The sequence below is a fragment of the Sphaerodactylus townsendi genome, linkage group LG02, assembly GCF_021028975.2.
Source record: "Sphaerodactylus townsendi isolate TG3544 linkage group LG02, MPM_Stown_v2.3, whole genome shotgun sequence".
Classification (NCBI taxonomy): domain Eukaryota; kingdom Metazoa; phylum Chordata; class Lepidosauria; order Squamata; family Sphaerodactylidae; genus Sphaerodactylus; species Sphaerodactylus townsendi.
In genome coordinates this window covers 29772780-29844868 of record NC_059426.1, presented here as the reverse complement: position 1 = coordinate 29844868, position 72089 = coordinate 29772780, and the positions used below count along the sequence as shown (strand labels likewise).

Sequence of the window (72089 nt, the reverse complement as noted above, 5' to 3'; positions counted from 1 at the left end):
CCTTTTCAAGTTGGGTTTGTTTTTGTAGCAGGAACTACATTGCATTCACTAGCTTAATTCCCATAGAGCACCTAGATAATTCTTGATAAAAGAAGAATTTAAAACAAGCTCAAAATACTACTGGAGAGGGTGTGTGTCGTGGTTAATGTGAAATGGAGACTGGCATTATTTATGTACACTTACGAATACACCAGATTCAGATGTAAACATCTATTTTACAGCATTTTAATCTGCAATTTTATGACCACTTTTAATTGTCATAAACCACACTGACAGCCCAATCTCGGCGGGGGGGCTGAATCCACCAATGGAAGCAGTGCGGGGCTGTGCCGACAGATTTACCCTCCCTGGGGCACTTACTTTGACAGAGGGGCAAATCTGACAGAGAACAGCCACTGCAGCCCTCCATGATGGATAGACAAGGTGCAGAGTGCCATGTTGGCTCTCCTGTGCCCTGACCGCCTCCACCGGCATTCCAGGTGTGTTCCAGGGGCATAGTTGGCACTGAGGGGGTTGGACTTATGCCACCCTTTTAAGTCATATAAGGTCATAGAGCCCAATGGAGGGCTTTGGGGCAACAGGGAGGCAGTGCCAACCGGGGGCTCTGACTGGTCTGCCTGAGTCCAATGGCAGCTAGAAAATTGAGTAAAAATTTAAGAAATAAATAATAAATAATACGACTGCTCTTGTACCCTAGAAACAGAGTATTGGATCCAATCAGCGTTTCTGTAGCCAAGGAAGGAAAGAAGGGTCTTTGATCAAGGCCTTGCTGAGGACTATGGAACATGAACGTAAAAAAGCCATGTAGGAGAAATGGGGAAGAATGAGTGAAAAAATGGCTGGACCGTGAAGGTACTCTTGTATTAATAAAGTGAAGTTCAGTCCAGCCAAGCTTCGTTGTTTCTCTTGATGGCTCACCTACAGTGCAGATGGTCAAAATGATTGTGCTGGCTCCATTCACTCTTTCCAGAAACCACAACTTGCATTCTGAAAGCATCTCCAGATACACAGATGCAGAGAGCATTCCCAGATGCATAGTGTACTTTTTAATTAGCTTTAGTTAGTATACCGGGTCTGCCGCTTCTTTAAAATAAGCACTCCGGTATTTTTGGGATGCTGCTCAAACTTCTAGCTTTGACTTCAGTGTTATTTCATATGGGGCTTAACTGGAAACTTCAACCATCCAAGAATGTAGCAGGGTTGGCTTATCTCTGGAGTGTGTCACTTGGATTGTTTTACACTATTAGTAAAGGAAACTGGAAGGTTACCTGTTAGTTGTAGGATCAAATTCAAAGTGCTGGAGTTAACCTTTAAAGCTCTACACTTCTTGGGCCATGATGGTTGAGGGAGCACTTTTTTCTGTATGGCCGTTTCTGCACGGCCATGATCGGGGGGTGCATCGGCATATATGATGCCGACGCACCTCCCCTGGGACCGTTTGCACTAACAGTCCTGGTAGGGGCGGGGAAGACGGCGCAGTCCTGCGCCATTGCCCAAACGCCTTCCCTTCCCTCCGACCTTCCGCCTCATCGCCCAGGCCCGGGGACACACACCCCTGCCCTGCGCGACAGCTCTGGAGTCGCAGGGCAGGAGGGGGCGTGTCCCCAGGCCTGGACAACGCACCGGAAGGTCGGAGGGAAGGGAAGGCGTTTGGGAAAGGGGGGGATGGCGCCTTCCAGCCGCTGCCGTTCGCATAGCAGCAGTTTGAAGCCACTGTTTCCGCAATACCTCGCCCAGGGAGCGAGGTTCGGAAACAGCGGCTTTGCGCTGCTCGGGAGTTGTGAGGCCGTCGCTGCTGTGATGCAGCAGCGGCATCCGTGTGAACCCCTCCCCAGGGACGCTGTTTTTAGCATCCCTGTGTCGCTGTATTCCGCCCATGCGGAAACAGCCTCTGTCCCAGAGAATCACTGTGAGTTGAGACCAGGAAACAAGAGCCTGCTCTGAGTGTGACCATCACCTGAAGACTTACTACCACTAGGATCAGACCCTTTTGTAGTAGTGCCTCCAATTTCTGGATTCTCCTTTTCTCTTTGGGTAAATGGGGAGGGGGGCTGCTTCTTTTCTCTGAGGCCTTTGTCACACTATTTCATGAATTTTACCTTTTAATTTTAATTGATCTTTCAATTGTATTTGTGTCACATTCTTAAGGAGCCTATATGAGGGTACATGGTAGGGTTGCCAAGTACCCACTAGTGGTAAGAGTATGCCCTTCCTGTTGCTATTCAGTGGCAAGAAAAAATGAGAGGAAAGTTAGGAGGAGGGGTGGCCAGTGTCCCAACACACTGGAAGTGATACCAGTATTTTAGTGACAACACTCTACCATTCAGTCAAAATGTTCTGGTTATAGACTATAGAGCAGTGGTTCTCAACCTTCCTAATGCCACAACCCTTTAATACAGTTCCTCATGTTGTGGTGACCCCCAACTCTAACATTTATCCATTTTACAGATGGAGAACACTGATGCAGGGAGTCTTAGGCAACCCCTGTGAAAGGGTCGTTCGACCCCCAAAGGGGTCCCGACCCCCAGGTTGAGAACCACTGCTATAGAGTTTTAGCCAAATGCTAGCATGTCATTGGAAATTCAATGACGTCACTTCTAGCTGGACCAGAAATGACATCAGTATGTGGCTGGAGACACCATTATGTTGCTAGCAAGCACCACCTCCCCAGCAGTGGGTTTCTCACCAGTTGCCAGCCTCATGTTGGGTACCCAAGTACTGGGGTAGGAATGGGCCACATTTTAGTGGAAACTGTTCTAATGTTTGCTGGCCACGGTTTCAGAGCCAGCATATTGTAGTAGTTAGAGTACTGGAAATGGATCTAGGAGACCTTGGGCCAATAACCCTACAGCAATCTAACCTACCTCACATGGTCGTTGTAAAGACAAAATGGACAAGAAGAAAATAATGTTTCAAGCGCCTTTAGCAGAAAAGCAGCGGATAAATAAATACTTGTTGCTCTTGTTTCTTATTTATGTTGTGACCCACTTTGCTTCCCCAGTTGTTGGAAGAAAAGCAGGCTTGTAAACATTTTCAGTTGAGTAAACGAAAACGGTGTTAGGTATTGCAGAAGGCACTGCTGTGAGCTTTGAGAATATGTATAAGAAACAGAATATAAATTTTTAATAAATAATGACAATGCCACTTTAGCATGATTAATACCACTTCACAAAATGCATATATAACTTAAGGAATTCAGTATTATGAGATGGGATGACAGCCACTAGCTTAAATGCTTTTAAAAATAGATTCAACTGATTAATGGAGGATAGAGCTATCTATAGCTATGATAGTTTAATAGATGTTTCGCATACACAGGCAGTCTTTCTCCAAGTAATTGATGCTAGGGGCAAACAACAAGAAAGGGCTTTCCCCAAACCAATTAAACATGCAGGAATAGCACAAGGTACAGTCCTTCCACTGGAATGTACCTTAAAGTTGGCAATTGTCCATTTGAACGTTAAGCTACAATTCTTTCCTCTACCATGTACATAGACATTGCAGAGGACTGTACCACTTGAAATGTCAGTACATTTCTAAAGATACTAAATTCTTCTGATGTTTGAATCACAATTCGAAAGTGCCTGAGAGATCAAAAATGAAAAAAAAATCAAATTTCAGATTTCTGTATCAAGCCAATCTCTACTGTATTGTTGAAGGCTTTCATGGCCAGAATCAACTGGCTGTTGTGGGTTTTCTGGGCTGTGTGGCTGTGGTCTGGTGGTGCTTTGTTCAGAATGTGCTTTGTTCCTGCACGAACTGAATGGGCACTGAAGACTGTAATTCTGATTCTGGAAAGTTCTGCTGACTATTTACCTTTCTGTGGAATTAACAGAGCTTGGCTGTTGTGGGTTTTCCGGGCTGTGTGGCAGCGATCTGCTAGTTTTTGTTCTTCATGTTTCGCCTGCACTGTGCTGTGGAGAGAAACACGTCTTGCCCAGTGGTGGGATTCAAATAATTTAACAACTAGTTCTGGTGGTGGGATTCAAATAATTTAACAACTGGTTGTTTACAAGCACCATTTTAACAACCGGTTCTGCCGGTTGTACGAACCTGCTGAATCCCACCACTGGTCTTGCCGTGACATGCCTCCGAAGATGCCAGCCAGAGATGCGGGCAAAATGTTAGCAGCAAAAATGACCAGACCACAGTCACATAGCCTAGAAAACCCACAACAGCCAAGCTCTATTAATTCCAGAGAAAGGTACATCATTAGCAAAATTCTCCAAAATAAAAAATACAGTCTAAAGTGCCCATTCAGTCCATGTAGGAACAAGGAACATTCTGAGATGATGTCAAAGAACAGACCAGTGCCAGATATACCAGGCCGGGGTGGGAGCAGGGGTGTACTGACCAGGGGGACATATAGGGTCAAATATACTCGAGCTGCAGCCATTTAGTCACGTGGGGGGGCGGAAAAGCTAAAGCGAATGGAGCAGTGGCTGCTCTTCCAAGAGAAGCTGTGCACTGCTCTCACACACAAACCTCTGGAGAGAAGTGTGGGGCACAGGGCAGGCAAGGAGCAGGAGGGAGGACGCTGGGGGGCGGAATTTCACTGGCACGGGGGGGGGCATACTTTCTACTCCTTGCCCCAGGTGCTATTTTTAGATACGTCCCTGGGTGGGGGGAAGCAAGCATTAATAGCTATTGTTGCAAACAGCAGCAATAATTTATAACTGTTAATGTGACGCATAGGGATAAAATGACATTAAGAATTAGAAGTACAAATAGTGCTTCTGTAGGTTTAGTTTCCTTTGGCATTCTACCTTGCAGCTCTGATTTGCAAATTCTCAGTGGCATGATCTCCAGCTCTTTCTCTTCCGCCTGGGCCCAGACTGCATGGTCAAAAAAAAAATAATCAACATTTTGCAGGGTTAAAAAAAATGTGCTTTTTATTTTGAAAAGTCTTCCATAACTCCACCCCACCCCCGCTCCAGTCTCCTGCATCACACATAATCAACTGCATTGTATATTCTAGATTCTCATTTTTGCCCATTATTTTTTTAAGGCAGCTGAGAGCTCCTGCGGATCTTATATTTCATTCTTTTTGAGTTCCAGCCGGCTCTGAGCTGACAGCATTTTGCAATGCCCTCCGCTAATGGTCCATGGTAGCACTTCAGATTTGAATGACTCTGTAGCACGTTGCCTTTTTGTTGCTTTCTCAGTGGGACACGGCACATATTTCTTCTCTGCCCATTCTTTTGCTGGCAACGACAGAAAATGGAAGGCCGCTTCACTTACACAATTTGTCATTTTCACCAAAAAAAGAGAGAGAGAGTAAAAGCAAGCTTGTGGGTTTTTAATCTGTCTGTGCAGTTCAGTTCCTGTGTAATGGTGATTCATTATGTTACTGATACATTTCCAGTTGCGTGCCAAACTACCCTACATGGTCACCACTTTTTTTGCCACAGGTTTCTAGCTATAAAACTGCAGATTTCAGGTATATTGCAGCATATTATCTATATACAGAAACATCCCTCATAGACACAATAAATGTTGCCCCTAGTAACCATTTGTGGTCACATCTGTCGGATAGTAGACTATTAGTCCCAACCGACTATTTCAGGGGGTAGGCTGCAGAGAGCTTTTAATTGCAGAGTACCATGAACAGGTTCAAGAAGGATACAGATTTCATTCTCTCTAGCCAAATAATGGTATTTGAAGTCAGTCAGCCCGGAGTAAACCTTTAAGTGAGTGCCCCGACACAGTGTTATGCAAAACAAATTGGAAAATGCTGAGACATAGAAGTTATTCCAAAGGAATTCACATAGGCTGTCTTAAATAGGAACACCAACTGAGAAGCAGTCCTAATAGGCAAGATCTCATTGCCCGAATAGCCTGATCTCATTAAAGCCTGGAAATATAAGCAGGGTTGGCTTTGGTCAGTACTTGCATCGGAGACTAGGGCCATTTATGCACTTGTGGTCATCTTTGCTTTGAGCATGAATTCCCTTTGAGTTTGATTCTCGCCTATACACACTTTCCCCCCTCTTTAGCACTCACCTGCCTCAGATCAGAGAATCTCCATGATTTCCAAAAGCTCTTCTAAGTGTGGCTTTCTGTCTCCCTTTGTAGGGAAAGTGAAGGAGAGCCATACAGGCTAGCATTTCTTTGGGTTTTCTCGCTCCTCCCCACCTTCCCTTGCCCGTACCACACTACTGGCCACCATTTCAGGACAATCAAGATTGGGATCGCTCTCACCTACCTTCCCTTCCTCATCTCCCATCCAGCTGCTGCCGCCTTCTTTCCACCCTCCCAAATCTCTAGCAAGATGATTCTGTTACTCTTTCTAAGCTGGTTCACTCTTGCCTGCCTTCCCTTTTTTGTCTCCCTCCTCCCCCAGCTGCCTCCACCTTCTTTCCTCCTTCTCTTCCTCCCGAGGTACCAGCAAGACACTTCTGTTGCTCTTTCCAAGCTGGTTTATGGGTGCCTGAAGGTCAACAAAAAGAAGGGGGAGGAAACTGCAGACTGGACTGGATAAAGTAACAACAAGATGTAGGGAAATCCCACTTCAAAGTATGTGCATAAAGAGCCTAGCATGGAAGACCAGGCTTGCTATTCAAAGGAAGGCAATGCAAACTACCTCTGATCATGTCTTGCCATGAAAACCGCATAGAGTCCCCAAAAGTCAGCTGCATCTCTATGGCACCCTTGTTCTTTGCCTGGATGAGCCAGGCAAGCCTGATTTAATCAGATCTTAGAAGCTAAGCAAGGTTGGCTCTGGTTAGTAATTGGCTGTTAGTAACTTGACCACCAATCGAGTCCACGGTTGCTATATAGTCAGACAATGGCAAACTACGGTACCTCTGTTTGTCTCTTGCCTTGCAAACCCTATCGCAGTGATGGCGAACCTATGGCATGGGTGCCAGAGGTGGCACTCGGAGCCCTCTCTATGGGCACACACACACAGAGTTCATCATGTGGAGGGCCCCGGAAAATCATTCCCACACACATACACACACACATCTAAGCTGGCCTGGGCCACTGAGCACGATGTGCGCGCACCGCAGTGAGCAGGGAGAACTCAGCTAGTGGTCCTGGTGCCTGTGCTCCGGGTGGCTGCTGCCCAAGGGGAGGGGGGGGGCGCCGAGGAAGCAGAGGCTAGAGAGGCACAGAGCGGTGTGCGCAGGACTTGTTAGAGGCTAGAAAAGGCTGGCCCCTGCTCAAGCAGGTGGGGTGTAGGAAGAGGGAGCCAACCAGTTTTTTCTAAACTAAAACCTCAGCATTCAGGTTAAATTGCCGGGTTGGCACTTTGCAATAAATAAGTGGGGTTTGGGTTGCAATTTGGGCACTCGGTCTTAAAAAGGTTCGCCATCACTGCCCTATCGGGTCACCATGTTGGCTGTGACTTTACAGCACTTTCTGCCACCGCAACCACACGAACTGGAGGAAGGAACTAAATACTTAGCCACTATTCCACTCTGGGACAGCCCTAACAGCCAGAATGAGATCAGTCTTGTCAGAGTTTGGAAGCTAAGCAAGACTGACCACATCAGTACTTGGATGAGAGGCCACCAAGAAAGGCAGGGGCTGCTATAAATGGCAGACAATGGCAACCTCTGCCTTGAAAATCCCATGAGGTGGAACTTCATGGGGTCACCATGAGTTTGCTGTGACTTAATGGCACAGTTTACCTTTACACTACTCTGGACAAGCTCTGCTGCTACTAATACATCCATCTACAATTTTATCCTAAGCATCTATTTCATGTTCTGCAAATTAGAACCCCACAAGGAAACATGGGGAAAGTTTAAGAAATTTTGGAAATTTCCCTCCCCAAATCCCAAGATCTCAGTTTTTAGAGCCCGAGAACACTGAAAACATTCCTGTGATATATCTTCTCTTTTGGAATGAGTGGAATAATTTAAGGCAAGATATTACACATTCAACATGTGTAGCATGATTTTAATTTTTTAAAGGATAATCTAGAGTTAATAAACAATAAGTCTTGTGTATACTAGAAATATATACAATGTAATTTCAAGGATGCATTCAAATGTGAATAATTTTGGCAACAGTTATTAGGCTATCATTTTAATGACAGCACATTATTAAAGAATTCAGTGCTTTCAATGTCTTAACATTTGACTGCTGATTCCTAATTTGACTATATGCTTCAATCATTCTAATAATACACCTTCTTTATTTTACCACAGAAACAGTGTGATAATTTCAACTTTTAATTTTTCTCCAGCCATCAGACTGAAAACATTAAAATACATCTGCTCAGGTAGCATAAAGTACAGCAGTTTTCAGTTCCCTCTCAAATACTGGATATATTTACAGTCAGCTTACAGAAAACTAAGTCATTTGTACTTTTTATCAATAAATAAAAATAAGTTTAGATTTCATAAGAATGTAAGTATTGCATATATCCCAATTTCTGTCCAATTTTCTATTTTTTCCTCAAACCACCCCCTCTTTATGTTCTGTTGCTTCATAGCTATAGAAATTCCACATATCTGCTTCTAAAACATGTTCAGTCTATGTCAGGTTGGGTTTTCAGGATTCTTTTTCTTTTGACCAATGTAGAAAGCCATATTTTTCTGTGTAGCTGGGAATTCCCTCCGCAGCAGCAAAAGCCCAGTAAATGTATCCAAGCACTTCTGCTTTGGTCAGTAATCTTACACTGCTTAAAAAGCAAAATCTTGGGGCTTTCCCCACTTACCTTCTGCTGCGCGCTACTCCGGGAAAGTAGCGCGGGGTCCAGCAGCGCTCCCCACTTGCAAGGGCGGCAACCACGCAGCCGCCCCGACGCTGCCGCTCTTGCACCACCTCAGCGCGCATCATTCCTGGCGCTGAAGAAACGGCACCTTTTGATGACCCCGCGCGGAGCACAGGGTTGTGGGGAACCCCGAGAGCGCACCAGGAATGACGCGTGCTGAGGGGGCACGAGAGCGGCGCGCAGCAGAAGGTGAGTGGGGAAAGCCCCGTAGTTTTATGGAGAAAATTAGAAAGATGTTTAAAACCAAACAGAATTACAGATTGGCAATAACAGGTACACAGAAATGAACAAAGCTAACTCTCTAAATACTCACTGAAGCCCTGCCCACAGTGGTGGGATTCAGCAGGTTCACACCACTTTGGCAGAACCGGTCATTAAAATGGTACTTGCAAACAACCAGTTATTAAATTATTTGAATCCCACCACCAGAACTGGCTGTTAAATTATTTGAATCCTACCATTGCCTACACAGCATAGTTGTTCTTGAGGTTATAAGCAAAGTTCTCTCTGACAGGAACCAAGGGGAGGGAGTTAAAAGGCATGACTAACTATTACATTGAAGACTGTTATGGAAAACAGTGGCCATAGTCTGGTGACCCCTCTCAACCAATCCTCAGTCTGCTTTCACCGGACCTTCCAGGAATGGAGCAAATTGCCCCCTCCCAACTGGAATGAGCACTTCATCCCTCCAAACTGGAAGTTTCTCAGCTGCATCAAATGTTGTAATTAGGACTGCCCTAGGAACTTGTCCTTGAAGGGTCCAGCTCACTGATAACTAAAGCTGGAAGATTCTTTTAAGATGGATTCTCTGTTGACAACCCCCAAACACAAAGAAGTCCCGCTGTGTTTGTTGTGGGCCCAAAGATGCTTCTTCTGCTATCCACAAAGAGGCACAAGTTTGCTATTAGATGTAATGATTTGTTATAATAAAACCACCTAGCCAGTTATGTTTTGCCACAAAAACCCCATGAGGTGGAACATCATGGGGTCCCCATGTCAGTTTTGACTAGGCAGCACTTAATTATAATTAACCATATGCGGAATTACTGTAGTTCTAGTCCACTGGTTTAATCCTGTACAGGATTGCACTGCTAAACATTTTCATCTTGGTTCCGACAAAACAAAAGCTCATCATATATTTTAACTACTACGGTTAGCTGGCAAAAACAGCTCAGATGCTGCTTTGTCTTGACAAATGCTAGTTTCATCACTTTTGCTCTGAGCCCTCTGGGAGTAGGGCGGTTTATCAAATCAAATCAAATTAATAATAATAATAATAATAATAATAATAATAATAATAATAATAATGGTATAATAGCTAGTAATATTAGGCGGCGGCGACATGTCTGACGGCGACGGCGGCAGCATTAATAATAATAATAATAATAATAATAATAATAATAATAATAATAATAATAATAATAATAATGGCGTATACGCGGCAATGATCTAATTTTACCTAATTTACCTACCTAATTTTACAATAATAATAATAATAATAATAATAATAATAATAATAATAATAATAATAATAATAATAATAATAATAGTTAGGGAATCAGTGTTAGGAAATGAGTTGAGATTGAACCCACATGTTTGCATTGACAGATCACATGAAACCATAGTTGAACTAGAATTAATAAAATAACTTCAAACTATCCACAGGAAATGGAGTGGCCCACGCTCGGTTCAGACAGCACACAAAAATATTTAATTAAATTAAACATTGCCCATAGTCAACTTAATTAAATACAATCTGTGTGATGTCTGAACTAAGTCATAGTTCTTTCGGCAAAGTGCTGGACTCTAAATGTGTTTACTACTAATAATCACCTTTAAGTTACACCTCCCGTGTAAGTGACTAACAATAAGCCGCAAATGTATTCCCGAAATCTTACCAGTGTTGCCAGGCAGAAGGGACGGCTGTGTATACTCTGGATAACAGGAAGGCATATAAATGGGTTGCCAGTTTTTACAGATCAAGTCTCACTGCTATTAGTATCGTCATGAACATCTATAGCCAAATTAAAAATTACACAGGTGGTAAAGTACCAAAACACATCACGTTTTACTAACTACATGATATAATGAGAAACCTGCATGAGATAAAATAAAATCAGTGACCCTTGAGGAATTGTCAGTCTTTTGTTATTTTGCCATTTTGGAGAAATCATATTGTTTCTTAGATCTGAAGGAGATAACCTTTTTAATAAATAGCATGATGACCCAAAGCGCAAGGTGGGGGGGAACACAATTAAATTAAACTGTAGATTTCCTGGAATGTGATTCTTTTAATTACCTCAGAGAGCTCCTGTCTGATAACTGGTAACACTCTGCCTTCTCAACTCAACCCCAACATTAATTAAGTTTTAAAACTGCTGTTTCATAGACACTCTAGAATTCACAAAATCTCTTTGGCCATAGAGGTAAAACTGTAGAGTTTTGAAATTCCAGAGCAACTAGCATTCAGAGGTATACTGCCCCGAAAAGTGAATGGTCCATTTAGCTACCATGGCTAACAGCCTGTGATACACCATTAACAATCATGAATTTTTCTAATCCCCTTTTAAAGCTGTATAAGCTAATGGCCATCACCACATTCTATGGCACTGAGTTCTACAAGATAGATGTGGGGTGGGCAAAAAAGTGCTTTCTTTTGTTCTGTCTTGACCCAACTGATAGGTCCATCTGCATTTGCTGCTTCACAACCCAGGAATGCTGAGGCTGCACAACATGTTCAGTTGCTGTGAATTATGTATTCAAGTATTTTTATCCTGTTTTTCTTCCCATTAAAGACTCAAAAATTGCTAACAAGGACATTCAAGTGTACTTTGCAACAACAAGCAGCAGAAGCATACACAAATACAAGTGCAACTTTGGGCTGGTCCCTGAGCTTAACTCTCAGTGCCACAGGCTGGGTGCCACGGTCTAAAAACCAAGATCCCTTCGGTTCTTGTCCAAAGACTCGCGTCTCTGGCCATCCTAAAGAAAGGACACAGAAGTCTTGTCCAAATCTCGTGCCCCTAACAGACGTGTTTTCAAGATTCTCTTCACCTACTAGCATGGAAACTGATAATCATTTTCTGTCGTCCATTCAGTCTCAGTTCGGGCTACTGAGTCCGCAAATGGGTTGAGGCAAGCCGCAAGCCCACGATTCATGTCTGATTACTAACATGAGTGGGGACCCCAGACCCAAACTGTGCCTCAGCAATGTGTGAGCTGAGCTGAGCATTGGCAGACACAACCCAGTTCACAACCACCACTCTAATATCCTACTTGTGGCTTTCAAGTTTACAAAGGAAGCAGAGAGACAGCAGCTGAAGAAATATTTTTGTCATATGAAGCTAGACAAGACAACAAGCCCTATATAGACAACGGCTCAAATTCATCAAAGCCTCTCTGTCAGTTGCACATGTCAGAAAAATTTGTAACTCTCACATTATAGGCGGAGTCTCCAGCCATTTTACACCAGGTTCCCAGTGCCATTTTCATAACAGGAAAAACCAGTGCATCAATCAATCCCAACTATAGCAGCATTACAATTCAAGGCCATGTTGACAATACCGTTTGGGGCCATTTTGAGAGACACTAAGTTCTATTAATGGCTGCACCTAAAAAGATGCTGAGCTTCCTTCTTAAGAAAAGAATTATGACTGAAGCTTAAGCATTTGAAACATTTTCCCAAGATAATGAACTGGAGATCATTTCTGTAGATGTGTTGAAAAAAAACAGATTAGCTTCCCATTCCCTATTGAAGAAGGGTTCAGTATAATTTGAAGGGTTGATGAACCTGATGCTAACCTAGTTAGTCCAATAGGATTTCATAATTTCTGCTTTGAATATCAAGATGAATTAAATATCCATGTAATCAGATTGTCTGTTCACACAGTTACAAGTCTGGAAGAGACTCCTTGGAAGTCAGATTACTGGAGCATCCTTATTTTGGACTATGTTTGGTCTTGAGAAGATTAGCCTACAGATTATAAGCAACACACGGAAAATTCTCTGAATTACTCCATGCGATAGATTTCATTACTGCTTGGTACATCCTTGGCAAAGGTCCCAGTGCTTTGTTCCACACTCCAGCAAAATGTATGAAAAGAGGTTGCTTCAATAGTGCAGACAGCTGTGGCAGACAATCCAGCTACCATCCCATAAACTGTCAACACTCCAAGCAATTTCCACACACAAACGGGCCTGAACTCTAAGCAGATTTCCTGGAGGGTTTTCAAAAGTACTGTTAAGGCTTAGTATCACTTCACCCTATAAACAAAACTTGACAGCATCATCTTACCAGCCTTCAACAATCAATGCGGGCCCAAAGTCAACGAAAGCATCTTAGAAGATAACCGAGCAGTAAAAGGGATGTTGGGACTGACCCCCACTGCTCCTTTCTAATATTTGGGGAACCCTGACTCCAATCAGTAGGAGTACAGTTTTTCACTTCCTATCCTTCACACTTTCGTGTGTTTTCTGAACAGCTGGTGTAGCATAGTGGTTAGAGTATTGGACTAGGACTAGGGAAACTACTCAGTGGTGGGATCCAAAAATTTTAGTTACAGGTTCCCAGGGTGGTGGGATTCAAACTGTGGCATAGCGCCAATGGGGCTGGTGGGGCACAACGGGGGCGTGGCCGGGCATTCCGGGAGGGGCATTCCTGGGCGGGGCTGTGGCAAGGTCGCAGCTGCGACCTTGGGCGGGAAACGAATGCACGCAGGCGCAGGCTGCCACGCACGCCGGTGCACCTCCTACTAGACTGCTTCAAGTTCTGCGCGCTACTGCTGAGAGGAGGGGCGTAACTAAGGCAAAAATCACGTAGCAAAATCACCAATTACTAACCCCCTCTCGGCACACACAAACAATCAGTAACCTACTCTTGGGAACCTGTGAGAACCTGCTGGATCCCACCTCTGAAACTACTTCAGATCCCGATCTGCCATGGAAGTTTGCTGGTTGATGCAGGGTTTGTCACAGTCTCTCAGCCTGGAGGGAAAATGTGAAAAGCCACTTTCAGGGAGAAAAGCAGAATCTAAACAAAAACTGAATTGTTTTGTGTGGCTTCAACACAATGCCTTCAGCCACCATTTTATTTTTATATGAATGCATGTACACAATATATGTATCTCCAATTACAGAAAACTGAGGAAAAGAAATGCTACCTACGCGGAGTTACATCTTTCTTGCCCTACTAATGGCTTTAGAATGTGTAATTCTGCTTAGGAGAGCACCGCAAACGCTCTGGAATCACTGGATATAGAGTTAAGAAAGTGCAAATTTAGTAAGTTTGCTCAGTGGGAAACCACCGGGAATGCCGTGCAGCAAATATTAAAAACCTCAATGAAATGTTGCTTCATTTGGATCTGTATGATCCTGGTCCCAAATTAATAAAATGCTTTTATTTTTACAAGGCCAGTATTGGTCAAAAGGTTTTACTTTGTGTAGCATAACATGCTTGCCATGTTGCTCACTGCACTGGCTCCTTTCCAAAGCTAGAGAAAAGGGAGGGGGTGTCCTGCTTGGTTTTCCCACAGTTGCTATGGATCCGCCAACCAGAAGCATTGCCTTTGGGTACGGTGACCAGCCGTCCCGATTTTCGCGGGACACTCACACTTTTGCGTAGAGTGTCCCGCGTCCCGCCGGGCTTATGCCATTGTCCAGATTAGGGATTAATGGCCTTAGGGCAGTATCATTCGCTTATACAGTGCTCAAAAGCCAATCAGGAAACAGGGAAGCGCCCCAGAAGGCACTGCGGCTGCCACAGTGCCTTCTGGGTGCTTCCCTGTTTCCTGACTGGGGAGCGCCGCCACAAAAGGCAGTGTGCTGCTGCGGGTGCGCGTGCGCGCCCCGCTTTTTAATTGGAAAAATTTGGTCACTTTACCTTTGGGGGGAAGAGCCAATCAGAATGCAGCACACTGGGGATGTTCGAGTGTGAGGGGCTCGTGCAAAAAAAATCAGAATATTTCCTCCCGGTCTTAACTCTATTCTTTCACAGAAACTGGCACCCATGCAAAGGGAGAAGCCAGGATAAAATAGACCTGGATTTTAAAATACCACACTTAACCTGGTATTATTATGCTGTGTGGAATCATCCTTAGCTGACCTTACAAAGATCATTCTTCAGTGATTACCTTTGTATAGAAATTTGTCACTTGTATGAGCCATTAAAAACTGCTGGGAAGGAAGCAAAATGGACATTACTGTGTGCTAGAGACAACAGTGGGTGACACAGGTTGCACTCTCATGCTAGACTGTTTTGATTTTTTTTTTAATACAGAAAGGCGGGCTTCCGATGAAAAAGGCAACAGGCTTTCCCTTATAAAGATGTTAGGAGCTCTGCCCCCCTTTTTGAAAAAGAAAATAGTAATCACAGAAGAAGCATTCTGTTCTTGTAGCAGGGCATTGTTCTTGTAGTTGACATTTCATACCCTACGCAATCGGTTATGTCTCTTCAAAGCATTTCATTTCCCAGCTCTTTATAATTTTAGCTACCAGAGCAGAGAAATTAAAGGCAGCGTGAGGAAAAAAATGGTATGCTGGCACAAGCAGAGAGGTTTCCAGAATTCTGTTATAGATTTGTGAAAGAAATGTAGGCTTACTATTTGCAAAGTGCAAGCTGGAAACCACTGGGCGGCGTATAATTCACCCCTTGCAAAATTTACACAGTAGGCTCATTCCGCACATGCAGAATAATGCACTTTCAAACTGCTTTCAGTGCTCTTTGAAGCTGTGCGGAATGGCAAAATCCACTTGCAAACAGTTGTGAAAGTGGTTTGAAAACGCATTATTTTGCGTGTGCGGAAGGGGCCAGTAGTTACTTAAGACAATTCTTTCTGGTTTTGTTTTCATAAAACACACACAAACATAGGCCGATTGTGCACGGAGCACTTTGCTTGAAGCTCTTCACTGAGCAGTGGAGTGTTCTCACATTTCTCTGTTTACCTGTGAGAAAGTGTCCCACTGCCTGCTGTGTGGCTTACTGGTCCCCACTTCCAGGTTACTCCTGGTGAACTGCCAGATTGCCTTAAAAAAAACTTTAATTTTTTATATCACTATTTTTCTTATCCGCATTGCAAAGGCTTGTGATTGTTTTGCTTTTTTGAAAAAGCTGGCAGTCAATCTCTCACCCTACCTTTAATTTCTCTGTTCCAGTAGCTAAATGCCTGCAAAGAGTATAGGGGGGCAGGGGAAGACCGGAAGGAGCAAAAACCCTGAGGCCAGGGAAAACATCTGGGTGTGCCTGCTCTCAGGAACTGTGGGGCTTCTGAAATCTGTCATGCCATAAATTTGAGCATGTTTGCAATCAAAACTCTGCCCTGAAGAAGATGTATCCTCACTGCGGGGCAGAGCACCAGTATATAATCAGCCATAGTCTGTTAATTCATAGGTGGTCTTAAGTTAATAAGGAGCTTTTAAGTCAGCTGCCCTGGGATCCAACACCGTGGGGGGCTTTTCATAAGCTTCCCAGGGTGCAAATCACCACAGTCCTCTGCAACTGGTGATGCTACAGGTGAAGGGCACTGTTCACGCAGCAGTCAGAATCAGCTACACGGCTGTCCCATCCCACTGGCCTACAGCTGACTGCATTTGCCAGTTGCTGCCTCAGTCTCAGGAAGCTTCAGAGTATCAGATATAAGGGGACCCTGAGTCTTTGGCAGCACAGGGGCAATCAGCTGCAGTGGGGTCCAGAGGCGTAGCTAGGAAAAATGGAGCCTGGGACAAAATCGGAGTTTTGCGCCCCCCACCCGGCCACCCTCCCCCACCACGACCAAACAATATTTTTTGCACCAGGTCATCTCAAAGTCACCATCACTTTATAGAACATGCCCCAACACACAAATGTGAACACACCCAGGGCTACCTAGTTTAAACAACATTGAAAGTGATGCTATTTTTGAACGGGAGGGGGGGATCCACCCTGAAACAGCATCACTATTAATGTTGTTTAAACTAGAGAGCCCAGATTCTCCTTTTAAATCCACCTTAAAGGGAGACTCTGGGCTCCCTAGTTTAAACAACATTGAAAGTGATTCTGTTTCAGATTAGATTCCCCCACCCCACCCCCAAATAGCATCATTTTCAATGTTGGTTGTTGTGGGTTTTCTGGGCTGCATGGCCATGGTCTGGTAGATCTTGTTCCTAATGTTTCACCTGCATCTGTGGCTGGTATCTTCAGAGGTGTATCACAGAGAGAATTCTGTTATACACTGTGTCCAGACTTCTGTCTGTGATACACCTCTGAAGATGCCAGCCACAGATGCAGGCAAAAAGTTAGGAACAAGATCTACCAGACCACGGCTACACAATCTGTAAAACCCACAACAACCAGTTGAATCTGGTTGTGAAAGTCTTCAACAATACTTTCAATGTTTTTTTTAATCTAGGGAGCCCAGATTCTCCCTTTAAATCCAAAGTGGATTTAAAGAGAGAACCTGGGAAAAATTTGAGGGTGTATGTCAGGAGAGCAGTGTTTAAGCTAACAGTACAAAAATTTTAGGCTATCTTCAGGAGACTCTCCTGATGAAACCACCCAGGTTTAGTGAAGTTTGGTTCAGGGGGTCCAAAGTTATAGACCCTCAAAAGGGTAGCCACATCTACTACTAGCTCCTATTAGAAACAGTGGGGGATGAGGACACCCCTTTTGGGGGTCCATAACATTGGACCCCCTGAACCAACCTTCACAAAACAAGGGTGCTATCAGCAGGAGACTCTCTGGATAAAACCACCCAGGTTTAGTAAAGTTTGGATCATGGAGTCCAAAGTTATGGACCCTCAAAAGGGTAGCCCCATCTACCATTAGCTCCCATTGGAAACAAAGGGGGATGGGGAACCCCATTTGGGGGTCCATAACTTTGGACCCCCTTAACCAAACATCACCACACCTGGCTACTGTCATCAGGAGTGTCACCAGATGATAGCCTGTAATTTTGGTGCCGCTAGCCTAAAAACTGTGCCCCTGCTGGCCAACAAAGTCAAAACACTAAAAATACCAAAACAATTAGAAATGAGCCCAAATTTTTTCTGCACCCCCAATTGTGGGCACCTGTGACATTTGTCCCCGGATGTCCCCATTGTAGCTACGCCTCTGGTTAATGCAAGGGCAGGGGCTCAGGCTTGCCTTACTGTTACGTTGAGTTCTAGGGCACACTCCGAGAGTAGGGCTATGCTCAGTTTCAGGTTTCGGAGTTTTGCCTTAACCTTTGCCCTTGCATGAACCCCAACCCTAACTTTTTATATTTATTTAATTTATTCAGTCATAAATTGTTCCCAACTTGTAACAAAAACCCAAAATCTAAAAGTGACCATAGCCCTATTCTTGGACTGCGGCCTAGAACTCAACATACCACTAAGGCAAGTCTGAGCCCCTGCCCTTGCCTTAACCCTAACCCTAACCTATTATTTTTATTTAATGTTTTCAGTCATAAATTGTTCCCAAATTTTTAACAAAAAATGAATGAAATAAAAATAACAGGTTAAGGCAAGGGCAGGGGCTCAGGCTTGCCTTAGTGTTATGTTGAGTTCTAGGGCGCAGTCCGAGAATAGGGCTATACTCAGTTTTAGGTTTCAGGCTTTTGTTACAATTTTGGGAACAATTTTTGACTGAAAACATTAAATAAAAATAATAAATTAGGGTTAGGGTTAGGGCGAGGGCTCAGGATTGCCTTAGTGTTACATTGAGTTCTAGGGCGCAGTCCAAGAATAGGGCTATGGTCAGTTTTAGGTTTTGGGTTTTTGTTACAGTTTTGGGAACAATTTATCACTGAATAAATTAAATAAAAATAATAAGTTTGGGTTAAGGCAAGGGCAGGGGTTCAGGCTTGCCTTAGTGTTGCGTTGAGTTCTAGGACACAGTCCAATATTAGCGTGATAGTCAGTTTTAGGTTTAGGGTTTTTGTTACAAATTTGGAAACAATTTATGACTGAATAAATTAAATACAAATAAAAAGTTAGAGTTCGGGTTCAAGCAAAGGCAAGGGTTAACTAAAACCCTGAAACTGACCATAACCCTATACTCAGATTGCGCCCTAGAACTCAATATGACACAAAGGCAAGCCAGAGCCCCTGCTCTTGCCTTACCCCTAAACCTAACTTATTATTTTTATTTAATGTATTCAGTCCTAAATTGTTTCCAAAATTGTAACAAAAACCCGTAACCTAAAACTGACCATCGTGTTAATATTGGACTAGAACTCAACGTGCCCTAGAACTCAACGTAACACTAAGGCAAACCTGAAACCCTGCACTTCCCTTAACCCTAACCCTAACTAATCATCTTTATTTAATTTATTCAGTCATAAATTGTTCCCAAAATTGTAACAAAAATAAACTAAATAAAAATAATAGGTTAGGGTTAGGGTTACGTCAAGGGCAGGGGCTCAGGCTTGCCTTAGTGTTACAGTGAGTTCTAGGGCACAGGCCGTCCAAGAATAGGGCTATGGTCAGTTTTAGGGTTTGGGTTTTTTTATAATTTTGGGAACAATTTTTGACTCAATAAATTAAATAAAAATAATAAATTAGGGTTAGGGTTAAGGCTAGGGCAGGGACTCAGGCTTGCCTTAGCGTTACGTGGAATTCTGTGGCGCAGTCCAAAAATAGGGCTATGGTCAGTTTTAGGTTTTGGGTTTTTTTTACAATTTTGGGAACAATTTTTAACTGAAAACATTAAATAAAAATAATAAATTAGGGTTAGGGTTAAGGCAAGGGCAGGGGCTCAGGCTTGCCTTAGTGTTATGTTGAGTTCTAGGGTGGAGTTTGAGAATAGGGCTATGGTCAGTTTTAGGTTTCGGGTGTTTGTTACAATTTTGGGAACAATTTAAGATTGAATAAATTAAATAAAAATAATAAGTTAGGGTTAGGGTTAACCGGGGTCCCGTCACCAACAATCCTTCAGCTAATTGCTGGTAGCTGCCTTGAAGATGCCCCACCCTGTAAGTCTGGGGTTCCATTCTTGACTTTTGCAGGGCTTTACAATTACCAAGACCACCCCTGTAGAACCTATGGGAGATGCTGCTTGTCACCTAACCTAAGAAAAGACCCTAAGCACTGGGGCTCTTTGCTGGAGTAGCTGAATAACCAGGAGAGCTCCCCCAGCGGCCATTCATGATGTGACATGGGGACTTTCCTTCCTCACCACCACCTAATTCCTTGCTGGATGAGTCACATTTATAAGAACTAGCCAAAAGAATCACAAGGAAATATCAGCACACTATTTTATTTCTTTACTTCATTTATACCTTGCTTTTCTCCCCATTAGCAACCCAAAACAACTTACATTAATCTTCCCTTATTTTATTCTCTCAGCAACCCTGTAAGAGTGTGAAACAATGACTGACACAAGGACACCGAGTCATCTTCCATGACAGAGTGCGGATTTGAAGTTAGAGGCTGTGTGAAAAGGTTACCCAAAGCCTTACCACAGGTACCTTACCACAGAAACACACAGAAACCAGGGCTGTTTATCCAGATACTCTCAAATAGCTGAGATTTTAAAATTGTATCAAAAGGAAAAGAAACAATAAAATCAGTACTCTCTCAGCTCTAGACAGTTCCAATTATGTAAAACAATATAATACAAGGCTATTCAGCCGAAGGCAGAAGAACAACCACCAGAAAAATCCCTAGCAGTTAAGAGCTCGTGTATCTGGAGGAACCGGGTTTGATTCCCAGCTCTGCCACTTGAGCTGTGGAGGCTTATCTGGGGAATTCAGATTAGCCTGTGCACTCCCACATATGCCAGCTGGGTGACCTTGGGCTAGTCCAGGGGTAGGGAACCTGCGGCTCTCCAGATGTTCAGGAACTACAATTCCCATCAGCCTCTGTCAGCATGGCCAATTGTCAAAGACAGTCAAATATTTCTAGCAAGAACAACTGCTTACAAATCAAGACTTTCTGCTTATTAATCCTGATTACTGAGAGATCATCTAATTGCCAAACTTTGAAATGTTTCCAAAGATTATACAAAATTGGGAAAAAGATTCATTAGGACGTGGAAGATAGGACCACAGGTATCTTACAAACAATAAAGCTAGACAGAAAGGTTTACAACACTGTAATTTGTGTTGCTTTGCACCTTGTTGACTCTAGAGCGAATCTTGAATTTAAATTGTCTCATTAATGGACGCAGAGATTGTGGATAGAGGGCAAAATAATTAAGTATAACCCCCCCGAGCATGAGTGCCACAGGTCAACTTGCCATCAAATTTTGAAACACTGTTGCTACAAGTCAGGTTGGTAGCAAACAGAAAATCCATGTTCCATCTTGATCTGTATTCTCAAAACCTGGGTGCGTGTAATGGGTTGAGGTAATTTGTGCCATCCATGTCATCCCAGGTTCTTCACACGGTATCAATACAAAATTGATGGTTTCATGAGGGACAAAAATGCAGCTGTGATACATAACCCTCTCCCTTTCCAATTCTTGTCCAAAAGCCATAAATGAGATGCTGGGTATGCAAACTGTAGGTTAAATCTTGAAATTAGTTTGTTCCTGGAAGTAGTAGGTTACATCTAGACAGACAAGTTTCATTTATTTTGATTCTTCTCTGTTTGTAATAGTAGTATAAATTAGACTAGGATCTGGGAGACCCAGTCTCAGATTCCCACTTAGCCACAGAAGCTCATAGGGTGAACTTGGGGCAGTCACTCTCTCTCTCGGCCTAAGCTTCCTCAGACTTGTTGTGAGGATAAAATGGAGAAGTGGGCCATGTCCAGATGCCAGGCCCCCTTCCTCCCCTCCCTTGCATGCAACCCCTCCCTCCCTTGATGGAGGCCTCTGCCAGATGTTGTCCTCTTTGGCAATGCCTTATACTGGCTCCATCTTCTGGCATTGCTGCCCCGCCCAGCCTTGGGACCGGGGTGCCATCTATATGGAATTTAAGCTGACTCTGTTTTTAGGATTCTGTATGCTGCTATTGATTTTAAGAGTTGTAATTGTGTTTTAAATTATTGTTGGATATTATGTGTTGTAAACCACCTAGAGCCCTCCAGGGATGAGGCGGTCTACGAAATCCAAATTGGTGGTGGTGGTGGTGATGGTGGTGGTGATGATGATGGTGATAAAAAAGGGGGAATGGTGTTGTATGTTCTTTTGGGTCCCCATTGGGTAGAGGTATAAACATCTAAATTAATAAATATAAGTAAGCTCGCTGAGTGTTCTCTGAAGGTGCGAATCTCTGATGCCGCACATAAGCATCTGATATCCAGTGGATTTTACACTGACGACAACTTTTGAGTCTGAAACCTTGTTCTCACTAGTTTTTCTTTTCTTTGAAAAACCTAGGATTTTATCAGCTATTTTCAGACGTCAGTAAAGGGGGGTTCAAAATGTGTAACTCAAAGTTCAGCATATTCCCTTTTTTGTCAGTTACTTGCTGGGAATAGAAAATAAGAATTTAAGAGTGTCATTCATTCAGTGACTTGCTTCAATCTGAAGAGGAAGCCATCAATGAAAAAGGTTAGCTTTAAAAATGGAAATTATACTGTACACTTTCTGAAAGCATCTTGTGTGCCGATAGCCTAAAAAGATATGGCTGCCTCAACCACTTTTTAAAAACCGGTCCAAACAACACAACCTAACTTCAAAACGAAAGTGGGTCAGAAGAACCACATTAACACCAGCGCTCCAAGGTCTGCACTGGTTTCCAAGTGTCTTTGCTGATAATCTACACAGCCCTGATGTTCAGTGGCCTGTATACTATTCCATTGTGGGCTTTAAAAATGACCAAAGACAACTTCTGAAGTTTATAATCTAGATATCAATTCAAGACACGGAGAAAAATTCTCAGTGATCGCTTCTTATCTCAAGCACTCACTCTGAAGACTGGCCAAAGGCCAAATGTAAATGACTTCCAGAAGAAATGCAAGATTTTTTCCCCCTCAAATTGGATTTTTTGAGGACTAGGGAAAAGGAAGGAAAGGACAAATAATTTTCACTCGGGTTGTCGTTAACATATTGGCTTGGATCCGGCTGTTATTTCTGCTGATGCAAGAGATTTCCAGCACAGAATGAGACTTTCTTGTCTCCTCTATCTCGCAGCAGCACGAAATGCTCCCTAAAATGCTGAGGGACAGAGATCCTAAAGAACAGCAGAGGTGCATGTGAAGGGGGGGGGGCATATAGTGGAAAGTGGGAATCAGCAGAAATTGCCTGTTCTCATTTGGCAGGAATCTACCATTGGATCCAACACATTGTTATCCACTCAACAGCAGGCTACAGTAAATGTGTTTAAAAGAATGCATGAATAAGTGCTTTTTGTAGTCACAAAGTACGTACTCAACAAAGATTTGCAAACTAAGCAGCTCATTTAATATTAAATAAATCATAACACTGAGCACAGTCACATTTCGGCAGGATAAAAGAATAATGAAATTTGATTTTGACTGCGTATTACCAGCCACTGTCTCCTCCAGCATTCCCCCCTCCCCTGACTCCTCATGAATACTCTGTTCTGAATTATAAATCTGTAGGCAGGGTTTTATTTTTGTTGCCACACCTAGTCAGTTTTTAGTGCTTAATAAATAACATTTGTATTAAATGCGCTCAAGGGGTCACCAGTTAGACAGCCTTGCAATTGCTTATAAATGCTGCTAAGATTATATTCTGCTTGACAAGAAGAGACAATATTTTGAGAGACAGATATTGCGAGGGGTCATATTTGCAGTGCAATTTTACGTTGCGTTACTCCATTTTAAGTCCACTGAAGAGACTGCCCTGCTGGCTGCTGCTTTGATTTAAAAAAGGAGAGTGTGGAATGAGACTATATTTGGCAAATGCACAGATTCAGTCAAGGAATCCCATCTTCCAGCCTTTAATAGCCACCCAGTTTCGATGTGTGTTTACTCAATCCCACATACATTCCACAGGGATTGAATCTATGAGGAACTTAGTGGCAGCGAGTTCTATGTAAACACGCACAGAACTGGGGTGGATGCTTCTGAAGACAGAAGCAGCAGCCTTAAGGATGGAACAAAACGATGCCTATAATCCAGCCTTTTCATCACAGGACCCACATTCAAGACACGTTTACGGAGTAAATGTGAGCATCATCCATATACTCTGATATTCGCATAATACATACAAACACTGAAGAAAAGGAACTCTCTCGTAGCTGGTTTATACATGCATATGTATATAATTTGATTTCTCTTCCTTCAAAACGACTGTGTTTGCACCAAGTTATATGGAAGTTGCATGTATTGTAATTACACTGAGATAGCTGATTCATCCATGCAAGTCATCCTCCCTGGAGGCCTGCAGTTCGCCAGTGATGAACACACATACATACACTCGTCCTTTGTTTCTGTGCAAAGATACCTTTGAAAACAGGCAGTGATTCCGAGAAAGGAAACAGTTCTCAGCAAGGTGTTTTTGTGTCTTGCTGGACTAAAAGTAGCCAAAAGGAATCCACATGGGAAGAGGAACCAAAGATACAGAGTTGGATTTGCACAGGCTATTAATACAGATTTACATATGACTTCTTAGAGCTATTCCAGTTTTATTGTTTAAAACCGCCATATCACACCTGACTTATGCAAACCTAAAAGGTTTTCAAGTGACATTCAGAGGTGGCTTGCCATTGCCGGCCTCTGTGTTGCATTTATGCGTTAAGTGCCGTCAAGTTGCTTCCAACTTATAGCAACCCTACGAACTGATGTCCTTCAAAATGTCCTATCCTTAAAAGCCTTGCTCAGATCTTAAAGATTGAAGTTTGTGGCTTTCTTAATCGAGCCAATCCATCTCATAATGGGCCTTCCATTTGTCCTGCTGCCTTCAACTTAACCTAGCATTATTGTCCTTTCCAGTGACTCATCTTCTCGTTATGTGATAGCCTCAGTTTAGATACTAGCTTATAGGGATGAATTGATCTAGAACCCACTGATCTGTCTTTCTGGCAGTCCACAGTAACCATAAAACTCCTCCCAATACCACATTTCAAAAGGATCCACTTCATTCCTGTCAGCATTCTTCACTGTCCAACTTTGTTTGTACATACCGTTTCCCTGAAAATAAGACATCCCCTGAGAATAAGACGTAGTAGAGGTTTTACTGAAGTGCTAAAAATAAAGCATCCCCCAAAAGTAAGACATAGCAAAGTTTTTGTTTGGAAGAATGCCCGTCGAACAGAACTCCAGAGCATGCAGTTGTAGAGTGGAAAAATAAGACATCCCCTAAAAATAAGACATAGTTCATATTTGGGAGCAAAAATTAACATAAGACACTGTCTTATTTTTGGGAAAACACGGTAGTAGAATACTATGGAATACGATGGCATGAATTAACTGGATTTTGATCACCAATGACATATCTTTACACTTAAGAATCTTATCTAGCTCCATCATGGATATCCTTCCCAGTTTCAATCTCTTTCTGATTTCTTGGCTGCAATCTCCATTTCTGTCGATGATGGAGCCAAGAACTGAAAATCTTGAACAATTTCAATTTCTTCACTGTCAGCCTTAAAATTGCATAATTCCCCCAAAGTTGTTACTTTCACCTTGATATTCAGCTGTAATCTTGCTTTGGCACTTCCTGTTCTAACCTTCACCTGTAGTCATGTCAAGTCTTCTTTATTTTCTGCCAGTAATGTGGTATCATCAGCATTTCTCAAATAGTTAATGTTCCTTCCACCAATTTTAACTTTTCCTTCATCTAAATTGGTAGTTCTCAAAGTGGACTGTATGTGGGGACACTAGAAAGATCCAGGGGGGTAGTGAGGGGAAAGGGAGGGGGCATCAAAACCAAATGGGAATTTTCTTTAGAAAATCTAGGTGACAAAATCTATGCACAAAAATCTAATTTACAAGACTTAAATAACAAATAATAATAACAGAGTTATACACAAAAACATGGGGTTTTTTATTTTGCAGTGCAAAGTTAGAGTTAAAGGCCAAATATGCACAATGCATTTGCTGCATAACGGAAGCAAACGTGCATTGCCACAGGATTTCTTGTATGAACATATTTCCTCAAGCCCCACTTTCATTTTTCATTCTCCCTGCGGCAAGCAAGACAACTTCAAACACAAATTTAATTTTGCTTCGCAGCCAGATTTGCCCATGAGCACGGCTTTGCTCTGGACCTCTTCCCTCTGCCCACAGCAGCCCACCTAGTTTCACCCCCAACACTCTCTCATGCTGCTTTGCACACTTCCCCCTCATTGGCCCAAGCCTGAAAGGGAAATACTGTTATGTTAATAAGCATTAGGATTCAATTGCACCACTAATTGTAAGTTATTGAGTTTATGATAAAAAAAATTGTTACCTTGAACGTTTTTTTTTCCTCTCCGAAGCAACTTTACATTTGCTTGCCAGGGCACAAAAGGTACCTACTGTTGTGTATTGTATATTTGCATAATATTATAAATGATATGATTGAGTAGTAAGAGCCAGTGTGGCACAGTGGTTAAGAACAGCAGATTCTAATCTGGAGAACCAGGTTCAATTCCCCACTCCTCCACATGAAGCCAGCTGAGTGTCATTTGGACAGTCACAGTTCTCTTAGATTGGTTGAAAGAAGCAGATAAGCTTTTATTGCAATAATAGTAGGACAATGTGCTGTAGTCAGCCAAAAAACAATGTCCAAAGAACAAGTTTCAAAGCCACCTTTTTATACAGACTTTCAAGCAGGCAATTTAACTTTGCAAATACCTGATTGGTTACATTTTGCAATCACACAACTGTCTAAAGGTGACTGATCTGGTGTCAGAATTGACCACTGCCTGGGCCAGCTGCAGGGTGGGACCCTCAATCTCCTATTCAGCAAAGGGTCTGTCTGCAGCTAAAGTATCAGTGGACCCAGGGAGAGCCGTAGCGAGGGGGAACTGCGCCCAGGGCACACCTGCAACCCTGCCACGCCATGCCCCTCTACCGGTGCACGCCCGGTGCATCACACACACACACCCCACGCACCCTTGGCACTATGCCACTGGACCCAGGTACGACTCAGCAGAGCATGTAGCAGGATAGAACAGCAGTTAAGGTAAACAGCATGTCACATGCTCCCTGTTTTCCTCGATAGTACACTTGTTTGTTCAAAACATGATCATATAAACAATATGTATGTCACAGCTCTCACTTCAGACTTGTGTTTGTTCCTTCTAGACACTGACACCTAGACCCTGGCCATTTTGCCTTACAATCTAATATTTCCTGAATCATGACTGAGTGGGTATTGATAGACAGATGTCAAGGGGTGAGAAAATGTTGCTGTGCTAATGCTATGATTTGTATTATTTTCATGTTAGTTATAACACCTTCAAGTGTATTGTACACCTATGGGTGTGCACATATAGATGAGTTACACAGAGTCATGTCTGACAGATTTCAGGATTTGGGGGGTGGGGGTATTCAATTCTTTCCTTGATTGAGAAAACAGGAATAGTAAAGAGAGAACTGATTTTGCTCCAAATAGACATTAATGCAGTGGTGGCGAACCTTTGGCACTCCAGATGTTATGGACTACAATTCCTATCAAACCCTGCCAGCATGGCCAATTGGCCATGCTGGCAGGGGCTGATGGGAATTGTAGTCCATAACATCTGGAGTGCCAAAGGTTCGCCACCACTGCATTAAGCTGAGGCTAAAAAATTGTATCAAGATTTTTGGTTACAGAAAAACATTTTGGAATGCTATCCTGAATTATTAAACAAGCACGCGTGTACTTTATTGTCTTCCCAGCATCCTATTTTGTACAGTAAGGCTTCAATGTAGTCCCCCAGCTCCTTTCCAAACAAAAAGACAGACTGAAAATTAGTACTTTTGGGGGAATTTTTCTGCCTATTGTTGAGAAACTGAAATCCATGCACCAAATACATCCATCCCATTGAACAATGAGAAATCAAATGCAATAGGCAAAATATAAATATACTCTTTCATGTTGCTAAATAAATTGGTTTACTAGATTAAGTTTTACTTGTGAAATATGCTCTCTTACTCTATGGCTCCTGTGGTTACAAGTCTAAAATATACAATTGGAAGGAAAGTTTAAAATCTTTAAAAACCAGCTTGACAAGAACATGACTCACAAAATCAACATAAACCAAAACAAAATTCCATAATTTTAAAAATTACATAATTAAAAATATATATCTGGGTCCTTCTTCAACTTACTGGCAGAATCTGCATCCAGTGCTAACAAAATATAATTTGTAAATTCTATGAACCTTGACAACTCAGGGAAATCTGGATTAACTGCAAGTGCTGTTAATCAGGGTTGCCATCCTCCAGATGAGTCCTGGAGATTTCCCAGAATTACAACTGATCTCCAGGAAACTGAGATCAGATCACCTGGAGAAAATGGCTGCTTTGGAGGGTGAACTCTATGGCATTGTACTATGTTGAAATCCTTTCCTTCCTCAAACCCCGCCTTCTGCAGGCTTCATCCCCAAATTTTCAGGAAAATCTCAATCTGTAGTAGGCAACTCTACTATTAAGACACAAGCAGATGCAACAGCAAGTTCTACATTCTGCCGTTTTCCTAAAAACCAAGGCCGCTTCCGCACGGGCAATGAATGGCGGCCTGGAGACGGTAAAAACGCCGTCTCCAGGCCACCATTCGCACAGGGGGCGCAGGTGCATCGCAGCCGCGCCGCCCTCGCGCCGCCTGCCCGTCACGGAGCCGGCGTTTCCCCAGAGCGCTTGGAAGCGCTCTTTTTGAGGAAACGCAGCCTCGGAGCAGGCACGCAGGGCCAGGGGGCGTGTCCCCAGGCCTCGGCGATGCGCCGGAGGCCCGGGGACATGCCGGGTCGGCCGGGCGCCGGCGCTCCGCGGCGCCGGCTGCCCGGCTGTTTCCAGGACCGTCTGTGCGGACGGTCCCAGCATCGTCGGGTCGGCGTCGTAAACGCGGAAACGCCCCAAGGGTATTTGCTTGTTAAAGCAGCCTAGGCAGGTGAGGAGAGCTGAAACCCTCACCTATACTTTCTGACCTGAAAACATTTTTAAACTATTTTTTCTCCCAACAGGCATTTCTGGTCATAGTCAGAGCAGAAGGAAAGTACAGCTTTACAAAGTGGTTTACAAGGAGGAGGAAGGGGAGATAAAAGCTTGAAAGTACCCCCATCCATTTTATGGAGATTCTGCATCGGATTCAATTTTGCACGTCAGATTGAAGCAGCCTCCATTTGCATGAACTGTCTCAGACAGGAGGGAATGCTTAATTAGGTCAGGGATTGAAGCAACCTGTGTGCCAGATTACACCCCAAATAAAGAAGAGTTTGAAGACATCAACAGAGAACAATGATTTGCTTTCTTATATTGCAAGGGTACAGGACATCAGACAATATATTTTAAGGAAGTCATTTTAGCACACCCAGCCACTGTAGGATGTGGTTATTAAAAAAAAAAGCAAAGGTGGTTTCAAGAAGGGTTAGACACATTTGTAGGCCAAAAACTGATTAGTCAGCAAAGGCTCACAGACTAGAAACCTTTCCCCAGCAATTTATCTGTTTAACTTGATATGTATTGAATTTTGTTACCTGTTAGCTGCCTTTATAGGTCCTAATTTGGCAGGAAACAAACCAGTTTATAAATATTTTAAATAACTAAATGGACGTTTATAGAATGTATTAAAATTCCAGTTTACACCCAAATGGTACATTTACCTAATGCTTTACAACACCCAAGCAGCCTGAGTAACTTACTAGGCATAGATCAACTTCAGAACAATAGTTCATCCAGAGCAAAAAGTAAACAGGAGTCTGGCAGCACTTTAATGTCTAACAGAAATTAATTCCTGCATAAGGCTTTGTACTAGTAGAGTCCACTTCTCCCAATGAAACTAACGTTGCACTGAAAGAATTAATGCGTCTCCTTTAGTCTTATTGCAGCAAGTCTAGCCGGATATATCATTTTAGCGCACCTTTTAAACTCAAGACTAGCCAAATGGTTTTCCATGAAGGAGAGAGGCAAAAATACCTTCAGAAGCCTTACTCCGATGTTCTAGAAATTTTGTAAAACTATGCAATTTTGTAAAACTAACGCTGCGATCTACAGATTTTGTAAAACTATACAATTCTGTAAACTTATGATCTAGAAATTTTGCAAAAACTGTCATTTTGCAAAACTATGATCTACAAATTTTGTAACACATGATCTACAGATTTTGTAGCACTATTATCTACAAATTTTATATAACTATGCAATTTTGCAAACTTATGATCTAGAAATTTTGTAAAACTACGCCATTTTGCAAAACTATGCCATTTTGTAAAATTGTGATCTAGAAATTTTATAAAACTACACAAATCCTGCGCAGCAGCCGCAACTCTTTCTCAAGGTTTCACGTTTTACGCACAGCGAACTTCCACGAGGCGTTTTAGGAAAAGAAACAGACACGTGGCCTCATTGCACACCTGCACCAAAGTTGCGGGAAGAGCACAGCACTATGGGAGTTGTAGTCATACGCTTACAAAACGCTTCCGGGAGAATCTGGCGGTGAAAAACTACCCTTCCCACCGAGCATCGCGAGGCCGTGGAGGATGGACGCGGGAGGACGCTTGTTTTGTCGCTGACTTTTAATCTGCTGCTGCCCTCTGAGGTTTTGTGCACCTGGTGCCACAGTCGGAGGCCAGAGGATGAGCAACAAGAGGTGCGGCTGCCCTTGTCTCCCTCTTGCAAGAACGGAGAGAAGTTTGTTGTCTGATGCTGTCTAGACAGGGAAATGGTTTTTGCAACCTCCCCCCACCCCCCGATTCTGCATGGCGGGCGTGCGCCGCATCTCTGAGCCGCAGCCCGATCCTGTGCATGTTTATTTGGAAGTAGGTCCCGCTGTGGTCACGAAAATAAACATGCAGCTTGAGAGCTGCTAAGGCTCATTCCGCACAGCAGCTTTATAACGAGTTGCAGTCGTTCTAAACGAACTCGTTTTCCCTTTTGATAAATAGAAAACGAATTCATTTGTAAAGATCGCAACTCGTTATAAAGCTGCTGTGCGGAATCTACCTAAACCAGAGCAAAGAGATTTAAAATATCGTGCATTTACCATAGGCTCAGGTCAGGGTGAGAACTGTATGAGGTTTGGGAAGGGACAGTTACAACGGGATCGCTGATGGCATACGAGATTTGTCCGCTGTAATAAAGTGGTCGTGGTTCGGTGGTGGAGCATCTGCTTGGAATGCAAATGGTTCCTGGTTCAAAACCTGGCATCTCCAGCTAAAAGGCTCAGGTAGGAGGTAATGTGAAAAAGATTCTGGAGAGCAGCTGCCAGTCAGAGCAAAAGAGCTTGACCCAAGATTCTGGAGAGCAGCTGCCAGTCAGAGCAGACAAAAATTATACCTTCCTAATGCCACGACCCTTTAATACAGTTCCTCATGTTGTGGTGACCCCCAACCCTAACATTTATCCATTTTAGAGATGGAGAACACTGAAGCAGAGTCTTAGGCAACCCCTGTGAAAGGGTCGTTCGACCCCCAAAGGGGTCACGACCCACAAGTTGAGAACCACTGTGATAGATGGTGTAATCTTCATGTGTTGGTGAGGTGATTTCAAGCCATCCCTCTGACTTCATATGTTCTTGAGCCATCTCTCTGCCTTCACCGCTCTTAACTAGAATACACCAATTGTACTTATTATGACTACAGCTGGGATTGATTTCCAAATTGAGAACTGCGAAACTGAAACACAGCATTCTTTTCTTTTATCTTTAGCCTTCTGCTGCTTCCTCAATGAGCCACCATACACAAGGTGGAAGCCCAACATTGCACACACAAAAATGTTGTCCAACGCATCTACCTCCTCTTCTGCCACACCAAGACTCTCATCTACTGATGCATTTAAGCATTACAATATCTGCCAGCTGCTCACCAGAAGATCACTGGGATTTTACACAAAAGATGCCAGTGTTGTCTATAGGAAAAACATGGAGATCCTGAGGAAGTTAATTTGCCAGGTATCACACCAGCTCCTGGAGGTTCCCAGGTTGGCAATATTTTTGAGTGGAAATTTAGAATGAAACCAATGTGTAGATCATGAGAGCCAGCGTGGTATAATGGTTAAGAGCAGGTGCACTCTAATCTGGAGAACCGGGTTTGAGTCCCCATTGTACCACTTGAGCTATCGAAGCTTATCTGGTGAATCAGATTAGCTTGTGCACTCCTACACATGCCAGATGTGTGACCTTGGGCTAGTCACAGTTCTTTGGAGCTCTCTCAGCCCCACACTCCTCACAGGGTGTTTGTTGGGAGGGGGAAGGGAAAGGAGATTGTAAGCCCCTTTGCGTCTCCTTACAGGAGAGAAAGGGGGATATAAATCCTCCTTCTTATTCAAAGGCCTGCATATGGACTTGATTCTATATTATACATAGTAATGTTTTCCATCCAGAACTTCTTGTGTTTTAAGGGTATCTCTTCTGGGACTAATAAACTGGAGCTGAGTGACATTTTAAAGACCTAGCTAGTTTTTAAGTCTAACATAAATATTTGTGGATGAGGATCCACTTCCTCAGATTCCTGTGAAATCCACGAAACCTGTGTTCAAAAAAATAATTTAAGGTGCCTCAAGATTCCTGTTTATTTTTCCTGCAATGAACTAACGTCCCTCTGGAATTATTTTCTGGGACTATTATTCTAATGCAAACAACAGCAAGAAGTTTAAAATATTTTTCTTAATGGATATGTTGGATCTTATATGGGTCACTAAGTTTATATATGATCTGTAAATTCCTTCCATCAGACAAATCCATCTTACATTGTTTCCAATGTCCTCAGACAAAATTTAAAAATTGCTTTATCAAGATCCCTTGATCTTGCCAGAAGCCTTAATTCAGTTCAACTTGTTAAATACTTAAACAAATCAAAAATGGAAGGCAGTTGAGCATTAACTGATGGTGTAAACAAACACTGAGAAATTTTAAAAACGAGGAAAACTGTTGAGCTAACCTTTCCATCTAGAGGAAGGCAAGGCACACAACTTTTTAATTATGCTACTCCAATGTAATATCAGTAGGAAAACACTATTCATAATTGCTGAACCTGTTTTCCTTCTTTTGATTGTTATAATTAAAATGTTTGTATTTAAATCTCAAGTTCCCGATGTGCTGTATTTGCATGTAGTAGCAGCCAATCTGAAGAAACTAATATAGTTGATATAAAAATATGAAGGATGTATGAACCATTTAACTAAACAGAATTGCTTTTTCCCATTCAACAAAAGGGATTAAAAAAATGTCTCCAGGTTTTTATAATAATGATAAAAATGCATGTTGCTAGCACAAAATTTGTTTAAGACGTATTTTCTTATAAAGTTTACTATAATGTTATTTACCTTCATTGTAATATAATTAACTTATCCAGTAATTTTCATTGCTTCCTAAACCACATATATATTTGTAGAACACTGATTTATTTCAGGAAAGTACAACATTCAAGAATGTTTGGACAACACATTCCACATCTCCAATTGCTTATCAAAGTGGAAAGATTTATTTTGACAATTATCGGTGCTGTGTGAGCTGGTAATTTTTTTATTACTCATCCTTTATTTTATTTTCTGAATTGCTTGTCCTGCCAGATCGTGTGAACAGGAGTAACATTTCCAGTGCAATTTTATATAAATGCAACTGTCTCATGTATGCATCTTTGTAGAATGGAGGGTTATAGAAAATGACCAAGGGTCTCTGGACCATTTTCAAAAGGCTTTAATGTTTGGGTGTTTTAGTTTAGAAACAGTGGAGGAGGGTTATAATTTTAAAATTATGAATAGCATGTACTAAGATATGAGATCAGTTAAACAAGGAAATTCATTAGCAGTAGATTCAAGACAGTCAAAAGAAAGGAAATCTTCACAAAATATATAATTCAGTGCTGTGTAATGCAGTGGTGGCTGCTAGTTTAGAAGGCGTTGAAAAACATTTAAAGAAATTTAATGGAGAATGTGTCTCTAATTGGATACCAGCCGCAAAAGGTAAATGAAACCTCCACATTCAGGGATTACTAAATGTTTTTGAACTACCAGAGCTGAAGACCAACATTTATGACAGTCAGTTACATCAGGCCCTGCTTGTGAGCTGTTGAGACAGCATCTTGACGAGACATACCCTTGGTGTGCTCTCTCGTGATCTTAATTTGTGGGACCCCTGTGAACATTCCATCCCTTTTAGATCGTCTTACAAAAACTCAACTCTCTGTGTACATTCCAGAATGATTACAAAATTTAGAAAGCAACAGAAAATAGCAGGCCATTTCTCAGGAGATTTACCTTAGGTTCGACATTCCTTATATTTCAGCCTTGAGAAGGCCTGGAGACTTTTTTTTTTAAAGCTGGGAATTCGTCGAACCCAACTGACACTTTATTATAATACTGTTCAGTTGCTGATTTGAAAACAAAATAGCCCTCCAGTGGCTGAAGAGGAACTAACCACTTCAAGGATCCTGGGTGGGGAAGATGCAGGGAAACATGTCATGTCGAAGCTCCTTTACTACTGCACTGTATCTCAGCCATGGGGAACCCACAGACCCCCCTTGGTCTGCATAGCAAACACAGACCGCGCTCTAAGTCTAAAGGACTTGGGAATGTTCAGTCTGGAAAAGAGGAGATTGAGGAGGGACAGAATTGCTCTCTTTAAGTATTTGAAAGGTTGGGATTTAAAGGAGGGCAGGGAACTGTTTCTGTTGGCAGCAAGGATAGAACTTGTAATAATGGGTATAAATTATAGGTTACCAGGTTAATTTTTTACAGTAAAAGTAATTCAGCAGTAGAATCAGCTGCCATGGGAGGTGGTGAGCTCTTCTTCACTAAAAGTCTTCAAACAGCAGCTGGATTGTCAGGGATTCTTTAGGCCAGCGGTTCTCAACCTGTGGGTCGCAACCCCTTTGGGGGTCGAACGACCCTTTCACAGGGGTCGCCTAAGACTCTCTGCATCAGTGTTCTCCATCTATAAAATGGATAAATGTTAGGTTCGGTGGTCACCTCAACATGAGGAACTGTATTAAAGGGTCACAGCATTAGGAAGGTTGAGAACCGCTGCTTTAGGCTGATCCTGCATTGAGCAGGGGATTGGACTAGATGGGCTATAACAGGGGTGTCCAACTCTGGCTTTTCAGATGCCCATGGACTACAATTCCCATCAGCCCAGTTGGCCATGCCAGCAGGGGCTGATGGGAATTGTAGTCCATGAACATCTGAAGCACCAGAGTTGGACACCTCTGGTTTATAATGTCCCTTCCAGCTCTATCATACTATGATTCTGTGAAACACCATACATGATTGGAAGCAAAATGCAGGAAGACTAGCCAAAACGACTGTGCCACAGCTGGAGAGGCTTTGCCAGGGGCAGCCCCTTATAACTAAGCCTGAATGATGGCAGAAGAGACAGAAGGAAGAGATGAAGGTTGAAGTGTTCTGGGAAAGGATGAGAAACTGTGCCACAGACCTGAGAGACAGCCCTGAATGCCAGTTCCGGGATGAATTGTTCATGATTGATAATAGTACATAGAAAAACCTTTCGAATAATGGAAAGTGATACACTCTAATTCCTTTTTTCCTCAGTGTCACACCTGAGCCAAGGATAATTTATCAAATGCCACCGTGCTCTAAATCAGAAAAAATAGAAGATGCTTTATTACTGGAATGCCCTGTGGTAAGGTTCTTTTTTTTAGTGAAGCCACTCTGCTTAGTTAGGACAGAACTCTCTTCTGTTATATTCTATCTGTTTATATGTGTTATGTAAAAAATATATACGCCCTCCTAACTACAAGTTATGCAACTGAAGTAATCCCTGGATAGCACCTTTTGAGACTAAAATGGATGACGTCTCCGAAGTGCTGGCTCCAGAGACAGCATCTGCCTGTTTTTATATGTACATATATAACAGGAACAAGCCCGTGGTCTGTCACCCTGGTGACCCACCTTCCTCATAGGTCTGTGGAGTCTAAATAGATATATAGTTCTTTTTAGCCAGTGAGAGTTCGTTTGCAAAGCAAAATCCGATACATGCTCTGGGAGTCCAAAACAGCAGCCATGCTAGCTAGCTGCTGCTTATCATACTACGTTACCACTGTCTTTTATGTTTAATGCAACAATAGGGGAACACCTTTGCTACAGTGGCTACTGTGTTGTGTTGGAGGCCTTGTACTTGCGTGGGGGGAATATGAAGGTTTCTCCATGTTGCCTTTGTATACAGGACTTGCTGGATTGCCTTGTCAAGAAAGATCAGGCTGTTTGAGGCTTTCAGTCATGTCCCAAGCGTAGTGCTTGTATGGGAAGAAGGCATATTCTTAGGCTCACAATTGAGTACTTGAGTGAGCCTTGTTCCCTGACCTAGTGACTCCAGCCATTCCAAGTCTAGCCTGTTCCCATCTGTGAATCCTTGCCCTTCATTTGCATAGCACCATCCTGGGATCTATTTCTTGGTTACACTAAAGTGTGACAGATAGTTGGGGTGGTTTTTTCCCCATATGTTGTATGGGAGCATCCCTATTTTAGTATCTTTCCAAGTGTACAAGGTACAGTGTGACATTCTCTTGATTTGTTTAGATTTGTGTCCTACCCTTTATGGAAGTCCTGGGATGGATAAAGAGCTTTTGTTCATTAGAGATTGTTGTCTGTAACTAAAATTGCACTTCTGAGATCCAAAACATTTCACATGTCCTTGGTCACAATTACGATTGTTGTCATCTTTTGATTAGGTGCCTCTAACCCTTAGATCCCACCAACCCTTTCACTCCATCTCAGTCAATTTCCCTCTGTACTACAGTCCCCATCCCACATGATCTTTAGCATATGCTTTTTGTGATCTGAGGGGAATTCCCACTCCTCTCAGCAGTGGAGAGTAGTTGGTTAAGCAGTGGCGTAGTAGGTTAAGAGCAGGTGCATTCTAATCTGGAGGAACCCGGTTTGATTCCTTGCTCTGCCGCCTGAGCTGTGGAGGCTTATCTGGGGAATTCAGATTAGCCTGTACACTCCCACACACGCCTGCTGGGTGACCTTGGGCTACTCACAGCTTTTTGGAGCTCTCTCAGCCCCACCTACCTCACAGGGTGTTTGTTGTGAGTGGGGAAGGGCAAGGAGATTGTAAGCCCCTCTGAGTCTCCTACAGGAGAGAAAGGGGGGGGGGGAGATATAAATCCAAACTCTTCTTCTTCTCTTTTTCACCTGAAGCTGATTGGATCCAACCCTTCATCACCATTTTTAATGTGAGGTTTGCAGTCAATCTGTATTTGCTTTACTGGTACCCTGAAACACGGTGTACATTTTAACCTTTTCTGTTTATTTGTGTGATAAAGCTGAACTTTTTTTCATACAGGGTGAAGTGCTGCCCTGCCCATCAGACTACAAACCTTCCTTAGCAGTTCTTACAGCTCATAACTGGCTTTTTCGTCTCTCTGCAAGTTCTGGAGAAATACTTGAGAAGGTGTATCTTACTTCTGCCTGCAAATTCAGGTAATAAAGGTAGGCTTACTACGAGACTACTTGGGTTAGTGTGCAGTGGACAGTGACATACTTACAACCCAGTCCTATGGCATGTTGACCAGAAAAAGAAGTCTTGTTGTTATACAGGACTTCTGAATAGATATGTATGTGACTCAGGTTGCATACTAGTGAGGTCAAGTCTGAGGAGTAATTTCCATCTGACTTACTAGGCTGTTCTTCCAAATATTGCAAGAGGTTAATTTGTGACAGATGTAAAATCTGAGACAGATGGTATTTGGTACTTACAGGTAGTACTTCTATAGAAACAGGAAGCATCTTTGGTCTTCAAGGAAGATTAGCAAGGTCTTCCTAGGCTTTTTATAACAGCAGCATTCTAACGCCAGGATGAATATGTTACAGTGAATATCCTTTAGCCTGAAAAACAGCTCTGTGATGTTACTAACTTTTTGCTACAATACAGAATGGGTAATTTAACAGTGCAATCCTGAACAGATCGCTACCCTTCAAAATCCATTGATCTCTATTGACTTAAGAAGGACATCGCTCTGCTTGGGATGGCACTGCTAGTCTGAAAAAGTTATTTACCTGGTGAGTCCTGATTTTAATTATAGTGGGGGCTGGGAGACCAGGGCTCAAATGTCTGTGCTGCTTGTTGGGGGACCTTGGGCTGGTTACTGTCTCAGTATAACCTAACCTACCTCAAAGAGTGTTATGAAGACAAATTAGGAAAGGAGAACCATATTGTGCTGCTTTGAGTTCCGTGGAGAAAAGTTGGGATAAAAATGTGCCCGTAACACAAGCTCTGTTTGGTTAATGTTCGTGTTAGGTGTTTTTTTTTAAATGCTGTGTGTTTTGTTTGTCATTTATTTGGTCAATTTACCTTTTATCTCCAATAGATACCTCAGCTGGGACACCCCTCAAGAGATCATGGTTGTGAAATCGGCTCAGTGTAAGGTCCTGGCAGCTGCAAGGCAGGTATGTTTATTTGAAAATGTTTATGACTGAATGTTTGAAGAGGCCTTTTTGTAATCTTCCCTCTGAACTTTGCATAAGATGGGTTTGGGGAAACGTTTGTCCCTGGTTTTTGCAATGAGGACACATATGATATAAAATAATGTTTTATGAAGATTTCTTTGGATTAATTTCTGGTACAGACTCACTCCAGAGTGGCTGCTGTTATGTAGCATTTTTATTTATTTAATGCATGTTTGTCCTGCTAAAAAACAGCCCCCAGGCTGGGGTACAAATTTAGTAAAAGAGGCTAAAGCCCAAATAAGAAGAAAATAAAAAAGCAGCAACACCTCTTAAGGTAGTGTAGAATGAAAAGCAGGTGAGTCAGACAGGCTTACCTTGGAGAAAATTCTATCCTTGGGGTACTACTGCTAAAAAGTCTTCCTCTTGAGGGATCACCCGTCTAACTTCTGATCGCTATCTCTGGACTCCTTAGAGAAGGGAATAAGAAGCAGAGTCTATTTTTGTACCCCACTTTTCTCTACCTTTAAGGAATCTCAAAATGGCTTGCAATCACTTTCCCCTCCTTACAACAGACACCTTGTAAAGTAGGTGCGGCTGAGAGAGTCCTGAGAGAACTGTGACTGACCCAGCAGACTTCATGTGGAGGAGTGGGGAATAAAACCTGGTTCTCCAGATTAGAGTCCACCATTCTTAACTGCTGTGCTACGCTAAAGGTCTTAATTGACTGAGAAACTCAAATGGGAATAGACAATCATTTTAAATACCCTGGTCCCTGTCTGTAGAACTGTATGGGTCCAAAACAGCCTGTTTAGTTGTGTGTGGAAATAAAATGGAAATGAGTGAAGATCTATAATACTGGGGTTAAGGTTCTGAAAGTCACATCTCAGTTAGCAGATTGTCTGCTGTCTTCTAGACTAGTGGTTTCAACACAGTTTCCAAAGATGGCTTTGTGTATTTCATCCCAGATGGTTCAGAAGTGTGAGTGACTGTTGCAAGGTCATATTTTTCTGGAAATGAATGTGGCATCACTTCCGTGTCACAGCTGAGAATCATAGGCTCGTAGTCCACTCTGATGAAACAAAAGTCCAGTGGCTCCTTAAAAGCTAAAAAAGAAGAAAAATAGGGTTACATCAAGCAATATGTCAATAAAATAAAAAGGGGGAAAGATGCAAGGCATCTTTATTGGGGACAGCTTTATTGTCATGCACAGTCTCTATTAAAGCATCATTAAAGAACCAGAGTTCTTTTTTGCTTAAATTTTCCACATCTATTTAGCTTTAATGAGACTTTAAGGCAGAGGCATATAAGCCTGGGGACATAGGGATACCCATGTCCCCGGGCGCACACATTTCAGTCACGTGGGGTTCTCCCTCAGCACCCCCCATGTGACTGACCGGCGGGTGTCAGCGCCCAGCCTCCAGGGATGAGAGGAAGCTCTGCTCCATGCCCCCTGGCCCGCCCCCACTCCCCTTCCCCAGGCTCCCTGGAGCCCGGCTGCTACTCTCCCCAGTGCCTGGGGAGAGAGCACTTGTTGGCCTCCAGGAACTTTGACATGGCCACATATGGATCATTGCCCTCTCTGCTGGCATGGGTGCCCCATATGTTGGCGGGGGGGCAAAGCGTCTGTGCAGCCCTCCACCGCTGCTAATGCCCATTTGGCTCCTCCCAGTTGGATTGGACTGTTAGCTTCTCTCACAAAAATTGGATACTTTTATTAGTAGAAGGGGAGAGCATGTATCTTTGTGTGAATATTAGGAATTCGAATATCTGTCTATCAATCAGTCAATCATGTGGGTGGGTGTATGGCTTTTTAAACGTTTGCAAAAAGGCAAGACAGAATTCCCACTTGCCAAACGTCATACAAGCTGACATATGAGGATTATTTTCAGTGTGTTTCTTCCTAGGCAGGCATCCAACAGTCTGTGCTCTTCTTTCTTGCTGTATTCAGAGTTCTGCCACTTTCATTTATCGGAATGCTGGAAATTGACAAAAAAGTAAGTTTACTATAGCTAAGTGGATGGTTATATCTACAAGGGAAAAAACGTATAATGTGTTCTATTCCAATAATGCATGTTCTTGGTCGGGTTTTATGTGGAATCTCCTGCTAGGCATTTGCTTGGGGGAAGATAATCAGTAGAAGTGTGACTGTATATCATTGTCCTTTCTACCAGATTCAGAGAATAAGAGCAGTCTGTTCTTTTTGTTGTGCTGCGGGGGGGGGGGTGTGTGTGTGTGTGTTATCAAGTGCTGGAGACCTCTGGTGTTATTTTTTCCCCCTCATAAGATATTTCCCCCCCCTCAAACTAGATCTTTGGAAACAGCATAACAGATGCCACACTGTCTCATAGTATGCTGATTGTGATGCACAGCGTGGGCCTTGTCAGGCTGTATAGCTTCCAGTCCATCTCTGAGAAGGTAATGGAACCTTGCAGTTGTTTATTAATAGTAGGACAGCAGTATTACAGCATCATCAACATAACATAGTATTTTATACAGTAAGAGGAGAGTCATGGCCTGTATTTTGATGGGAGATCACGAAGGAATGCTAGGGTCACTATTTACCATGTGCATCATTTTTTCTGGTGTTTTTTAGGTTCGGTTTTTAAAATCCTAGAATTTATAAAAAAACCCAAAAAGCTGAATCCACAATCCAAAGTCTTTTGAGAATTTGAAATGTTTTGGGCCTTTGAAATCCAAATACAAAAATTCCAGCTGTCGCCAAATTCATGTGGATTTCGAAAGCAGGGTTGGTTTGGCTTTGCCAAAGGCACTCCCGTCATCACTATGCAGAGGAAAGTAATGACAACCACCTCTGTTAATCTGTTGCTGTGAAAAAATCTACAGGGTCACCATAAGTCAGCTGAGCAGTCCTTTACACACTCACGAAAAAAATATATAGGTCCCTGTTCTACGAACCTTGCAGTGCCTTTCTGAACAGAATTATGCCCTTCTAAACTCATTGACTCCAACTGACATAGGCTGATTCTGCATGGGCCAAAAACAGTGGTGTGAAAATGGTGTGAAAACAGTATAAACCCTTTTACACCATTTTAAACCCTTTTACACCCTTTTCACATTGTTTTCACACCACTGTTTTTGGCCCATGCGGAATGAGCCATAGCTCTGTTTAAAACTGGTTTGTTCTTTACTTTAAAAATACATATCCTATCTTTCCAGACTTGTTCGAAACATCTGATAGTAAAGAAGCCGGTTAAAATTACAATAGCATGATAAAGATCAGCAATAAAACCGGGATTCACAGACTGGAAACTAGCCATTATATTACAAGCTGCGCAGTCTCTGCAAAACCTGCTCACAGTACACTCTCTGCCAAGTACTCCTTGGGAATAAAACCAGCTTTGTGAGTTCCTCAGGATGACAGAACAGAGAGGAGAACCCCAGAAGTCCCTTAGCAAGCTGTCCCCAACAGTAAAGGAGTGAGAGCTCACTAAGGCCTTCTTAACTTGGCAATGGAACCATTAAAGAAAGCTTAGGTGCCAGCCTAAGGGAGCAGGTAGCGCCTCGTATTGAGCTCTGGAAAATACAGGTAGCCCAGGCAGGTGCTTTAGTAATGTTATAACGTGCACATGACGCAAAGCTCCTGCCAGCAACCAAATTTTGCATCATTGCTGTGTCTTGCTGCCTTTTGAGGGCAACCCAGTATTTGAGGGGGATCCAGTAATCTACATGAGAGATTAATGTCCATTATAAGATGGACAGTCGAGGGAAATGATTGAAGTCTATAAAATTATGCATGGGGTAGAAAATGTTGACACAGAGAAATTTTTCTCTCTTTCTCACAATGCTAGAACCAGGGGGCATACATTGAAAATGCTGGGGGGAAGAATTAGGACTAATAAAAGGAAACACTTCTTCACACAACCTGTGATTGGTGTTTGGAATATGCTGCCACAGGGGGTGGTGATGGCCACTAACCTGGATAGCTTTAAAAGGGGCTTGGACGGATTTATGGAGGAGAAGTCGATTTATGGCTACCAATCTTGATCCTCTTTGATCTGAGATTGCAAATGCCTTGGCAGACCAGGTGATCGGGAGCAACAGCCGCAGAAGGCCATTGCTTTCACATCCTGCATGTGAGCTCCCAAAGGCACCTGGTGGGCCACTGCGAGTAGCAGAGAGCTGGACTAGATGGACTCTGGTCTGATCCAGCTGGCTTGTTCTTATGTTCTTATGAAAACAGCAGACAGGTCAGAGTGACAGGGGTAAAAAAAAAGAAGAACATGAGCTGATGATATATCGAGTCTTAGTATGCCTTCGCACTGATTGGTTTGGATTCAGAGTAAGGTTTCTGCAGCCACAAGGACTTCCACCGACAATGTGATTTCATGCCTCCCCCTTCCCTCGGCAGCTAGGCATTTCAGATAGAGGAGGGGAGAAATGGGGTTTCTCAGGTAGAAGTATTTACTTGTACCCCCAGAATCCAACCTGTGGATTGCCAAACTATATAAAGGAAAATTGGGGTGATGCAGCTCCATGGGGTTCCATCAGAGCCACACACAAAAGTTTGTACGCCCACAAAATGCATTCAGGCATGACCAGAGGATTTAAACGTTGGAGGAGTGGTTTCACCTTCTATGGGAATATTCCACGTTTAGCAGCAGAGATGCATCAGATCCAAAACACACACAGCACTTGACTCCCTGGATGTCAACTGGCACATTTCCCTTGGAAAAGATCACTGCTTGGACTGATAGATCAGCTCATGGCTTGAGAAGCTTGTATCCTTCCTCATCTTTGATTTTCAGTGTATAATCTTCTATTGCTGGTTAAATAGTACATCAGCGTGTGCAAAGTAGTGATTAGGAAGAGCTGATTGCATTTGTCTGCACTACTGAAAATGAATTTCACTTCCAATTAAGGGGCCAGGCAATAATTATAAAACGATCTTATGCCTGCATGGACTTCATCTCCTTAAATGACAGTGTACTGTCAGAACTTTCTGCAGAACAGAATATGGTACATATGCAAAAAAAGCATTAATCAGATTTAGCTTCTTTCTTTTCTTTTAGTTTATGACAAAACAAGTGGATTTGGGACATGAATGTAACTGGAATGGCAAAGTTGGGGTCGTGGGAAAATACCCTTTTGGCATTCCTTGCAACATTAAAATAACAGGTATTTATAAACCATTTTCGTTTCATCACTTTAGCTGATGAGCTGCTGTGTTGCCAAGAGGCAAAGAAGTTCTTTTCCACGAAGGGATTTGAGGGCAATAAGCACTCCAGCAGTGGTAAAGAAAAACAGTTTTATTGAAATTTCTACAACAGGTCATGAGAATTAACAGAGGATATACCCAGAGCCTTTCAACTACAGGAACCCCAAAGAATGACAGTGGGCAGACTCCAGGTGTTAACCAATGTGCTTAGTGCTGTTCCATGGTCTAGCCCAGGGGTAGGGAACCTGCGGCTCTCCAGATGTTCAGGAACTACAATTCCCATCAGCCTCTGTCAGCATGGCCAATTGGCCATGCTGGTAGGGGCTGATGGGAATTGTAGTTCCTGAACATCTGGAGAGCCGCAGGTTCCCTATCCCTGGTCTAGCCTGAGCTGAGGCTCTTCACCTGAAGAGGTGTGGATATATTCTCTGTCGATTCTTGCAACCTGTTGATATTTCACTGTTAAAGAAATTTCAGTAAAACTGTTTCCTTCACCAATGCTGGCGTGCTTATTTCTCTCGTATCCCTTAATGAAAAAGAACCTCTTTGCCTCTTGGCAGTGGTTGTGCATCATACATAGTGGCGTAGCTCCAAGGGGGGGGGGGGCGCAATGCAAGGGCATGGCACGGGCGCAAGACGCACGTGTGCCCCAAGCACAGTTCCCCCTCGCTCCAGCCCTGATCATACAATATTCTGGTATTGCCAGCAACGCTGGTTTTTGTATTCCCTTATAGAAGAACTGCTGCTTTATGGTTTTCATATTGAGAATGTAAATCAGATTTATTTCTTGGAACTGCTATCCTGCCTCATTCCTGTGGTTTGAGTCAGGCCAAAATATTAAAAGCGCATTCAGTGACATGTCGGTGAAAAATAAAACTGAATAAGATGCATGCTGATGACTTTCTCAGGAGTTTTGTTCAAAATTTGATCCTTGTTATGGCTAGGCAGTGTAATGTTTTTAACCTCAAAATGGGTGTTTTCCCCACTTTGGGTGGGGGAAATGAATACTGCTTTGTCAAACAGGTTAATTTGTAAAGATCCCTGACTGAGAGTTAATTTGAAATTACTATCAGGTAGTAATGCTAGAACAGAGGGTACAGCTATATGACAAACATGTATCAGTTCTATACCAATTTACTTGTCATGTACAAAGAATTTTGGAAGTTGTGCGCCCTGTTGAGAATTCCATTAGAATTCCTTAGTCGCAGGGTTCTCTGGGAAAAGCTAATTACTTTTGAGCTACATTCAGTCTATAGCACAGATATGCCCCAACGTCCTCCTAGATTGATGCTTGTTTATATTAAAGTCTCTAGTTCTTTGTCATTTGTAATATCACCCATAATAGCTGGAAAGAAAACTTGATTCCCCACCCCCCACCCCATTAATTAGATCAAGGTGCTTGTTTTGTGTAAAGCGAATTGATGACATGACTTTGTGATCCTTGGTGTTGTATTATAAACTGTCCAGCAGGAATTTAAAAGATGGAATCTATCTGCATTTAGATAGAAAGCATGATCCATAATTTGGCATGATCCATTTCTAAAAAAAATTTGAATCTACTAAGATAAATAGTGTTCTTAATGTTCAATTCTATTCAGATACTCCAGATCTGCTTTTTGAGGTGTCTTCCCTGGAGAACACATTTCAGGTTGGAGGATACCCTTGGCATTACATCATCACTCCTAACAAGAAAAGCCAAAGAGGAATCTTCCATGTTTGTTCCTTGAAAGACCACATTTTGGTAATATGCTCAAACAACAATTCTTCTCACATTGTTCTATTTTTGTACGCATTCGCCTTCTCAATAATCATAAAAGAACCGTACATTTACCTTTTTTTGCACCCATTTCCCCCTGATTGTTATATTAAAGATAAAGTTTCCCCTTCAGTCGTATCCGACCCTGGGGTACCACTGCAAGCAGTGATTTTATAGGCAAACCGCTTTTGTGGGGTAGTTTGCCATTGCTTTCCCTGGCTATGCTTTACCACATTAATCAGTATTTTATTCTAGCTGCTTTGAGCTCCCAAATCTAGGTGCTCATACTAATTCCAGTTCACTCCTTTTTTTTAAAAAAAAAGTGTTATTTAAGGCATAGCCAAACAAACAACCCAATTGCATTATAGTTGTTTGTTTAAATAGTCAGGTGGGGAAAGGGACGTGTGTTTCGGAGTCTGTGTTCTAATGATAATAATTACTTTGTGGTTAAAATGGTATACCCTGTGACTTTATTGTAAGTTATTTCTTGGGTCTTACTTAATTATTATAATATTAGCAATAAAGCCTGTTGTTCAACAAAACACAGTGGGCTCTAGATGAGTTGTTGCCAATATACCTTGCATGTGCTCACGTCAGTGCAGCCTACCTCTTCTACTTGTGCACCTGTGCAGCTCTTTAAAAAGTGAGTCGAAGTAAATACATCTTGCCTTTTACAAAGATAGACTAAGCAAAGCATTAAGTAGTATTCTGTAAACCCCATGCAGTATAGTGGAGTTAAGCCTGAAAGATTTGCATTAAAATTTCTGTTTAGTCATGAAGTTCACTGGATAGACTTGCAAATTCAGTATCATCGGCCTAAATTACTCTGGGTAAGAGGATAAAACACATCACTCCCTCTATGTACCACCCAAAGCTCTTTGGAGAAAGATCAGGATAGAGATGAAATAAAGAACCACACAAATGTTCACAATTGGGATTTTCTCAGTGTTTAAACTTGCTATTCCTTTTTTGTCAGGCAAAGAACGGCATACTGGACATGAAGTGTTGCTCGTTGGAACCTGATTGGATCTCTTTCCACCCAGATAGTTCTGGAAGAATACTCCATGTGGGACCAAATTTGATTAAGTAAGCATTTATTGAAATTTGCCAAAGTGATGGAGCAGTTTTTTCCAGAGTCAGAGAGGAAGAGTTGCCTGGGATTGAAAGTGCATTATTCTGCTTGTGCAGAAGAGGCCTTAGAGTCAATGATAATCTTTAAATACAAATTAAAAGAAAGGGTCCAATGCAATTCTGCTATCACCTATTGACAAGTGTAATAAGCATAACATGCTTATTGAAAGCATGGTGTTACTTGATTCCATCACTCAATAAATCTCTTCAAACAACCCATATCTACAGTGATGGGACTATATGTAGTAAATGCAGTATTATTACTTGACAGGAGAAAATGTTGGTCTGGATTCTTGTAAATGTGACTGTTTGTTTACTTTTTCCTCCCCTTCAACAGAATTTTGAAACTGATGAAAACCAATAGTGTCACAGAACAGCAGGAAATCAAAGAAGACTTTATCATTGAGGCCCACAGGGAAAATGATGTGAGAATATAACAAGAACACTGGATATGAACAGTTTGGGTTTTTTAAAAAAATATTTGTACTTTTAGTATATTATAGAGGCATTGATCCAGAGTTGAACTGAGAACTTTATCTATCCACAGGCAGATTGCTGTCATTTGAGGGCTGGTTCAGACATATAATTTTGTCACTCAGCGATTGCATTTATTAGTAATTTATTGCAGACTAAACAACCTGAGCACCTGTTCAAACACTGACCTCAATCCAACAAACATGAGCCGGAGGAATAAAATGCTATAAGCAGGAATGCAGGAGAGTTTTCCCACAGATTGAGCACCATTTCTGTGAATCTCCAGTCCCTCAGAAGTGATTTCTCAATACAGTAGAAAGGGATGGTGGCAAGGATCCCTTCTCTGTATTGTCGAGATCCCTTCTCTGCTGACAAAATAGAACTTTATCAGATCTGTTTTTCAAGGGAGACTGCTGAGATTCATCAGATGAGGTACATGCATGTATGACTCAGCTGTTGTGAGAATCGAAGGTGGACTGAACGCTTGAGCCTTTGCTTAGACTATGAGCTATTCGGCTTTCAGGTGTTTTTCAACCACCTCAGATAACGGGTTTCGAAGTAGGCCTCAAACACAAAGGTTGGTGTTGAAAAGACCCAGAAGATCATGATAAAATAACAATGATTGTTACTCTAGAAGAGCCAATGTTTTGCAGTCATAGTTCAGATGAGGCTCACAAAAATGTACACACGTTTTACAAATACGTGGGTAATATGTAAAAGGCAATGCTGCTGCTTGAGAAATTCCTCCTTGAAGAGAATATATGTGCCACCACAGTAGCAACACCAGCCTGTGAGTTGGGACCAGAATCCTCCCTCTCCATCCCACTATGCTTGCTATTTCCCCCTTCTCCCCCCTCCTTTCCATTACTTCTCTGCAATGTCCCCCCCCCCCCCATGGCCTGGAACCCCCTTTATCTCTCCCTACCAAGGTGTGTTGTAACAGCTCAGCAGGGAAAGGCTTAAAAACCCTTTAAAGGGCAAAAGTATTCCGGTTCTTTTCGTGTACTAAGTAGTACTAAACATGGAGTTCTTTTCATGTACTAAATGTGGAGTTTGGAGCAAAATCTCTTCTTTTGCAAGAATGTCAGGGTTCTACAGGAAAAATTTAAAGGCTTAGGCAAAGTATTTGGATACAGTTTGAAAAAACAATATTGGATAAGTCTTCTCCAGCAATAAATATGGCTTCATAACCTTGGTTATCTCTGCCTCTTTTCCATGACTCCCGAATCCTGCTCCGCTTGGTTTTCTCCCCCCACCCCCCCATCCCTTGGAAGGCATGAAATAAATTTGTAATAATTTGAAGGGAAAAAAGCTGGTTATCAAATCACAGTCCCAAGTTATGAGATGCCTTATTTTATGTAACCCTGAGCATACAGTATACTGTTTGACTATGTTCTTGGTTTGAATGAACTGTCTGTTTGTTTTTAATAAATTTGGTACGTTCTATTGTTACAGGAGAAAAATATAGTTAATAAAGAGAGGATGACAAATGGCTGAATGCTGCTCCTAAGTTAATATTAAATAAACAAGGGAATCTCAAACTCCATGTTATAAAGAATTTTCAGCTCAAGAGAACCTGTAGTAATTTCTTAGGCTATAAATACCCAGCACAGCTGAAAAGCTTCATCTCTAGTGACTGGTAGTCTGTACTGTTGCTGGAACAGCACAGGGCAGACTTCATTATTCCGCTAGATGCTTTAAGCATTGGCAGAGGGTACTTGAAATATTATTTATTTTATTTACCTCATTTATACCCCACCTTTCTCCTTACTGGGGATCCAGAGTCACCTAGATAATCTTTTGTCTTCATTTTATCCTCACAGCAATAGTGTGAGACTGGTTAGCCTGTGAATATGTGACTGGCCCAAGGTCACCCAAGGGCTTTCATGGCAGAGTGTGGATTCCAGCCTGGGTTTCCCAGGTCCTAGTCTGACACTAACCACTATATCCGTGGTGGCGAACCTTTGGCACTCCAGATGTTATGGACTACAATTCCCATAAGCCCCTGCCAATTGGCCATGCTGGCAGGGGCTGATGGGAACTGTAGTCCATAACATCTGGAGTGCCAAAGGTTCGCCACCACTGCACTATATCATGCTGACTCTGTCACAGGATCCTTGTCTATGTTTTCTCACTGCCTTTTCCAAAGTGTTTTGATCTTGTAAAACCATGATCTGATTTGGCCTTTAGCTACAGCGATGCTTATAAACCCATCTGGAATCCATGTTTAGCTAAAAACAAAACAAATCCTTTTATTAGCATTACCCTTCATTCGCTGTCTATCTGACTTTTTCTCCTGTGTTCTTGTGTGTTTTTTTATATCAAGGTTAACAATTCGGTAACGGTGACAGCTTCTGGTCGAGTAGTGAAGAAGCGTATTAACTTACTGGATGATGATCCAGAGCAAGAGGTAATGTTCTAAAACTACTGGCCTCCAGCAGAAGAAGCCCACCTGGGGGGTGAGGGAGGAGTTAAATGTGCTGGGTCTTCATTAGAGAGAAATTCTGCTCATGTACATACCTATTAATCTGCTCATGTAAACAGCCTAGATTGAGCATAGTAGCTGGGACCCTGTGTTGTGTGGAGCGCAAGCATCATGGATCGTCCCTACTTTCCCCTCCCCCTGGAGCCCTTTTTGATCCAGGAAAAGTGTATTGCCGGGGTCAAGGGAACTGTGTGCACTAAGAGTCAGGCAGCTGCAGTGGGAAGAAGGATGAGAGCACAACCATCAGCTCTTGCTGTTGGCAGTTTTGTAGGATCCAAGCCCTTCTCCAATACCTGTACAAATCAGGCCACCGCAGTGCGGAGGAAGGAGAGAACGCAATTGCTCTTCTCTTCCTCTTCCAGCACAGAGTGTCTCTCATGCAAGAGGCAGAAAGTGCACGCTTGTTCCCTTTCCCCCTACACACTACAACTGTCCAACCAGTGTCTCTGCTAGTACATGCAAGTCCCTTGACCTGAAAGGGGGAAAGATCCCAGACCAGTAGCTCTTTCTGTTGGTGGGTTTTCAGGCTCGGAGCCCTTCTCCGAGCTCAACATTGACTACAAAAAGCTTTTTAAAAAATAGAGCTGATCTCTTCGTTTGCCAATCAGTTCCTAATTCCAGAAATGCACAACTTTTTCCTAATCGCACAAGTGTCACATTCACAACAGGAAAAAAAAGCGGCACAAGCTATATTTCCAGGAGTGTTTGGCTAACGAAGTTTCAGCTGTTGAGGATGAAATACTATGAAAGGAGCCAGAGGAAATCGTTGCTGGCTGATGAAAATATTGGCTATGCGAATACCCAATTTAACTGCCCACTGCATTGCCTGCTACTTATTATTTGAGAGCATGCTGTTCATGACAAGATGGTAAACAGCACCAGGAAAACACTACCAGATCTGAACATTGTAAACCACCCCCTCTTGCATCATTAGAAACTATTTTTGGATGCCAGTGTGGGTTTTTTTTTTCACCCTCCATCAGGAACCGTAGTTGAAATGATACAGCCACAGGAATTCTAATTCCTCAGCTTCTGGAAACCATTTTCAGCCTTGTTTCCATGGAAATGAATATTGTCTGGGTGAGAACATGGCACTGGTTCCTCTGTGGCCGTTAAAACCTACCATTTATTTATATTCATTCACCAATAGATAGATAGATGGGTAGATTTTTAAAAAGAGATGTAGAGGAAACCCAGAAGCAGGCAAAGTTTTATCTATAGTATGCCTGCTGTTTGATTGTATATGACTGTAAAAATTCTTTTGGATAATCTGCTTGCTAAAAATATTTCGTTGGATTTCTTATGGGGAAGATAAGGGAAGAAAAGGACTCATTCAAATTCTTTGATAAATTATGCTGGATCTAAAGAGGTGATGTTTGTTAAGTTATGGACCATATTTTCCTAATTATTCATACACACACACACACGCATGCATGCACACATTTTATACACACAAACACCCCTCATTATGGACCAGATATTCTTCTTTCCTTAACTGTATATCATGTTTTCTGCAACACCTTTTATCTTACCCAAAATCAGCTTTCTCATTCTCTCAAATATGTGTGTGTGTGTGAAAGAGGGAGAAAATGAGCAAGAAAGGCAAAGTGACTCTAGTCTAAATCCACTAGAATCAGTGGCCCTAGATTGGAGTAGCACTTCATAATATTTAAATGTAAAATCTTGCAGAATTCAGAAGGACTTCTGTCAAGTTAGCTAAAATACGTTGCAGGCTGTCACCTAAGCAAGATTTGAGTCCAGGAGTGCCTTAAAGACTTACAAGACTATCTAAAAAAGAGAGCTTTGACTTTTATTTATTTATTTTATTTATTTATATTTTAGATTTATAGGCCGCCTCTTCCCCGAAGGGCTCAGTATAAACTTTCAGAAGTTTATACCCAAAAATCTTGCTGGTTTTTAAGCTGCTACTAGACTCAGTCCTTACACGTCTATTTCAGACCGTCATGGCTACTCACCTGAAAGCATTCACCTGTAGCTAACAAACTACTTCTCTAAATAAAGGGAGTCCATGTATGCCAACGTTCCTGTCTTCACATGACCCTAAGGCCGTGGTGGCGAACCTTTGGCACTCCAGATGTTATGGACTACAATTCTCATCAGCCCCTGCCAGCATGGCCAATTGACCATGCTGGAAGGGGCTGATGGGAATTGTAGTCCATAACATCTGGAGTGCCAAAGGTTTGCCACCACTGCCCTAAGGGTTGAGGCAGCTTTCAAGAACTGCCAGTTGAATGTCCCACAATGCCTGTTAAACTCACTATGCACTATCAAAGTAGCTGGGACCCAAAGACCACCTCAGAGTTCTGAGAAATACATTCTGAAAAAAACATTCTGCCTTTTTTCTGCTGTTAACATATAGAATATGTTTGCGTTCTTTTATTGGACTGCAGTGCTAAATACTACTATTTATCACTGTGTTTATATTATCAATTATTTTAATGTATGAGCATCTTACAGTCTAATAATCATGTGGGCCCAACCTTTATCTTCCTTGCCTCATGAATTCTTTTGCACCATAGCAAGGAAATATTTAAAACAGGTAGCCTAAAATGTTCATTTACTCGTTAATGGGACTTCATTTTTCTTTTGACTAAGACTTTCAAAATTGTGGACTATGAAGATGAACTGGATTTACTGTCTGTCGTGGCAGTCACTCAGATAGGCAGTGATGGGGCAGCTCATCTGGACTTCCACTGTAATGAGTACGGGACTCGACTCAAGCGCGTTCTTTTTGCAGAGCCTTGGGACGTGGTGAGTGTTTCGTTTTTTGCTTATGCATCTGGAGCAGTGATTCCCAACCAGGGTTCCGTGGTACCCTAGGGTGCCGTGAGCATGTCCCAGGGGTACCGCAGCAACGCTATTGGCCCCCCTCACTTTTGCGGTGTCTCCCGCCAGCACCTTCAAGGATATGGAGCTGGCCCAGGGGGCAGGGCCTGCCACAAGGTCAGCCGCCACTTCCCACCCACCCACCCCCACGTTCCCTTCACCCTGGGAGGGGAAGGTTGGGGGGGGGGAAGCAGGGGAACTGGGAGGGGAAGGTGGGGGGAGGATGGCATGGGTACCATGAGATATGAAGAGTGAGGTCAAGGGTACCATGATGTTGAAAAGGTTGAAAAACACTGATCTGGAGGTTTCATCTTAGTGTGCCATTGGATGTGTCATCCAGATGCTAAACCGAGAGGTCCAAAAGAAATTCCATGTGGAAATATCAATAAGGGTGCCTATGAGGGTCATGATGCTCAGAAGCAAGTATGTCTGGCAACTGGCCACAAAGACAGCGTGGATTTTTTAAAAAAAATTTTTTAATTAGATTTAATATGTTGCCACTCCCCTTTCGGGATTGGATGGCTTACAACGTATCTTATAACAATTTAAAACATTAAAAAACCTTACAATAGACTACATTTATGATTATCTCCAACATGGAGACAGGCAATAGACAAATCCATTAAGGATTAACAGTGGACTCAATGGAAAAAGCGAGGGAGGGGGCTAGATGGTACTTTAGCTGCCTCAACCACATGCCTGGTGGAACCCCTTTGTCTTACCTACCCTGCAGAATTGCATAAGATCCCGCAGGGCCCCAACCTCATTGGGCAGGGTGTTCCACCAGACTGGTGACAGGGCCGAGAAAACTCCAGCTCTGGCTGACGCTATCCCTGTAAGGATCCTTGCTGCTGTTTTCAGGACCAGCTGGAGCTTCTGGAGCAGGTCCAAGGGTAGCCCTGCATAGAGTGAATTGCAGAAGTTTAATCTAGATCACAGGTGTCAAACTCGCGGCCCTCCAGATGTTATGGACTACAGTTCCCATCATCCCCTGCCAGCATCATGCTGGCAGGGGATGATGGAAACTGTAGTCCATAACATCTGGAGGGCCGCGAGTTTGACACCTGTGATCTAGAGTGACTGTTGCATGCATCCCTGTGGCACGATTGGGTTGGGAAAGATAGGGTGCCAGCTGTTTCACGTGGTGTAGATGGAAAAATTTCATTTCATTTCACATTTAATTTATATCCCGCCCTCCCCCGGAGGGCTCAGGGCGGCGAACAACAGTAGTGAACAAACAATAAAGCATAGCATAAACAGCAACAATAATAAATCATAATACAACAATATCAACAGCATAATAATGCATCACAGTGATATATTATAAGCAATAAACAATTTAGACATCAATAAAATAGATATAATAATAAATGCTGTATGAGTCGTGTGTACCACCTGGGCCTCCGCAGTTAAGGAGGTAACCAGGAATATACTCAACTCTTGAAAGTTGGTAGTCTTCATCTGGACACGTGTCTAGGATCACCAATTGACTTTCCCCCTCCAACCTGAGCTGATCCAGCCACATGACCTCCATCTTCATTGGATTCATCTTCAGTCAGCTCTCTTTCATCCATCCCATCACAGCCTCCAAACGACTGGCCAGAACTTCTGGGGTAGCTCCCGAATGACACTCTATCAACAGATATAACTGGGTGTCATCAGCATACTGATAACAACCGAGTCCAAACCTCTGGACTAATCTAGTGAGGGGTCACATATAGATATTAAACAATATTGCAAGAGAATCACTCCATGTGGGACTCCAGACACCAATGAATGGCGGATGTATATTGTCTAGCCAATTGCTGCCCTCTGTCCCCAGCTCTGGAGAAATAAGCACAGTCATTGCAGAGCTGTCTCTTGAATTCTCATGCCAGCAAGGTGGTTGGCCCAGATGTCATAATCAACCAAGTCGAACACTTCTGACAGATCTAGTAATATCAGCAGTGCCAACCTGCCTTGGTCCAGGTGACTCCAGAGGTCTTCTGTGAAGGAGGTCAGAGTCGTTTTCCAGCTTGCAGATATCTTCCTGAAGAACATCTGAGAATGAGAGTTGAATCCTGCAGTCTACAGACATGAGGATTACAAATCTTTCCCACATTCCCACTGCCTTCAAAGTCCTTTCTTATCCTGGGGAAGTGTATTCCCAGAGGTGTGGAACCTTCGAGGACTTAAAGTCATGTGGGTCAGGAGGTGTAGTCGGGAAGGGGGTAAGAGGCAGAGTTGTGCTCTGAGGCAAAATGTACATATTTGTCTACATAGGTCTTGTGACTTTGAGAATAAACTATCCTGAGGTTGGAAAAGACTTCTTGGGAAGGGAGATGCATTGCATACTGCAGGAGAACTAGTTTCAGTAGCATGATGGTAAGAACCCATTTTATCTGCCAGAGATTCCTTGAAAAACAAAACAAAAACAGAAATATAATGTAGCAAGGAACCGATATATCAAGGGAGAAAAAGCCAAATCACTATACAGTGGTTATAAGTAATAACTTAACGTGAGTATAGTAACACATGTGTATTTAATATTAACAAAGAGCATCCATATAAACATCAACAATGTAATCATAGGGGTCCAAGTATTGTACATCCAAATTGTACATCCATAAAATGGATAATAAACGGGACCTCAAGAAACAGAATCAAAGTGCAAATTCAAAGTCAGGTTCACAGAAGCATCGTAACAGGTTCATACATTCATGAAGTTACAAGTTCACAAATATAGACAGGGATCTCAGTGAGCTCCTGTTTGGTGGATCATAAATTCCACTTCATCCGTGATTAATCCATACTGTCTTGCCCATAGCAGTATAGGAACACTATCTTCATAATAGCTTATTCCATTAAAATAACTTACTTACTTACTTATTTATTTATTGTTCCACTTTTATACCGCCCTCCTCCGGAGGGCTCAGGGCGGTTTACAACAATAACAGAACAAGTGGATACATAAAACATATATAAAATTAAAAGCAGCGTTCAATTACTATAAACCAATTAAAATACAGATGGCATCCAACTATTAAAAACTCCTCCAGGAGGGAACAGCGGGCCTTAGTTGTTTCTGGGCACCTTATCAGCAGCTGGACTCTCCGAAGGCCCGGCAGAATAACTCAGTCTTGCAGGCCCTGCGGAACTCGTTAAGGTCCCGCAGGGCCCGGACACCTGGAGGGAGAGCATTCCACCAGGCAGGGGCCAGGGCCGTGAACGCCCTGGCCCTAGTGGAGGCCAGCCGCATCATAGACCAGACAGGGTGTCCTGTATAAGAATATTGCTGGGGGCAAGATAGAGATCCCTTGAAGCCAACATTTTGGGTCTACTCTGGGATTGGTGACCTGAAGATTGAAGCCTTGGTAATATTTTTATGTTCATGCGTGTTACATCCAGATTTGGTAGCGGTGGTGGGGAGTTTCTACAGCATTGAGCTTTTAGTGTCTGTTTGTCCTTCAACACAGGGAACAAGCAGAGAATAATTTGTTCCTGATACCTCGTTGCACCCATTGCAGTCACGTCAGGACAAAGTTCCATAGAGCAGTTTGTGGGTAGAGCTGTGTTACATCATTACTCAAATCAAGTGCTCAAGGTTATAATCTGCAAGCAGGGGTGATGTCTGTGGCGCGTTTTTCACCACAAAGCGCCTGTGTGCCACCTGTACTTCTCTCTTCCCTTACCTGGCAGGAATGAAAATGACTATTTACTTTGTTCTCTCCTGGCAGACTTTCAGCCATGAAGTTTACTTCGACAGAAATGTGGTGCTGCACATAGAACAAAAGCCCAACAGGATCTTCAGCTGCTACGTTTACCAAATGGCCTGCGGTAGTTCAAGAGAGGGTGAAGGCACCAGGAAGGATAAAAGGGAGCGACATTTTTGTAAAAAAATGGGAAGGACTTTTGAATGTTTTTAAAGAGCCCCTGTTGTTTTCGAGGCTTTGCCAGATGGAATCCAAAGAGCTGTAAACCGCAACGGGCGAGTTAATAACTGTTATTCGGCTCCAACTGAATCCCTTAAGAGATTTTTTTTTAAAAAGCCATTGCAATGCATTAGTTAGATGTGATGACATCAGTACTGCCCGTGACATTTGGCACAAGAAAAGGGGATGCGTGAAAACAGACCTTTTCTTGGACCAGTTTTTATTGGCAGAAGGATGTTCAAGCCTTTCGGTAGCTCAGGCCCTTTCTGGGATCCAGACAGATTCCTTCTATGGGGGGAAGGCCACCCTTGTTCACACTGGGAGGGGACCTCAATCTCCTAGTTCAGCAATCTCCCACCTTTTTCACATCCTACCCCATTTCAGAGGGGTCTCCTGTACCTCTGCAATAGCTTTGTCGGTGGTACGGGGAAGGGGTAGCAACAGAGGAGAAGAGGCGGAATGCCCCTAATGCGCAAGCAGATGTTTACTCACAGTTCTTGGGTTCTGAGCCAATATTTATTTATATATTTTTAACTTAAATGTATATCTGGCTTGTAATATGTAAACAAGAACTCTAAAGCATAGTAAAGAGCTCAAAAGCATAGTATTGTGAATAATTATGTCACTAGGAATGATTTCATAAAACTAGGCAAACATGAAAAAACACAACCTTTTAAACTGTCTCAAAGTAAAGGAGCAAAAGTTTATATTACAGAACAGTTTGTACTTTTGTAGATGTTAGTGACTTTATATCTTTCCCAACCCTGATTTATGGGGCATAGAATAAATATGGTACACAGAGATCTTATTGATAGATGAATTTGTACTACCATTTCATGTCTGTTTAGTACTACCAATTGGCTAGATGGTACACAGACCCCCTAGGGCAGGGGTGTCCAACTCTGGTGCTTCAGATGTTCATGGACTACAATTCCCATTCATGGACTACGTGTTCATGGACTACAATTCCTGCATACCTGAGGGATCGCCTCTCCCCAATATTGCCCCGGTAGGCCCCTCCGTTCCTCAGAGGAGGACCTACTCGTGATCCCTGGCCCAAAAATGATCAGCCCTGGCCTCTACCTGGTGGAACAGGCTCCCTAGGGAGATCGGAGCCCTGCAGGACTTACAGAGTTTCCGCAGGGCCTGCATGACAGACCTGTTCCGCCAGGCGCTTGGCTAGCCTGGTTAAAAAAAAAAACATCTACCATGTCATCTGGCCTCCTGTGGGCACAAGGGGAGGAGGGGGGTAGCCAGACGCCATCCACATTTTTAAATGGGTTCTGTTTTTATGTAATTGATATTTAAATTATGTTTTAATGTTTGTTTTAATCTGTTGTGAACCGCCCTGAGCCCTCAGGGGGAGGGTGGTATATAAAACTAATAATAAAGTAAAAAATAAAATCAGCCCTGCCAATTAGCCATGCCAACAGAGGCTGATGGAAATTGTAGTCCATGAACATCTGAAGTGCCAGAGTTGGCCACCTCTGCCTTAGAGGAACCGAGGCCCCTATGCCACGAACTTTCAACCAGCATTAGATGCCTTCTATTAATGGATAGTGGAAAGGGACAGAGTCTAATGAAATAGTTGTTAAGAATGACATAGGAGACAGACCAAGGAAGAGAAGATCAGGCCAAGTTGATTCTGAAAACATTTTGCTACAGGAAGGGTATGTGGAGGTCAGATTTCAAAAACTGTGTGGGGAAGAACTTCATGCATGTATGAATGAGCACATTTTGAATGGAAGAATTTGAAAATGCCACTCTGGCGTACTTCAATCCTTATTTTCTTCACTGTTCAGTTTCTCTGTCTAGGGAGAAAAATCTTGCTTTGGCTATAGGGGAATGGCTTTCCAAGGGCACATAAACAGCACTAATTTCTGGAGCAACCTTCTCACTCTTGCTTCCAGTGTACCTGTCCGAGTTGAAATCCCATTCCCAGTGTACCTCGTCTGGTAACTGAAGCAGCAATAATCTCATTCCTGAAGTTGTAAAACATTTGCATTGGGCTTGCAGAATTATCCACAGATGCTAATAGCGCTGCTGTTTACACTGAGGGAATAAATCTCTGAGCTGTCCTCTGTGAATAATATTGCTTATTTGCCTCACTAAAGCCTGAGGATGCAGATCTGCTTGGCCTGACAGCTCCAGAGTTGGAGAACTTTAAAACTGTCATCCCAACTTGGGCCAAAGAAGTATGGATACTTACCTACTCTTACCTGATGAGATTTATTTAACAGGAACCGTTTCACGGGACAGTGTTTTAATTCTGAATTATTTAAATGTATGCAAACACAATTTGCTGAGACTGCCATTGGAGAAATATTTTGGGAAATGGATAGAGAGAAGATCACTGGAATGTGCAAGAAGTGAAGGCTAGGAATGCATTTATGGTGATCCTGGGAACATGGGTGATAAAATGTTAATGCCTGACAGTCAAGTCAATACACTGTGGAAGACCTACAATTTAAGAAAACCTGGCATAACATCTGCATGCTTTCCTATTTTAACACAGTTGCTAAGGTACCACTGTTGACTTCTGTAGTATGTGGAATCAAATATCACCGTTGACTTCTGAAGTATGTGGAATCAAATTAAGTGTCACTGGGCATTCTTTCTGCAGTACTTGACCCTTTCAAAAATCCAGGATGTTTTTAAAAAGGACCTATGCACCTCACAAAATCTGCCACTCTTGTCAGAACTTTATCCCTTTTTATTATTAAAGATGCAAATGGCAAGGACTCTGGCTGAAGGCTGCTTATGCTGCTCACAATGCTTTTCCCTCAGTATAGCTTTGGTTCTCTTGTAATGGGGCTGTTTTGGTGTATATGTGTCAGCCAGCCTTAGTAAATTGGCTCAGGTGCTTGCTACTGTAGCAGTTCTCTATGGCTCATTCCGCACATGCAGAATAATGCACTTTCAAACTGCTTTCAGTGCTCTTTGAAGCTGTGCGGAATAGCAAAATCCACTTGCAAACAGTTGTGAAAGTGGTTTGAAAACGCATTATTTTGCGTGTGCGGAAGGGGCCTATGACTTCTCAGTCTGCAGCTGTTTCTCAAGCTGGCAGTGGTGTCTGGAAACATCCAGACAACCACTTTAAGTCACTATGATGGTTGTGGTGGATTTATTGTTTTCCCTTGCAGCAGCTACATCAAACTTCTGCTATCACATTCTACCTTGAAGGGAGTATAAATGCCTTTTGGTTCTTTCCTCTATGCTCCCAATTATTCGTGCACTTTCTTTCTGTCTCCTTTTTTTGTTAGTGAACGCTATAAATAGGTGAACTGAAATTCAGTAAGAAATGGATTTTCTACCCCGTGTACTGATGGAATTGCCCTTTCCTTCAGTTATTGCAAGTGGGCTTTTCCCAACCATGCCCCTTCCGACAGGCCTCCACAGTGGTGGAGACAAGACGAGACAGTCACAGGCAGTCAGGCACATTTTCAGCTCCCTTTTTTGCTTTTGGAAGTGGCTCTGCAAGGAAAGAAGAAACAGAACTGTATAACAGAGAGATGGTATTTGGCAAGCGCCAGTCACACAATCCAGTAATGAAGGAGTTAATGTCGTGCATGCTAATTAGTTAGTGAGGTCAGAAGTCAGTGACCAGGTAATTGACCCCTATTGGTCAGTAAGACCCAGTATGTGAGATACATGCGGGTCCTCAAGTAGGATATAGGTATATATTCTTTGTTCTCTCTCTGCACATGCTCTAGTAGCATATTAGCCATGTGATAGCCAAGCAGAAGCTAGCTAATGGAGCTAACCAGTTAGAACGATATTTTATTGTTTTGTATCCAAGTTTACCCTTCCCTTCTTTTATAGCCAGTAAACTTTATTTTCAGTAAGCAACTGCCTCTGCCTCTTTATTGCGCACACTCTGCGTTTATAAGAAGTGTGATATGATTATCACAACTAAGATTCACGTCACAGAGTTACTACAAGTCACTTATCTGCAGAGGAAGGACCTCCAAAAGAGGGAAGTGTTAAATCAAGTAAAGAGCCTGTTTCAGCCTTCGCAAAAGCCACAACTAGGGCCTCTTCCACATGTACAACGTACCACAGATGGTCAGTTCATGAGGCTTGGAAACGCTCTCTGGGAAATCATTCCACACCCATTCTTTCCCCTTCCCCATAAATTTTGTGTTTTCCCCTTTGTTGTTTCCATTGTATTTGTTCTGTACGGTTCAGCAAAAAAGGATTCCTGGTGGGGGTCAGATGTCACCTGTGGCATAGCAGGTGGCAGCCCAGGACAGTCCCCCCCCCCCTTTTCTTTTTGTATAGGCATTCTTCCTTCTTTCTACCTTGCCACCACCACCAATGCACACCAACATCCTTAAGAGAAAACAAAGGAGATGAGTGAAATTATTTCACGGAAAATGTTTCCAAGGTTTGACCACTGCGAAACTCTGTAGTAAATCATAGAAAAGGTCACAACGAGACTATTATTTTGTTCCTCACGGCACATACATATTTCACAATTTTTCATCAAAACTTATTTACTTAATTACTCCTTGGTTATCTGTTCTATCCTTAATTTGTAACATATCACGCAGAACATGGTTTGGTATGTTCTTCTCAAAAGTTATGACACAGAAGTTGACAGAGGTTGTTTGGTTAACGCATGATTCAAGCATAATTATACATATTATTGGTTTAGGATATTTCGCCCCACTCTATAATATTGGGCTGGAATATTTTCCTCACTCTACATATTGTTAGTGTAGGATATTTACCCCCTCTTGGCTTTTGAGTATGTTCTCTAATGTTATTCTTAATTTTATTCTTATCTCACAATTACCATCTTTTCTATAATATCTGAGTGTTCTGTCAATTCACATGTTTCACTATAGCCTATCAGAAGCGCCAAGATTCAGAGTACCTAAGAAACTGTTTTGTGTATAGTATCTGGGCATCATGGATGTTTAGGAGATTTTGTTTACCTCGCAGCTGTGAATCTTGCTCACCTTTGAGTTTCACCAACACTTTGAAGAAGCTCTGCAGCACCTTTTGATTGAAGGTGGGTTAAATGGCTTTTGGTATTGTTATAGCAGATTTTTTAAAATCTATTTATATCTTAGCTTTCCCGCCAGTGGTGACCCAAAACAGTTTATATCATTCTCATTGAAGCAGAAGTAATATTAAAATCTCCTGAAACCATGGTCAAGAAACTCCAAGCACAGAGATTTCAGCTACATTCACAAACCCAAACATCCATACAATTGTGCCTACTTTTGAATGAGGTGAAAGCAGAAGCCGTCTTTCCTTCCCATATCCTCAGAGGCTCATTCCGCACATGCAGAATAATGCACTTTCAAACTATTTTCAGTGCTCTTTGAAGCTGTGCGGAATAGCAAAATCCACTTGCAAACAGTTGTGAAAGTGGTTTGAAAACGCATTATTTTGCGTGTGCGGAAGGGGCCATAGATTGGACTTCTTGGGCTTCAGTTGTAACCCTATGCATACTTACTTGGAGGTAAATACTATCATAATCTGCAGGAATTAATTTGGAGTAAATACAGATAGGCACATTATTGTATGTGTGTGCTCAGTTACACGCATTCCAAAAAATCCCTTCATTATGCAAACTTGTGCCTGAAGAATACATTTTGCTTAGGGTGGTTTCAAAGGGAAAAATGTGTGAAGGGGAATGCTGGCAGCTGTAAAACAATTATAGGTCATTTACATGCCTTTCATCCTTCACAGGTGCATTGTGATGCATATTTACTTGCAAGGAAATCCATTGTATTTAAGAGCCTATGCAGAATCAAACTACAGCACTTCCTAGGATATGTGAATGGAACAATATTCAGACTGGAGAAAAAGAACCTAGAAAATCTAAAGAGCTTCTTGTTGGAAATAGTCCTAAATTAGAGAACTAAAATGAACATATTTTAGAATAAAATATGGAAAAACATTCAAAGGTACCATAGAAAACGGATTTTAAATCGAGCCCTTGCATTTCACGACTCTTTTCAAGGATACTACAATACAAAAACTCATAAGACTAATTAAGGGGAAGAAATTACTCCTGTTATGTATAACACAGCCAATGTATATAATGGAAATGCACAAAGCCATTTAACAATTCTTCAATAAAACTCTTTAAAAAGGTGTGTAATGAATCTTTGTATTATGGTATCTTGGGGGCGAGAGGGACTGAGTAAGTCTGAAACTCCAAAAAATTAGTTTGGGACATTTACCTTCTGATGTTTTCTCCCAATTTTTCCTATTATAAAAATGAATATGGTGTGCTTCACACATACAAAAAAAATTTCAGTGCTACATACAATGGATTTAGGAAGAGCTATGTTCCTTCCATCTTCCAGACTGGCAAGAAGAGACTAACCTGCTTGACTATTAGCCCTCCAGCTAGACTTTCCACTTTAGACAGCCTGCAGCGCTCTCTCATTATCTTCCAAAGGAACTGGGAGAGGAAATATTCCCCAGTGGCTTAACAAACAGTCATTCCACACAAGGATGTTAAATAGGATTGCCAACTTTGGGTTCAGAAATTCCTGGGGATTTGGGTGTGGAGCTTGGGGAGTGTTGGGTTTGGGGACAGGAGAGACCTCTGAGATTTAATGTCAGTCCACCTTCCAAAGTAGCCATTTTTTCCAGGGGAACTAGTCCCTGTAGTCTGGAGATCAATTATAATTCCAGGAGACCTTGAGGCTTCACCTGGATGCTGGCAACCCTATGAAAGATTGGCAGTGTTAAAGCATGAATTACCAATTTTTAACTTGTACAGAGCAGCAGTGGCGTAGGAGGTTAAGAGCTCGTGTATCTAATCTGGAGGAACCGGGTTTGATTCCCAGCTCTGCCGCCTGAGCTGTGGAGGCTTATCTGGGGAATTCAGATTAGCCTGTACACACCCACACACGCCAGCTGGGTGACCTTGGGCTAGTCACAGCTTCTCGGAGCTCTCTCAGCCCCACCTACCTCACAGGGTGTTTGTTGTGAGCGGGAAAGGGCAAGGAGATTGTAAGCCCCTTTGAGTCTCCTGCAGGAGAGAAAGGGGGGATATAAATCCAAACTCTTCTTCAAATTGTTTCTTTAATATCAGTTTGATCTGCCTCAGTAATGTTATTTAGTCATGAATAGTTTCAGGTGATCCATTTCAACATAGTAAACCTCTATTGAAAGCCAGGATTTTTTTTTAATAACAAAAACTGCCAAGAGCATGTGGTAGTCGTGTCAAGAGGCTAAGACTTTTTGGGATATGATACTTAAGGAATTATAACAGATTCTGAAAATAAGAGCAATTTTCCTAAGCAATATAGGACTCTGTTGATGTATATGACAACTGCACCAAGAATTTTATATGCACGAAAATGGAGAGATAATAAGATACCAACAAAAGATGACTGGATTGTGAACGTTACAGAATATTCAGAAATGGCAAAGTTGACGACATTATTAAGGCACAAATATATGAACTTTTTTTTTTAGAAAATAGGAAACCTTTTATGGAATATCTTTTGAAACCCTGTGCAAATAGAGAAGGGGTGTCAGGGTTGAAATTTAAGAAAACAGTAGATTGTAACTATTAGAATACACTTAAGAAATAACTATTGAATTAATGTTTTAATTATATATGCATGAATCTAGAGATAACTACTAAGCAAAGATGACGTAGCTGTAAGTCAGTATATGATGTGTAGATGATGTTGTGTTTTCTTTATGTCTGTGTGTTTTGTTTGTTTTATGTGTGAGAAAATAAAAATTATATTTAAAAAAAAGAAAGGCAGGATATTTTTAGCAATGCTTCCACTTTGTGAATTGCATTGAGAGTGTGAGGAAAAGGTGGTGGAAACAGAACTAAGCACTGTGATAAGTAAATACATAAAAATTGCCAACCTGGTTTTTTTCCCCTCTTGCCTGACAGACAGAAATGAATATTTTCCTCTTTCTTTATCTCTGTGCCAGAACAAGCAACACCTGCTAGATCTCTGTGGGCTGCTGGAATATTCTTGGAGGAAAAAAATATATTGGCCTCCTTTCTGGAAAATATTAATGTTTCAGACTCACTTTGTTATTGCAGTGAACTCCAAGTACTACTGTGCTGCAGAATTAAATAAGACCTTTTTTATTTGAAGCAAGAAGACTTCTCCCTTAAACTGGAGGATTGTGTGGTGGTGTCGACGCATAGATTTAGGTGGTAGTGCTCTATTCAGTAACTCCTGCTCCTGCAACCCACCTGTAAGGGGTCAGTCAGAAGGAGATTAAAACCTATTTGACTGAATCAAAGCAGTGTATTAACTACTAAATCACAATGCTGCTTGATAATGCCCCCTTCAGTTACAGCATTCAATCTTTGCATGGCACAGTCCTTAATCTCTAAGAGAAACATTGAGGTTTGGTTATTTATTTGTTCCAGATTCAAAGTAAGTTCTTGTTTTCCCCAGCCAATAAACAGTCAACTTTTATTTTAAAATAATCTGATCACTCCAGATTTGATTAAACAAAACATTGATTGAGTAGATATATACCAAAACAGTAGCATTCCCATAAAAATCAGTCCAATATATGTGTACAATTGTCTTTCCTATTCTACATATCTAGAGTATATTTCTAAGCCTGTTACCCAGAGCTCTGGCAAAAAATGAGAAAAGCAGATTTCACTGAATTCCAAATACGTAAAAAGCTATGGCCCCTTCCGCACATGCAGAATAATGCACATTCAATCCACTTTCACAATTGTTTGAAAGTGGATTTTGTTATTCTGCACAGTAAAATCCAGCTTCTAAGTGCATTGAAAGTGGATTGAAAGTGCATTATCCTGCGTGTGCAGAAGGGGCCACAGAGGCTAATGCATAACTTTACTGAACTTTCTGACTGATGATTTTGAAAGGCATAATGTCAGATATCTTTTAGCATCACAAAGAATACTTTTTGCAAACTCAGTTCCACTTGTTGACTTATTCTGAGCATAAAGCTGTTTTTTTTCCCGTAAGTTCTCCTTCGAGGCTAAAAGCCAAGTTAGCTAGAACAGTGAAAAAAAATATGCATGCTTGCAGATTTGACACAAGAATTTAAAAACAAACTCTCAGGCCTACTTTGTTAAACATCTTAAATAGCTATTTAAATTTAAAATCTGCAACACTGAAGAAGAACTATCATTTCAGGAAGGACAGCAGAAACCAAGAGCAAAGATTGCTATTTATTTGGCTTGATGCCCACCAGTTTTCTTTCCTGGGCCACCAAGAACAGCCAGGTTCTGCCAGTGATGGCTGGTGGGGAGAGGTGGCAGGAAGATATACATCTATTGGATCAACAAAGCAGGTCCTAAATTTATATTGGTGGGCACAGTGCAGTGCCAATGACACTGAACAGACAACAAGAATGAAACCACTGGTACAGCAGTGGAGTCTGTCATTGGTACAATCCCAACTGATGAGAAGGCCCTTTGAACCCATGGTCACCTGAGATATTTACTTAGTATCATATCATTCTCCCTACAAGCCATCACGTCAGCCCGTAGAGTAGGGGATCTCAGAGCCCTTCAGCATGACACACACACACCCCCCAGCATTTTCTAAATTTCATTTGGAATATGCAGTAGTCAGACCCAGCTTATATGACAGCTGTAAGATGGTGTCAGGTTTTCATATGTACCTAGTCATAGTCCTCTCAGTTTTTTTCCCCAGTCCAGAATCGGAAGCAGGACACTATACAGGAGTAGCAGTGGCGTAGGAGGTTAAGAGCTCGTGTATCTAATCTGGAGGAACCGGGTTTGATTCTCCGCTCTGCCGCCTGAGCTGTGGAGGCTTATCTGGGGAATTCAGATTAGCCTGTACACACCCACACATGCCAGCTGGGTGACCTTGGGCTAGTCACAGCTTCTCGGAGCTCTCTCAGCCCCACCTACCTCACAGGGTGTTTGTTGTGAGGGGGGAAGGGCAAGGAGATTGTAAGCCCCTTTGAGTCTTCCACAGGAGAGAAAGGGGGGATATAAATCCAAACTCTTCTATACATGTTAAATTTAAGAATTGCTCTTTTTACATACAACAAGCTTTAGATGTGAGGGCAATCTATTTATTTGTTGTAAAGTTCCTAATAAAAGGAAAGCAGATACTGTCCCACTGGATAACTAAAATGGGAGATTCCAGAGATACACTGGCTCATTCCGCACATGCAGAATAATGCACTTTCAAACTGCTTTCAGTGCTCTTTGAAGCTGTGCGGAATAGCAAAATCCACTTGCAAACAGTTGTGAAAGTGGTTTGAAAATGCATTATTTTGCGTGGGCGGAAGGGGCCACTGGCCAGTGTGGTACAGTGGCTAGGGCTGAACTAAATACCGTTGCTGTATTCTGGGTGAAGAATTCATTGTTTTATGTGGTATTTCCTCATGGATCCTTCCTTCCTTCCCAACATTTTTATGTTTTGTATGTATTTTAACTGGGTTTTTTTAACTCTATTCTTACTCTTTTAAAAGTTTTAATGATGTATGTTGTGCATATTTTTATTATAAGGCTTCATAATGTTAAGTTTATTGTGTATCTTTTAGATTGTTTGCTGCCTTGACAGCCTTTATATAAATTTTGTCATGAATAGACCCTGGAGAAATCTGGGTTCAACTCCCTTGCTTGCCATGAAATTCACTGGGTGATCTTGGACCAGTCATTCAAAACTTCCTTACAGGGTTGTTGTGAGGAGAACTGGAGAAGTAGGCTGGCTTCTCAGAGGAAGGGGATCCTAAAAATTCATTAAATAAACTTTATTCAGTTTTTTGAAATGCTATAGGGAAACTTTATCTCTTATTTGGATAGTTATTTATTAATGTTTAAAATTCTTAATTAGCATGAGTAATGCTTTGAAGTGTAATTCTGTGAAGCTACAAGCCGAAATTTTAAAACAAAGTGTTAAAATCTAATTTCAAGCTTTTACGCTATTATCTGTAGTATCGCAGATCATTACTTATCTAGTTAAAAGTGATTTACTTAAAAGTGTACTATGAGCACTTTATTTATTTCGCACATATATAGTCTTTTCTCACAAGAATGCTGGAAGTCATAAAGCTGTAAGGTTGGTTTCATAACTTTGTTGGGAGAGACAGGAGGGCAAGATGAATAAAAATCAGTACCTTATTAAAATGAGAGATTACAGAATTCTACCTGCCAACATATCAAACAAATTAGGTAGTTTGTATGTTTCCTGTGTAGTAAAGGAATGGCATTTGACACATGGTCGCAGTCCACTATCTACCTTTCTTTTGATTCAATGCAGGGATTATCCTTGGGTCAAATTGATTTACAACCTCCAACTGCTTTTTGTTTTGTTTCTGTTACTGAGAGATTTGGGGGTTTGTTTGTCTTTCCCTCAAAGTAGCATCCATTGTTCTCCACCCCTCTATTTTATTCTCACAACAAACCTGTGTGGTAGGTTAGGCTGAGAGTGTGTGATTGGCCTAGGGTCACCCAGCAAGTTTTCATGGTCCTCCCAGTTCCCAGTCCATCACTCTAACCACTACACTATACTGTCTCCCTTTGGCCCTCCACAACAAAGGGAATTGCTTGATCTGAGATGTGGTGAGTTTGGGAGAGGGGAAAACATGTGTGTAATTAAGAATCTAACCCAAAATATACACTAACTGCAAAGAAGACCACACGTGCATAAATGACCATGGGAGATGCCTAAACTAGTGTGGTGTAGTGGTTAGGAGTGATGGTCTCTAACCTGGAGAACTGGGTTTGATTCCCCACTCCTCCACATGAGTGGTGGACTCTTATCTGGTGAACCACATTTGTTCCCCCAGTCCTCCACATGAACCCTGCTGCATGACCTTGGGCTTGGGCTGCATGACCTTGGGCTTGTCACAGTTCTCTCTCAGAAGTCTCACAGAACTCTGTCAGCCTCACCTACCTTTCAAGGCGTCTGTTGTAGGGAGAGGAAGGGAAAGGAGTTGTAAGCCGCCTTGGTTCTCCTTATAGGAGAGAAAGGCTGAGTATAAATCCAAACTCTTCTTCTTTAATCTTTCATGTCAGATTTTGAGAATGGTGAGGCTTGTCTATGTATCCAATTCCCAGGGAGCGATTTTTTGCACCCCTCTGTAAGGATATTCCAGGTAACTCTAGACAGAGACAGAGGTGTAGAAAGGGGGGGAAGCGCCCGGTGCACTAGTGCGTCCTCCGCCCCGTCCCACCTTGGAACACCCCTGGAATGCCCCAGAACACCCCTGCCGTGTCCCTGGAACGCCCTTGCCATGCCCCCACAGGGGCCGCGCCCAGTGCGGCGTGCCCCCCTGTCCCCCTAGAGCTACACCTCTGCAGAGACTCTACGCACTCCTTTTCATCCTCCCAATCACATTAGGAGAAACAGAGCTGATTCTTAAACTTGTTATAGTGCTATTTTTTTTTCAATGTGTCAGCTGTTGTTGCATTGCTCTCAGAAATCATGAGTAACAGGGCAGGAAATTGCAAAGGACAGGAAGGATCATCTGAAATAGCATGAGAAAGATCATCCACAACATAGACACTTTTTCAAAGTTGCAAAATTAGCTCCTGGGGAACACTGGGAGCGTAATGGTGAAAAAAACAAGGATGACTGGATTATTACCAGTGCCCTCTGGAACCACTGTGATAACTGCATGTTTGATGGCTGTCAACTGTCTCACAAGTGATAAATAAGGAATCACCCTAAGATGTTTTGGCCACACTTGTCACTATTGACATAAAAAAGGAAACAAAACAAGAGAGAAAGGGGGGGAAGGTTGTGGGGTGGATAAATGAGCATGAACCCATTAAAGCGCCACGTTGCTGTTTCCTCTCCCTGATTCGTTGTGACTGAGACAATTGGGCAACAAATGGCTGAGCAAAGAGAAGGGCTGGAGATTTATCATTATTTTAATACAAAGCTACACACCCAGATTGAAGGGCGGGTGTATTTCTAAGGGACACGGCAACCTGTTCAAGTCTGGAGTTCAACTCCAGGTGGCTTTCCTCTAGGATAGTGGTGGTGAACCTTTGGCACTCCAGATGTTATGGACTACAATTCCCATCAGCCCCTGCCAGCATGGCCAATTGGCAGGGGCTGATGGGAATTGTAGTCCATAACACCTGGAGTGCCAAAAATTCGCCACCACTGCTCTAGGAACTAGTTTTAGTGGAGGCTCAATGAGGGCTTTTCTTAACCGATATCCACTGGCTTTGGAGCTCCCCGAGTCAGGAGTGGAAAATAGCTGCTTCCATTAAGGCCTTCTGGTTGGGTGGAAAGACCTGCCTTTCCCGGAGGGCCTTTAAGAAACGTCAGCAAGAAATTATATAGCAGGGGGAATAGAAAGCTGATTTCTATTAATGTTTGTTATCTTAAGCCTCATACTTTAGTGTCTTTTATAAGCTTTTAAAAGGAGCCCTGTGGTGCAGAGTAGTAAGGTGCAGTATCTCAGTCAAAGCTCTGCTCACTGATACCAGACAAGCCTATAGCTAGACAGGGTGGTCATTTTTGCTGTGCTCAGCTACGGTGCCCTGTCAGTCACAATCTTGATATTATGTACAGCCCAGCCTCATGGAGCAGAACAAGGGTAAGATAGATGCTGGTCTTAATTCAAGGGTTTGCTATCAAGAGGGTCTGCCTGACACATGACATCCTTCTTTCCCCTCCCAATTTAAGAATGCAGAGCTTCAGACAATGGCCCTTTTAAGGATGACAAAAACAGCCCAGCCTTGAGATCACACACCTGGATCTAGTTTCACAATGAACTGGTAATTGTCCACACCCTGATCTCATCAGTGAACCTTCTGCATTGCCCTGCATCATTTTTCCTCAACAGTAACTTAATCTCAATAACCTCCTGTTCTGAGTTTCTACGTTCTAATTTCATCCCAAGAGTCCAAGCTCATCAAGACTTGGAATGTCCCTATTTTAATCTCATCAGCACTGCTCAAAACTCATTAAGTTTTGGGCCCTCCCACACTTTAATCCCATCAAATCATTTCCAAAAGCATTGTGCGTGCCTGAGAAACAAACTTTTGCTTTATCCCAGGAAGATAGCTCCTCTTATCATTGCCACTAGTCCCCAAAATCAGTGGTTCTTTGCACTTGCATTTCCTCTTTGCAAGAAGCTCTCTTGCTCTCCTTAGACCTCTTCACTTCTGAAATGGTAAATATTGCCCTCCCAATACCATCATCTTTCCCCACTAGAGCTCATCTTTTTATTTCCTAGACTTCTTAAATTCTGTGTATTTTTATTATTTTAGATCCCTTAATAAAATTGTACTCTTTTTGCTTCAATTCTGTTTTTGAGTGAATTTCTTAGGGGACTGACCTCTGCATACACAGATGGTGTTACCCTAAATGGTGGGATGCAATGACCCTCTTGGGTTGGGGAAATTAGCTGTACAGCAAAAGGTGGCTTAGTATGGCTTAAGGAGCACTGGGTAACTTGATTGATATATTATATATTGCCTGTGTATACAGGCTTCAACTCATTATAAGAAATCAGCAGAGAAAATAAATTTATTCAGGATTTTATTGAGAAAATAAGAAATTGGAATAAAATAAATCCCACTCACAATCACACAGTTACTGGGGGTAAAAACACACACATACAAGGTTTCCTAGGATGTAATTTAGAGGTGAAATATAGGTTGTGGACATATACAGTGGAACCTCGGTTTTCGCTGGTAATCCATCCGGCGACACTCGGCAAAAACCAAAAACCGAAGCTATGCTGTTTGGGCATGTGCTACACAAACAGCGTAGCAAATTTATGCAAAAAGCGTAAATTTACGCAAATGGCGTAGCCGAAAACGGAGGCACCCGACAAAAACCGAGGAAAAAACCAGCCAGGTGTGACCGGCGAAAACCAAAACTAGCTAAAACTGAAGGCGACAATTACCAAGGTTCCACTGTACAGAGAGAAGGGATGGGGCATCAAAGACTATGTTTCCCAGTTTTGTAGTGGATATCCAGGAGACAGAGTCCTAAAGACCAGCATTAGGTTCTGGGTGATTAGTACAGATGGGACAATATTATCAAGCAGAATGGTAGTGTGTCATTATTGAACACCTAACTGGTGTCTGAAGCATGCTTTTATAGAGGAAAATGTGTCTTGGGGCAAAGGAAATCCTTGAACAGGTGAGGCAATGGTCTTGAGTATCAGATAATTGACCTGATAATTGACCTGACCCATTATCTTGATGGGTTTTGTCTGCTGTTGGACAATAAACAGGTAACGACCCTTAATGGGTGTTACAGTAGATTGTCACAAGGAGGGTGAGTCAGAGTAGGTTAAGAGACACAGACAAAAGAGAACTGGTTTGTCCAGGGGCGCTGTTGTTCATAATCAAATGTTGTTTCCTGAGTACGTGCAAGGCATGAGGGGGTGGGGGAGCACTGCCATGCAACAAGGGGTGACATGGATGGACATATCACCAAGGAAATGTGCACATTCCAAAGAACAAATGATGTGCATCCTGTCCGCCAGGAACCAAACACAACACAGAACAACACTGAGAGTATGGTGCCTGCCGAGTAGGAGAAGAGGAGGAAATGGCATGGATTAATACTCATAGCCCTTGCACCAGCCAAAACTTAGAGTTGGACTGTGATGCTTATCTTTGGGAGACAAGCAACTTCTCTGAAGTTGCAAGCTGATAAAGTTTTGTTTCCCAACAGGAGAGGTATCTATTGGTGACTGAGACAGCCACACTTAATCTCCACTTTCATGATCCAAATCTGAATACTATTTGTTTGGAAAACATGAGCAGAGACTTTGAGACAACTCTTATAAAGAGAATCTCCTTTCCCACCCCCACGGTATCTGTGCTTATCTTATTTCTTGCAGCCCTCTTCCCCCTAACCACTCTCGCTGCTTAGTTCCTGTCTTTCTCCAGACTTTGCCCACCCCCAGCTCTCTCACCCCCAAGACAGGCTCAGCCAGTCCCTTATACACACAGAATGATTTTATGTGTGCAATTGGGGAAGACAGGACTGTATGGACCCGGCACATTATCTAATTACAGCAATTGAACATGACAGACAGCAGCTGCACTGGCTTCCGGTGGAATTCCGAATCATTTTCAAGGTTTGGGTTTTGACCTTTAAGGCCTTACGCGGCCTGGGACCCTTGTACCTTCGGGACCGCATTACCCCATATGTCCCCACTCGCCCTCTGCGCTCAGCAGAAGCGAATTTACTGGTAGTCTCCGGCCCCTCCGTGACGCGGCTGGCCTCCACATGGGCCAGGTAGAACACTCTCCCTCCAGCTGTCTGGGCCCTGCGGGATCTCGGTGAGTTCTGCAGGGCCTG

The 72089-nt window shown here is 42.4% G+C and overlaps 1 protein-coding gene across 5 annotated transcripts; it reads left to right on the top strand.

Annotated features, from left to right (window-relative positions):
- Positions 1-30183: 30183 nt before the first annotated feature.
- Positions 30184-56640, top strand: DCAF17 (DDB1 and CUL4 associated factor 17). 5 transcript variants are annotated; one of them, XM_048483280.1, is made up of 15 exons: positions 30184-30305; positions 31363-31604; positions 33064-33167; positions 35201-35291; positions 36957-37093; positions 37981-38059; positions 39964-40053; positions 40367-40474; positions 43090-43195; positions 44834-44976; positions 45968-46077; positions 46460-46547; positions 48923-49006; positions 51698-51853; positions 55645-56640. In XM_048483280.1, the coding sequence occupies exons 2-15, from the start codon at positions 31428-31430 to the stop codon at positions 55831-55833; spliced, it is 1662 nt and encodes a 553-aa protein (XP_048339237.1). In that variant the 5' UTR covers positions 30184-30305; positions 31363-31427; the 3' UTR covers positions 55834-56640. The 5 variants fall into 5 exon arrangements, with proteins under 5 accessions (XP_048339237.1, XP_048339240.1, XP_048339238.1 ...); XM_048483283.1 differs by lacking the exon at positions 40367-40474; XM_048483281.1 differs by lacking the exon at positions 33064-33167 and having other exon boundaries at positions 31363-31633.
- The last annotated feature ends 15449 nt before the right edge of the window (positions 56641-72089 follow it).

Bases quoted from the DNA above. Each gene is read 5' to 3' on its own strand.
- DCAF17 (XM_048483280.1), top strand. From the start codon at position 31,428: ATGTTGTCCAACGCATCTACCTCCTCTTCTGCCACACCAAGACTCTCA. The intron at 44,977-45,967 runs GTAATATGCTCA...CTTTTTTGTCAG, and splicing joins CCTTGAAAGACCACATTTTG to GCAAAGAACGGCATACTGGA. The intron at 51,854-55,644 runs GTGAGTGTTTCG...CTCTCCTGGCAG, and splicing joins TTGCAGAGCCTTGGGACGTG to ACTTTCAGCCATGAAGTTTA.